Below are 72089 nucleotides of genomic sequence, written 5' to 3' on the forward strand. Positions count from 1 at the left end.
TTTTAGTCTAATAATATAAACTGTGTGAAAATCTATATTAATAATAAAAATAATAATAAATATTATTATAAAAAATTATTATATTTTAAAATATTATTATAAAAAAATTATATAATAATATTTTAAAATTCTATAATTTGTGTTGATTTTGTTATCTTATATATTTTAATTATTGTTATCATTTTTATAATTGTTATTATTTTTATGAGTAATACTGTTAAACGTATTATTATTTTTAATTGCATACTTAAGCTGCACTGTTCTTTTTGTTTTAATCCAGTTTGCCAATATGTCAATCTGACTCAGCATTGTGGACAGATTTGAAAGAAGCACAACGCTACTGGATTTCTATAAAATAAATTCCTGATCATGTTAAAGACAAAAATTTTAAAAAATCCCAAAAAGTACAAACACCAAAATAAGGTGCTGTACTCTAATCCATGAATGTTTGTTTTACACACACATCTTTACGTAAAAGTTTTGAATAACTTGCTAAATAAAGTCTTCCTCTGTCTCCCACTTCCCCTATACCATACTTCTAGTTATTATTATTTGGCTTTCAGTTCATAAACCAATTATTAATACTTACAAGTTATTATCATTTAAAATGTACTACATTCACTTAGAATGATGCACTTGGCCAAAAATTTCAATTTTATGTTCTTTAGCAAATCTTTTTTTTATTTTTTTTTTATTTTTTTTTTATACGTGTTTATTTTACAACTACAAAGTAATTACAATTAACCAATCACTGATTGGCAGTAAAGATATACAAATTTAAATCATAAATATAAAGTTCGAAATATACGAGGTAAATAAAAATATAGATGCTTACAACTCCGAGACATGAATAAAATAAATACCAATAACAACAACATAACAACGTGTAAGTAAAAATAATCCGAGAAATATATCTCTATATTACTCCAATTAAAATAAAAAATACAATAAATAAAAATAAATCTGCTGATTTTTTGGAGGAGAGTTTAGGTGTTTCACTATAAATTTATTTACCACATTTCAAAATAATGTTAGTGTATAAATATGATAAAAACAAAATTTGTGTAAGATTGATAACAAGAACTACTTATTTGTAGTCATCGGAAGCTCGCAGAAGACTTAAGTCAGTCTTGTCATCGAGTACCTATTTCTTAGACGTGTAATACCCATAAAAAAATCAGTTGCATACGTGGTATATATGTACGTGTTACATATATACCTTGTTATTAATATATATTTTTTTTTATCGATTTGTATTAAAAGTTAAGTTACATTTATTTATTTATTTATTCAAATTTAAAAAAATTCCTTACAGTAGTTTAATTTGATTTTTGTAGTTTTTAGTTTTTTTTTCAGAGAGTGTTCGTTGTTTAAGTTTAATAGTGATTCGTTTCTGGAAACTAATTTGTTAAATAAATAGGGACCACGATATGTAATTGAGAATTTTGAGAATCTTAAAGTTGCCTGTTGCTCTTGTATTGTATTTATTTATACTGTTTTTCAAAAAGTGTGCTGTAAAATGTTCTGGAACCAGACTTAGTTTATATTTAAACATGAAAAGTATATTTTGAAAAATATTTGTTCGGAATATATTTAGTGCGTTCATTTGTTCCAGTAGGGGTTGAGCATGAGTAAATTTGTTTTTGTTGTATACTAGTCTTGAAGCGCGTTTTTGACGGAAAGTGGTTGTAATTTAGATTTGTGGGTACTGTCCCATGCCATATTGGCATATATGAGATAGCTATGTATGAATGAAAAGTAGATAAGTTTTAGACTTTTTTATGACAAAAATGGTCTTGTCTTGTAAAGTAAACCTATGTTCTTTGATATTTTTGTGTTTATGTAGTTTATGTGGGGTTTCCAAGAAATGTGTTCATCAATTAGAACTCCTAAAAACTTTGTATTCAGAGCTCTTTTGACGGTTATATTTTCTATATTAATTGTTGGTAGCTTCAGGGGTGTTTTTTTAATTTGTTGATTAGAGTGAAATAGTTAGTTTTTTCTTAGATGTTGATGAGAGTGAAATACTTAGTTTTTTCTATATCGAGTGACAGTTTATTTGATTTAAACCATACATTAACTTTTTTTAGTTCAGCATTTGTTTTTTCATAGAGGTCTTCGATTGTCTTTGACGAGTAAAATAAGTTTGTATCGTCGGCAAACATTATAGTTTTTAAGATATTAGAGGCGTTTAGAATATCGTTTATATAAATAAGAAACAAAAGAGGAGCAAGAATGGAACCTTGGGGTACACCACATTTTGTTTTTAGTAAATTTGAGTTGCTTTTTCTATCTATAATAACACACTGTTGTCTGTTATTAAGGTAGTTTTTAAACCAATTTAAAGCTTGATTTTTTATATAGTTTTTCATTTTTGTTAGTAAAATCTCATGGTTGACGGTGTCAAATGCCTTTGACAAATCAATAAAGATCCGTAATGTGAATTTTTTTTTTTTAAAATGATCTACTTATCCTATTTGAGAGGTCAAGGATTGCATGCTCAGTTAAGTGTAGCTTTTGAAAACCATATTGACCTTTATTGATAATTTTGTTAGTTTTTAAATATTCATTTAATTTATTATAGATTATTCGTTCTAGAAGTTTTAAGAATACCGAAAGGATAGAGATTGGTCTATAATTGTTTAAAGAATTGGTTTCTCCTGATTTATAGATTGGTATAATTTTAGAGATTTTTAGTTTATCAGGTACAATACCTGTTGAAATAGATGAATTAAATATTTGGTAAATTGGATTACGTATCTCCTCAAAAACATCTGACACTACTTTGCAAGAGATATCATCGATTCCTGGGGACTTAATTTTAAGTGATTTAATAGCAATTTCAAGTTCGTCTTGATTTATTTCATTGAAATTTAAAGAGCAGTGTGAGCCTGTTAAAGTAACTTTTAAATGTATTATTTGGGCATTGAATTTTCAATGCAAGATCAGCACCAATGTTGGCAAAGTATTTGTTAAATTCATTGGAAATATGTCACTTGTTGTTTAATTCACTTTCATTAATTAATACTCTTGAAGGCATTTTGTTAACATTAAATTTACTTTTACCAATAATTTCCTTCATTATGTCCTATGTCTTTTTTAAGTCACCATTAAATTTTTGTATTTGATTAGAATAGTATAAAATTTTGTATTTTTTTTTTTTTTTTTCAAATAGGTATTGCTTGTAAAGGTAGGGGAGACCGGGGCTAGTTGGCTCGGTTTTTACTCTATGAGCTCTGTAGCCCTAACAGTACATTTTTTTTCAAATATTAAAGTGTAGTCTTAAAGAGTATGGATTAGGGTATTTTATAAAATTTGCATTCATTTACAAAAAAAAATTCTTAGGGCCTTTCCGGACCCTCAAAAAAAAATAAAAATTTGCGCCAACTTACCCCACCACGGGGTAAGTTGGCGCAAACTATAAAAATGATTAATAATGCACTATTAAGTGCAAAATTAATAGAAATTTTTTTTCAATTAATTTTTGCAACAATTTTATCCCAAAATTTAATTTTACTTTTAGCTGGTACCAAATATTAGTCCGTATAAAAACCAAACAGTAGCCCATCTTTTATCTGTGAAAAAAAAAAACTAAAAAAATTTTTTTTTAATTTTTTTGTAAGAATAAATATTTTCAATATTGTTAAAAATTAATGCTATGAGCCAACTTACCCCGTGAAAAATTTGTCAACTTACCCGGAAAGCTTTTTTTTTAATAAACAGTCTATAGATCCTGAAAAACGGCAGGTTTTTCAGGAAAAGTCTGACTGGATATAGTAAACCAATTGTGACTGGAACTTTTACAATAATTTTTTTTTCATACGACTAACTATTTTCTTTGTAAAGTAAAAAGGAAGCGATGTTCTAAAAGTTACGTTTTTGTCCAAAAAACGCATAAATCTCCATATCTCCCATGCGCATGCGCGAATCCTGACAATACTACAGTGAATGATGAAATGGTCAATAAGGAAGTTTCTGAGTAGTTTTTTGTCACTTTCTGATGAAAGGCTCTAAAGATAAACGCAGTTCGTCAACTTACCCCTGCAGCCAACTAGCTCCGGTCTCCCCTATAGGTTTGCTTCGCTTCTATTTTTTAAGTATTTTACGTATAGTTTTTGTTTTTGTTTTAAGGATTTTCTTATTTCTTTTGTTATCCATGGACAATTTAAATATTTTGTTTTTATTTCTTTTTGTTGAATTGGAAAACTTTTATTATATTGTAGGATAAATATATTTAATAAGTTAATGTACGCAGAGTTTGTGCTTCTTTTTCATTCTTGGTAGACCGTTTGCCAATTTGTTACCAATATCAAGTCCTTAAATTTTTGAGTAGACGTTTCATCGATAATTCTTTTATAACGTAAGATTTTTGAATTATTAATTTTTGTGGAATTTTTTGACAAAGAGAAGTATATTGGAAAGTGATCTGAAATATCTGTTTTTATTACTCCTGATTTTAGAAAAGGATCTTGAATAACTTTTTCTGTTCTCTATTTTTTGTAATTATATGTTTCATATAATTTGAAAATTTACAAGTATCACCAGGTGGTCTGTAGCACGTAGAAACTAGAAAGTTCTTTGAGGCAGTGTTTATAACTTCCATTGTGAAGACCTCACTATTGCCACCAGAGTTTGAAAGCTCATTTCTTATCTTAATGTTTAGATCATTCCGTATATAATTCACAATTCATCCTCCTCTTTTGCAAACTGATCTTTCTTTAAAAAATAATTCATAGTTTGGAATTTGGAGGTCAGAGTTTGTTTTTGCTGCTTCGTCAGAGCACCAAGTCTCTGTAAGGCAGATCATACTGAAAGCATGTTTGCATTCAAGGAGAAAGTTTTTTAATTTGTCTATATTAATAAGTAAACTTCTGATGTTTATGTGTATTACCGTAAAGTTATTTATAGTGGTTTTTAGTTCAAATTTAAAATTTTGTATGCCAAAATATGCAAAATTGGAGAATTTTTCGTTTAAAAAGCTAAAGTCGTCATAATGATTATGTGGTAAAAATTTATTAGCAATTTCAAAGATATTCAAACGCAGCGTTTCAAAGTCTATTGTTTCATAAGGCATAATGATTTTTTTGAAAATAAAAACTTGTTAGAAAATGCGCTCGCTTAAAACAGCTGTTTATTTTTTAAAATCTCTGCAATAAATTTTATCAAATTTAATAATGGCAAACTTACCAGCTTTACAAAGTCGTTTAACTTCCTCCCACAGTTTCTTTCGATGTTCTATTGTTTCTTTCGCGTAGTCTTCGTTTATGTATAGGCCAGTCTCTCTTAATTTTTTTGCGTTGTTGAGAACTTTTATCTGAATAATTCAGCAGTTTGAAGATTATTGTTCTTGGTAACTTATCATTTCTTGCATTTCCAATACGATGGGCTCTTTCAATTTCAATTTCGTCAGATACGTTAAGTTTGTTTTTAATTATTTCTTTTATCGAGTTTCGACAATCATCCCAGCTTTCACCTTCTTTTTCCTTAACACCATCAATCCTTAAATTGTTTCTGCGTAAGCGGTTCTCTAAGTCCACTGTTTTTTTAACTAGATAGTTTATATCATACCCCAAATCTTTGAGACGTCACAATTTTTTTTCCCAAAAATAAAAATTACTCATTTTAAAGCGGAAAAGATAAGCTTTCCATTAATATATAATGTTTTTTTATAATAATTTTTTCTAGATTGAGACTAAATTCTACAAGAATTATAAACCAAGTTTAATGTCATATGGTGGTAGTCTACCTTGAAATATGAAAATTTCCAAAATTTTAAGTTTGTTCTGTTTTACCATATTTCATATTCGTAGAAAATGATGGTAATTATTGTTTACCATAAAAAATTATAGAATTTTATCATTAGTCATAAAGGATAAAAAATTTTCGATGCTTAACTTATATTTTAATCGGAAAGGTGTAGCATATAAATTACGTCACGTAATTTTTGATTGTTTTAAATTCCCCCCCCTCTCCCCCCACTAAATAACCAAAAGTATGAACATAGTTATATTCGAGAGATCTATGAAGATTCACGGTTTTACCGCTGGCAGATATATTTTGTAATTATATATTAATCCGTGTCCTTATTTAATATAACGCATTCATCATAGAAGTCTCGCTTATGTATAGTAACTTAAAGATTATTTTTTAAATTTAGAAAGAAATAATTAATAAAATAATAATTAACATTACAACGAAAAATTTGATGCTGGAAAACGAGGAACGACGGGTCATAAACCTTCAAAAAGCGTGTATTTCTCGTGTAACTTTTATTACTATTTTTTTGTCTTGAGCAATTTTATTTATAAGTTACCACAGATATGTTCTCAATGTTATAAACAAATATGTTCTCAATGTTATAAACAAATATGTTCTCAATGTTATAAACAAATATGTTCTCAATGTTCACCACCAAAAATGTTCGTAATAATAATAAAAAGAACTAATTAAAACGTAAAAGTAAATCATACTAATTTTTCTACATCTTTTTTTTTTGTGCCAAAAATAACAAGATTGTTAATAATTTAATTTTATAGTGTTGTGAGTGTGTTCATATTTTTGTCTTATTTAATTTATTATAACTTTATCGTTATTATTATTATTTTTGAATTAATTCAATTTACGCATGCTTTTATTTATCATTATTGCTGTTGAATTTTTTTTTGTTCATTTTATTCAGGTGTCACTCCAAAGACTAGTTTTTAACTATATGAGTGAACCTAATTTTGCAAAATTATAAAAGACTTGTAATTTTTCAGTTTTTGGTTGAATAAATTGATAAAAAACAAAAAATGTTGAATGTTTCTGGCAATTTATGACTGTCGTATAAGCCTATTTGTTTTCATTTTTTAACGTTTTTATTTTTTAACATGTTTTTATTTGTTAACATGTTTTCAGAAACAAAATTGTTGCGGTTATTAAAATAACAGTTCATGCTATGTTGCGGTTGAAATTTGGTCACTTCATCTTTGGGTAAAGTGACCAAATTCTAACCGCAACATAGCATGAACATACTCGAATTTCATAATTTTAAAATGCTTGGAAGGGTCGTATTTAAAAAATCAGATTAATTCTGAATCCGACACTGAGCAAAGCTCCCATAATCGCAGATATGGGAAGCTCCCATAATCGCATATAAAACTGATGAAATTAAAAGTATAATATAATTATGTTTAAAACAATAGCAGTCGTATAATAAAAAAATCACATTTACTTGGAAATACATTATTATTCTGTTTTCTCAAATCTTCACTTCATAAATCTTTCTGATTCTGAACTGCCTCAACTGTTTGAATACTTTTTTGGTTGAACATTTGGTTCAGAAAGTACTTGATTTCTCATGGTTTTATAATCAATTCTTAAACTCTAGTGACTGGAATTATTAATCAGAGAATTAAAAAAAATTTAAGTGCAATTAATGCAGTTTTTATAACTACAGCTAAACAAAAATTGTGTTTATGAAAAACGATAGCAACAAATGACAGTTAAAAACGATAGCTCACAACCATTTTTTGTTTAAATTTTTCAATATACTGTTGCAAGTTGACAACAGATAAAAAATTAAAGTATAACTTTAACTTCATTACAAAGACTCTCATATTCTGCTAATTCTTTCCGAACTTCGTCTTCTTTTTCAATCATTTCAAGCTACAACAAAGTAAAGACAAATGCATATAAAAAAAAAGCCAATTAATTGCAAATATTTTTTAAAACTGTTTTCGTGATTAAAAAAAGTTAAATTAAACGGATATATAAGTAAATAAAAAAAAAAAATGTAATTCAACCAAAGACAAATCTAAATTCTTAACTTAATTCAATAACCTTACAAAACTTTAACGTGAAATAACGACATCATGTAATGTAGAGCGAATACATTATAACTGGTAGCTTAAGAAATCACTATTAATAAGAATTATTAAGAATTATTAAGACAAGAAAAATGTGGTAAAATAAAACCCACCACAATATCGATCATAATAAGAAAATAAAAGTTAAAAATAAAAATAAAAAATAAATAAAAATAAAAAAAAAGAAATATCACAATCGATATCTAATAAGGAAAGGGTTGGCAAAAAAAAAAAAAAAAAAAAAAAAAAAAAACACCTTGAAATGACTAAATAAAACCCCAAAATATATATTTTTTTTAAATGTCCTATTTTACAACTGATAAATCTGGGTTTTTTTTTTACATTCATTTAAAAAAATTTTAACTCTATTTTTCTAATATTTATAATTTTATTGCAAAAATTGCAACGGTTACCATAAAGAAGTATGTTACCAAAAACATTTTTTAAAACTTACCTTAATTTTTTTTTAATATAAAAAACATTTTTCTCAAAAATTCTACTAAGTAGTAAAAAGCTTTTTAAATTTCACAAAATAAAAGTATTAAATTAATAAATGATTAAAACGTGTTAATTAAACCGGTGCCGAGGCACTAATCCTAATATAGGCACAAGTAAAATAACAGCCTGGGTAAGTGATTGAGAAAGACAAAAATTTTGAGCTTTAGAGCAAACAGGGTCAGTGGTACTAGAGCCAAGTCATTCAATGTGATAAGCATTAAAGTCACAATAATAACTAAATAATAATAAGAAAGTGCTCAAAGAAGAATAATAAGAAAGAGCTTGAAGAAGAATAATGAGGCAATTTCGTGTGAAAACAACCAATTTTTTTCAAAAAATGCTACATTAAGTCTTAAATTTTGCTGATATTTACAACACTCAAAGATTTTCATAAGTTATGAACACCCCCATAATTTCGTTATCTAACTCCAAACGGTTTCATATATATAACTATTTTAATTTTGCCGAATTTTTGTATTTAAGTATGACATTATAAAATAGAAGCAGCTTTTTACAACCGGATGTACTTTCTGGCGTTAACCTATTTTGCAGATCAAAACTGAGTTATTTTTGTGATCTTGCCATTAAAAGAAATCCAAAGTTTATGAGCTCATTTAACCCATACCGATCTTAAATTGGGGTTTTTATTTCCGAGTTTACAGATAAATTGTTGAAAGAAAATATTTTTTTGAAACATTTTTTAAATTAATGTTTAAATTTAAAGTAAATTGCTTTAATACTTTGTCGGAAGCTCTAAGGATCAATTACAACTTGACAGTGATGAGACAGGATCAATTACTACTTGAAAGTGATAAGACATTGAGTCCACAAGCTTGATAGCCACATCAATTTTTTACATTCTTGTTTCAAGAAAATAATTTGCCAAAACCTCAGTCATTTATGATTTTTTCATTTGCACAGTAAACCATTTTCTACACCTGTTAACATTTCATTTTTAATTTTAAATGATAAATTCAAAGATTAAAATCACACTTCCAAAATTCCTTATAATTCATGAAAAGACAAATACTGAAAATAAATGCAATAAAATTAGGATCTTTGTAGACAAAGTGAACACTTTATTCAAAAGAAGCATTATCTCTCTATAAATGTTAAATTTCTATAAATCTAGGTGAAACAGCTATATATTTCATTAAAATAATGGTTTCTATAGTTACTAAAATGAACTATTTAAAAAAACAAAGTATCTCATCATAAGTATTAAACAACAGGGGTTGATATTTGACAGGGTCCAGGCCCGGTTTGCATCTGTCAGCTGAAAAAACATTGATAAATGTAAAGCTGGGTCATTCCATGCCCAATGGACCGAAAATTTAGGATTTCAACAGATTTTGATGAAACTTAGTGGGTTTCTTATTATTAATGAGAAAAGCAATTCCTGAAAATTTCAGCATAAAATCTTTTGTGGTTCATGAGATATGGTCATTTGAAATTTCTGATTTTTTCAAAAATAAAAACTTCAGTAGCAAAAACATGTTTTGTTCATACTTTAAAGCTTTATATTTTAAAAACAAAATTTCATAAAACCTTCTAATTTTTTTTATTGTGTACAACTCTACACTTACTTTAAAAAAACTTTGACATTGAATTCTTTAATGTCACATTTTTCCATAATGGCTACCTAAAAATATGTTTGCAAATATAAAAAGTTGATTTTTGATGAGTCAATATACAAAGCCTGCAGTTTAAGAATTGAAAAGACATATTTTTTTAGTTTCTATATATGGTAGGCTTCCAAATTTTCAGAAATTTACTGATATAATACAATTCAGTAAAAAATTATAGACTTCTAAAAATGGCTGCGGCTAAAACTTAGGAAAATGTGCCTCCACTTCAAACCACCGGTAACCTAAGATTAACGCTGGTTTTAATAAGATTTTTTTTTTCTTCTAATTTATTAAACTTTATTACAGTGATTTCAGAAAAAAAAAATAGTGGGTACTTATGGGGAAGTTACAAAATCAGAACAATGAAAATTGCTCAAAATGGATTAAAAACATTAAAAATAAAGTTATTGTTGTAATTTAGTTTGTATTATAATTGTAATACAAAGTATGTATGAATTTAAAAGTATGAATTTAAAAGTAATCAGTACTAGAAATAAATCTTTAATTAAGCCAGAATTAAGCCCAGTTTTTAGATACCCTAGCTCTTTCCTGTCTCCTCCTCCCCTGTCCATTTTTTTTTTAACACTCACATTTTTCTCCAGAACTTAGAAAAAAATTGTAATTAAACACTTCTCCTTTCATGATGTGTCTGGTTTTATGTCTGATGTATAAAATGCCTTTATGCCCAAACACACCACTAAACATAAATGTATAAAAACTGAAATTTAGTTTTTAATGTTTTCATATAAAACTTATTAGTAACCTATTAAGTAAAATTGAAAAGAAAAACTTTTAGTCTAATTTACCTAATAGTTAATACCATGACTATAAATTTTATAATATTTTTCCAATACATTCACTATTCCACCCCTCCCCATGAATTTGACTTATTTGATTATCATTTTCAAATTGAGATTACAACTTATAACAAGTTATAAGAGTTGACTTGTCAACACAATGTAAAAGTTGATTATGTAATAAAGAATATTTATATGTAATAAACAATCAATATAAACATTGAATCTTTTAAATAAATTTTTACTAAAAAATTTAGATATTTCCATATCACCACATATTTACCAGATATTTCAGACTATACCTCTTGACATTAGTTGTTTGTGACTTAACAACATAAGACCGCTTGACATTAGTTGTATGTGACTTTACAAATCTAGACTGCATGCAACCCAGTTGTAATAACTGTCCAGATACCAAGACACTTAAAGAGTATCTCACTGCTTTGTTTGATAGACATAGCATGGAAGATATCACCTTTAACCAGTGGCAAAAAGCCAACAAAAAACATGATATAGTTCCAGTAACCCTTCCAGTAAATGATTTTATTGAAAAAGCTTGTCACCAAATAGACCAATTAAGAGACCACCATTATATAGCCAAAAATCAAGCAGCATATTTGCAGCTTTAAAAATAACATTACCAAGTAATCATATTTTAGCATTACTAGACATTGCTGAAAATTGCAGTTTTTTAATTTAAGATGCAGTACAAGGTTTCCATTAGAACAACAGTCAAGCAACATTGCATCCTTTTTTTATTGATAATGATGATGTTTATATATATATATATATAAACATCATCATTATCATCATAAACATCATCACGATCAATCATCATCATCATTGTCATGAATGGCATTATCATTATTTTCATGGCTATTATCATCATCAAACTTTAGCCACCCCTTTTTGTGCTGTTTCTCTAATGTAAACATCTCAAGCATCTTCTTTCCAAGTTTCTCACTCCAAGTTTTCTTCTTTCTACCTCTACCTTATTCTCATTAAACTGCTACTTGCTACATGCTGATACTCAAACCATCTTAAAGTTCTCTGACAAACATTGTTCAAAACACTCACTATTTATAATCTCTGTCTAAAATTATGGCTTCTTTTCTTATCTTGTTAGAGTCATACTAAACATCCATCTGATCATCATCTTCAATCTCGTCAAATAGTACTTAGTATATTATTATTATTATTATTATTATTTATGTTATATTAATATTTATATTATTACTATAAATAAAAACTAAAGTTTGTATAAATATGTAAGGATATATTTGTTGCCAGAAAATTGAATAAATAGCAAACGTATTTGTTTATATCCATATATATCCCAATTATGTATGCACGAATGCATCTCTTATGTAACCTCCTGGATTCAGGCAGGTATGGAAGCCTTTATTCAATCTAGCCTATTTCAAGTCAAGCCTCATTCTACTCCATGGTTTTTACCTTCTAGTGCAGCCGCTATATTGAGTCATTAGCATTTTTATATCTTTTTTGCAAAAACATCTTTCTTTGAGAATAAATATCTTTTTATTATTGTAAGAAATCAATGTATAAAAGTCCTGTTTAATGCTAAGCTCTGTTATTCTAAGTTACTAATCTATAACTATTCTCAAATACTAAATCTCAACATTCTATCTCTAATTCATAGGTTTGATCTTATTACATTTTTATTATTTGCAAAAAATATTTCTTCTAATTTATTTCTGAAACTCTCACCCATCTTTGTACTTCATAGCCTACAACTTTTCAAGTCTTCAGTTAACCGTTATTACTACTTTTTATAACCTTTACACTATTTATTAAATCCTGGCATGCATATATATATAACTATATATATATATATATATAATATATATATATATATATATATATATATATAACTATATATAACTATATATATATATAACTATATATATATAACTATATATATAACTATATATATATTTATATATATAACTATATATATATATATATATATATATATATATATATATATATATATATATAACTATATATATATATAACTATATATATAACTATATATATAACTATATATATATATATATATATATATATATATATATATATATATATATATATATATATATATATATATATATATAAATATATATATATATATACATATATATATATATATATGTATATATATATCTATATCTATATATATATATATATATATATATTATATATATATATATATATATATATATATATATATATATATATATATATATATATATATATATATATATATATATATATATAACGTCTGTTCACAAAAAATCCGGAATGAAAAATTGTTTTTAATTGAATATAAAATTAATCGATTTTTGACAAAAATTTTAACTAAAATGAGTGACTGGACATTGTTAACTATTTTATAACCGAAAGTGGTCCTAAATCAGCGGCTTTTCGAACTTTAGTTTTGACTGAATCCATTAGGTTGAAAAAGTAGTCTGGATCAAACTCTTTCAACTTTAATCGAATTCTATTCTTAAGGTGGTCAAGATTTTTCGCAGTAAATCCATTTCCATAAACTTTCTCGTCAAACTTTTTTTTGAAGTTGAATTTAATGTTAGGATCAGTTTGAGAACTATCCTTTGTATAGTAGCCAGAGTTTTGTGAACAATTTGCACCATTTACACAGAAATAAGATTCATCGTCCATGATGATTTCAAACTCATTTGATGGCTTGAAAAAAGTTTTTGAAAGTTTTAATAAGTTTTTCTTTTGTTTAATTTCTTGCTTTTCTGTTGTTTTTGGTGCATTTTTTCTTTTGGTATACTTTAGTCCATGCATACTTAATAATCTATTTACGTATGAAACGCTTATCTTATATTTTAGTGCCAATTTTCTTTGCAAAATCCCGATTCTCTCTTCTGCTCTTGCAATCATGGACTCTCTCTTTTCTGGTGTAATTTTAAAAGGTTTTCTGCCGCAACCGATTTTTCTATTCATTGGCAAATTATTTTCAGACCTTTTAATTATGTCATAAATTGTAGATTTAGCGATTCCCATTTTCTTAAAATGATCCACTGTAAATTTCTTTCTACTGTTTATGTTTTGTTTATAAAAATTTCCAATCACATTTCTAACATCGTTCTCTTTTAGATGCTCCATGTTTATTTGAATTAATCATTTAAACTCAATTTTGCCACAAAATGAAACTGTTGTTGTTGACCAATTAAATTTAAAAATTTCGATTCGAAAATTCGAAATTTAGAACAATTTGTGTACATTTTAAATCAGTCCGGATTTTTTGTTAACAGACGTTATATATATATATATTTATATATATATATACATATATATACATATATATATATGTATATATATACATATATATATATATATATATATATATATATATTTATATATATATATATATATATATATATATATATATATATATATATATATATATATATTATAAGCGTTAAAACATATACGGTATCATACTATTTGTTTCATTTTTTTAAGTATTATTTCAACTCATATAGTGAGAGCCATTATCAAACTAATAAAACTGTTTAAAAAATTATGATCAACGTAACCATATGATGTCATTGCAACATCAGATATTCAACATTTTTTAATTTTACAAAAAATGGTTTCCAACAGTAAGTCATCTCCAAATTGCCATTGTAGCAATTTAAAATGTTTTCTTTAGATTTTGAACATTGTACACATATTTCAATGGCCTCATGAATTTTTCTTGTGTAGTTGTTTGAAATAACAGAAAGTATTTTAGGTTTCTCCCAGTTTATTTTACCATTACAATATTGTGAATGTTCTACTATTTCAGATGTTTCCTAGTTGGCTTTTGTAACATTTTTATGTTCTTGAATTTGTGTGGAAATCTTTTTTCTTGTTTCACCAATATAACATGCACCACATGTGCAATTACGTTGGTACACTCCTGGATGACTATTTGGAGGCAGTTTAGACTTGTTTCGGTAAATTATATTATTCAAGGGATTACCAAAACGGAAGGCCGTTTTAACATCAACTTTACAAAATTCTTTTTTAAGAACAAGGCTTAACTTTGGGACCCATGGTAAAATAAAAAGATTTTTGGTGTCAATTTTTGAGAACAAGATGGATTTGTGAAGTATTTATAATTTTTAGCAATATCTGAATACTGTTTATAAGAATGTCTATTTTCAGTAAAATATTAATAAGAAAATTTATTTCATCTTGAATCTTATGTTCTGAACAAATTTTGTATGCTCAAGCTAAAAAACCTTTACTAATATTAATGACGCAATTTCTTTTTTAACACTTTTAAATTCACAAGATAAATCTATCCAATATACAAGCGAATATGAAAATGCTCAACAACAATTAAATTTTATAGATATTTGTATTTCAACCAATCACTCCCTTCACAAATATGAGTTTTCCATACACTGTAAAGATGCAATTACAAATGTACTTATAAAACCGAAATCATCTACTTCACCTAATATGGCAGTTGGTATTTTTAAAGGTTTTTTAACATGAGCAGTTCCATGCAACACTATGATGCTTTTAAAATAATTTTAAATCAAAAAAAAAAAATTTATGGTATTTGCATTTCAAAAATAAAAAAACTACTGCAATAACAGTGGTATATTATAAAAAACAAACTTGGCAATATTTTTATTTATTTTTTAAAGAGTTTTTTTATTTTTTGTTTTTTTTATTTTTGAAATGTAAATACCATAATTTTTTGTTTTTTCGATTTAAAATTATTTTAAAAGCATTATAGTGTTGCATGGAACTGCTCAGGGTTAGGGTTAGAGTCAGGGTTAGGGTTAAAATAATTTCTAATGGGTTTAAAATTTCCAAAATTTAATAACTCTTTTTTTTTTTTGTCAAGTAGTAGGACAATATCAATAGAATATTATTTTTCAGGCTAAAACCCTGATATATATATATATATTTCTAGCCATGGCTATAAACCCCTACAAAATCTTATAATTTTGTCAGGGCGGGGTTTTTTAAAAAGTCCCATATTTAGCTGTGGCCAGTGCGCAGTATATAAATATATATATATATATATATATATATATATATATAAATATATATATATATATATATATATATATATATATATATATAAATATATATATATATATATATATATATATATATATATATATATATATATATATATATATATATATATATATATATATATATATATATAGCTCAAAATACATGTGTCACAAGGCGATTTCAAACTGTCATTCTGTTGAGCTATGACACTGTTATTTTAGCAACTCATAAAATACAAAGTAAAAAATAATTAATGTTTTATAATAAAGAATACTTCTTTACCAAAAAAAATTTTATTTAAAAAAGTTTTTATACACATTAAAAAACTCCACTTCCTTGATAAAAGCAGAATTGCACTATTATATTTTTAAATCTAAAATCTACTAGGTTATCTATCTAGGTTACTAGGGTATAAATATTTAAATAAAGGAAGTTTGTATACCTGATTTTTTTCTAATGTTTTTCCTTCTTCTTTCATCTTTTTTATATTCAGTATTTTATCAAGTTTTTTTTGAAGCTTTTTAAGTTCTTTATCTGCTTTGCTAACAGACTTTTCAACTGTTTTTTCTTGCAATGACATCTCTCGTTCTTTATTTCTTCTGAGAGATTCTTCTAATTCATCTTCATTTAAAAAAGGACTGAAAAATAAAGAAATAATGAATAAACTTGTGATCAATTGAAATTCGATTTCAGATAAAGTTTCAATTTGAACATATACAAAAATTTCAGTTTTGGTACTTTTTACAAATTTATTTTATTTTTATAAATTTTGCATGAAATATTATAAATTAATAATAATATTATAAATCTGGCTTATTTGTTAACAATTTGTGTAAAAAAAACAAGTCAAGTTATTACATCAGAATAAAAAATGAACAAAGACAAATAAAAATGAACAAAGACAAATAAAAAATGAACAAAGACAAATAAAAAATGAACACACATTTTTTGGATGTTTTTAGTTACTTTTTTTAGATGTTTAAGATTTTTTTTTTGTTCCTACTTTCATTACTTTTTTATGATTTCATTAAGTTTTTTATGATTATTTAATTGTTATCTAAGATCGAAAGATATCACTCAATGAGCACAATTAAGTTTCCAAATAATAATACTACAGGCTTTCATAATTTGATTAAAAACATCATTGTCCAATCTTAATCAACAATAGACCAATTATTAAGTTCTAGTTACCAAACAAGTTCTGAATGATTATATGGATTCTCAATTATTCTCAATTATCCTCTGTTTGGAAGAATTACAAAAACTATTTAAGTAGTATATCAAACTCAAGTGATATTTAAGTTTTGAATATAAATTTTTTTTATTCAGTTTTTTTAGCATTGATTTAATTTCTAATTTTGATTTTACTAATAAAGTAATTCCTATTTTAATTTTAAAGCAGTTTTTTTGAAATTAAATTCAGTTCATATTTTATACAGTTAACATTTTAGTTAATGACAACAAATTCACATTTTAATCTATTAGACTTGGCAGCTGCATGTAATTCTCCACAAACACTTGCTATACACTCTGCTCTACAAACACTTGCTAGCTTCACAATAACTTGCTATATACACCCTTGCTTCATGGAGAAAAAATGTAAAATTGCATTTTTAGAATAAAGTTTCCTATTTTAAATTTCATTAAATTTTTGCCAAAATTTTAATATTAGTTTTAGTAAAATGTTGGAAATAAATATAAAAAATATTGAACATCAACATTGAAATAACCAAAATTTTGGTTTATTTTGATTTTGACATACTTTCCCATTTTAATAGAGTGTACACATTTTTTGAAAACTGTTTTTTATCTCTCCAAGATGGAAGACTTTATTAAATTGAAGGAAGCTACTCATTTTTTTTTAAAACTGTTAGAAACTTTTCTCGAAACTCTGAAACATGAAACTTGACAAAATTTATATACATATTTATGTATGTATATATATATACAGCCCTCAGAATTAGGGTCGGCATTCAGCAATGTTGACGTAACTAAGTTTGAGGTCGGCAATCAATTACCTACCTTACAATGTCAGACTCATTTTTCTTATTTCTGAGGGTTATATATATATATATATATATATATATATATATATATATATATATATATATATATATATATATATATATATATATATATATATATATATATATATATACGTTAGTGTATATATATATGAATAAAGAAAATATCTTTATATTATCATGTATAATATTGTATACTTGAAAGAGTGCTCAATAGATAAACTAGCTCAATAGATAATATATATGTTACTGTTACCCGCAGTACCAGGAATTAGCTAAATGCTAATGTTTATAATATAATTTAATATTGCAACTCTGAGTTTCATGTGTTATCACAATCATCAGGCAAGTAGTAAAAGTTTAACTACTTGCCTGATGATTGTGATAACACATGAAACTCAGAGTTGCAATATTAAATTACATTATAAACATTAGCATTTAGCTAATTCCTGGTACTGCGGGTAACAGTAACATATATTTTATATATATATATATATATATATATATATATATATATATGTATATGTATATATATATATATATATATATATATATATATGTATATATATATATATATATATATATATATATATATATATATATATATATATATATATATATATATATATATATATATATATATATATATGAACAAGTAGATTCAAATTTTTGAACAACAGTCAACACTGTGTTTTTATTGGCAGAAGAGTTTTTACCTTTTAATTTCTGCCATTCACAAACTACATTTGTCACTAACAGTTTTTTTTCATAATACAACTTCACAAACTGTAAGCGTTCTTTAGTTTTAAGAAGCAAATAAAAAATAATTTTTATCAGAAATAAGAACAAATTTGAATTATTAGAAAAAAAAAAGGGATACAAAAATCATTGCCCAGGCTATAATGGTGCATTCTGTATATATCTCTCTATATATATCTATATATCTATATATATATCTATATATATATATATATATATATATATATATATATATATATATATATATATATATATATATATATATATATATATATATATATATATATATAAATATATATATATAAGTATATATATATATATATATATATATATATATATATATATATATATATATATATATATATAAATTCTCTCTCTTCTGTAACAACTTCGGACTAACTAACTATATGAGTATCTAACTACTATATAACCTGGTTATATACTATGTAGTTAGTTTGCCCCAACTATCAGTTATATAAACAACTGATAGTTGGGGCTAACTATCTAGGAACTTGCAGCGACTTGTGAATTTTAACTCAAACAAAAGGTATTTACTGCAAACAATTATTGCAATATTGTTAATACCCTATATTGATGAATGGCAATACTCCTCTACTTTAGGCTCAGATTACCATTCACTATATACCTTGATATAAACCACATATACAAAGTTAGCATCTGCTAAGGTTGCTCTCTTTATCCTGTTATCTCTTTATTGTGCTTGCCATTTTCTTATTCCTGATTCTATTATCTACCTTTGTAAATCTCTTATTTGTCCCTGTATGGAATACAGTTGTCATTTTACACTGGTTCTCCTAATAATGCCCTTTTTTTCCAAAACATGTATTGTAAATGTTGTAATATTGACCTGCTTCATCTACCAAGCTTGAGCCACTCTTCCAGCATCATAAGGTTGCATAACAAGCTATCATCTTTAGTTCTAACTAATTTTCACTTGACTTGTCATTCAGCAAAGTTACATCTTTTTACTGTATCTGTCCCTTTATGATCTAAAAACTTTTTATCATCTACCTCCCATCTTCATATTTCATGACTTTCAACTTTTCAAATCTTCTATCAAACATTTTCTAGCTTTTTAAGAATACTCTTTTTTTCCTAGAAACTCCCAACTTTGATGGTTGTTTGCAGTTTGTTGCTGTTTGTTTAGAGTAAATGTTTTTTTTTTTAAATTGTATCAGATCTTACATCATTTAATAAAAATAAATTAAGAATGTTAAATAATATGCTTTTTAAAGCATCAAATAAAAATGCAATCATTGGTTTATTAAATTAAAAACCTTTTAGAAATGAATTTAGCTTTCCAGATATAAACTCAAAAAAAATTAATTTAGCAATAAACAAAATATCTTTTACTGTTTCTTGTTTTTATTTTCCATGAGGTTGTTTTTAATTTGGTATAACAATAAAAAAAATCAAAAAAATATAACAATAAAAAGTAAAGAAGAGCTTTTAAACAATAAATCATAGGATGTTCTCTCTTATTGTAATACAAAATTAATAGCATAAAATTCATAGTAAAATTAATTTAGTTAAATTAAAGTTTAATTAAAATCAATTAAAAGCCTTAAAATTAATTTTTTATACTATAATATTATCAAGTAATAACCCTGTCCAACTCAAGATCAACCTCATCTAAAATTACCAAAAAATTTCTTCTATGGAAGCATTATATACACCTTATGAATATATTTAGAGGTGTTTTAATATCTTTTAATTTTGTCAGAGTCAGATTTTGACATTTTAACAGGTGGATTTTGGATTTTTTGTGTTCCAAATGATTAACTTCCAAGCATTGTATTAACTCAAAACCTTTATATCTTCAAGATAAAATAAAATGAGGATGGTTTACAAAAAATTAGGCAATCAGAACTCAGGGGGAAAATTACCCAAATAATTTTTCCCCCTTGACCCCCGTCAAGAAAAATACTATTTTTTGTAAAAAAAACAAAGTTATTTTAAAGTAGACCAAAGCTCTTTTATATATTTCAAATTTCATTGACAAAACCCTTGGTGTTTAGAAAAGGGTGACCTTGTAAAATTTACAACCCCTCAATTTGAGGGGGTTCAATTCATTACATGGTTACTGTGTCCCAAAATGACTTTTAATTCATACCTCTTTTCCTAAGAAAACCTTTTGGGGGTATGATAGTACAAGTATGTAGGAGTACATTAGAGTTGGTTTTGAAATCTTTGCTCATCATCCATGAAAGCAAAATTGATTTGAAACTTTCAATTTTATTACTCTGAACAAATGAGTTGCATTTTCTATTGAAAACATTTGAAACTTTTTTTGACTTATTCTATAAATAAGCAGTGTACTTATAACTTAGAAACAACAACAAACAAAAAAGTATTAAATTTCTTCATTTAAAAAAAAATGATTCTAGCTTAACAGGTCAAGCAAATTAAAAAAGGATTACTCTTATTAAATATAGTTCCTAAAAACTGAAGTTGAAGGGTAGTTTCTTGTATATATGTTATAATACAGTATTCTCTACAAAGAAGTTAAAAGGAATGTTTACTGTTGTAGTCAATCAAACAGTTTAGAAGATTTTTAGGGTAGTCTGGATGATTACTGCGCCTTTTAAACCATTGCCAGTGATGGTTGAAGTAATGATGGAGTGATTTTATTGCTTGCTCTGAATAGATGCCTAGTGAGTGATTGAGACGATCAATAAACTCTCGCATGAAAGAAAGCATGAACAACTGCATCAAACTTTCTAAATGTGTCAATGAACAAAAATGCTAAAAAGCAAGCACGCTTTTCTGCAAGTTGTTGAAGCAAGTCAACATTTTGTAAAAACTTTCTGTACACATTGCCTGCAAATGGCCCTCCGTGAAAAGGTTGTTGTCGAATGTTCATCATTTTTGGCCACTCTGGTGCATTTTTCCATTGCAGATACAGACTCTTGAAGAGGTGGTTAACAACATCAAGAAGCAAGTGAAGCTCCATGGGTAGAATAAAGTCCAAGATAAGTGTTCCTTTATGTAAATTAATAACTGGCTCATGCACAGCATTCTGAAAGCCCTTGTTTATTTTTGTTTGGGCGCTGTCTGGAAGCCTGTATAATCAGTTGATGTCTACAGGTGTAATGGTGTAGTGCATTAGTATGTACAGTTTGGTCGTCCCGCATGGTCTTGTTATGTTTTCGTCCACTTTCAAATTGGGTGAATAGAAAGCTAATAAGTTTGAACCAAATGTTTGAAGCTCACCATTCTGATGAAGATTCTTTGACTCAATGTCAAACCAGGTACAAGGGTGACACTTGAGCAAGACTACAAACCACAAATGTTTGCAAGCTTCATGTCGCATGACAACACAAAAGGTAATCTCTCAAGGCTCAATTTGTCCATGATCTGCTTAACATTATCATAATTTTCAGAGAGGTTTTCTGTAATAGCCACAAAATTTGATGCTTAATTCCTGAGTTCTTGAAGAGAGGTTTCTTAGTTGGGGGAGAAACCTCTCCCCCAACTAAGAAACCTCTCTTCAAGAACTCAGGAGATTTAATTCTAAGTCAAGAACCTTTACGATTTAATTCTAAGTCAAGAACCCTTACAGACACTTTCTGGAACCCTCCTCCTCCATCAATTCCCAAATTGATAATTTCATTTGACTGAGGACCTCTGATCTAAACTAAAGTGTTTCTTAGAGCTTCAACACCTTTGAAGTACACCAATAGACATTTGGATTCTTGGCTAAGACCTTTGGATGTGTCTGAAATTTCTGAGGTGACAAACAAATTAGAAAGATGTTTTCCAAAATACTCTTGAAAATTTTTTACTGAAGTTTTTTTTTAACTACTTGCTGGGGGGCTTCTTTGCTAAGTGTTGAAGCAAGCTTGCTCATCCGTTTATTTGAAATCCCAGTCTGGTTTTGAACTTGTAGAAGTTGTTGAACAGTCAAAGTAGATGTAGCTTCTGGAAAAAGTTCTCTTTGTCTTGATGGCCCAGGAAAAAAAGTTTACATCAACATAACACAGTTTCTCAAATTATAAAGTTTTCTTGTTGTAATAAGAGTTACTTAAACAAAAGCATATTAAGCATATGACAAAAAGAAAATATTTTTCACCTGGAGTAACTGGAAGATGCCTTTCTATTCCTTGACTAAGACACACTGTGCGATAGGGTAAAGAAACTTTGTTAGCTATCACAGAGCAGCTACTCTTTCTGCTGCTTTTGTGTCATTTGATGTAACTTCAAGCAAGTTCTGTGGAAGCATTCTTTTTGTATAATTATGTGGAATCTCTCTTCTAATCAGTGAAAAGCATGCATTTCTCAACAACTGGTTGTTCTTTTGGCTGACTTGTTGTGTTTGTTGTCCCAATCAAACCATCCTCATTTTATTTGATCTTGAAGATATAAAGGTTTTGAGTTTATACCATGCTTGGAAGTTAACCATTTTGAACACAAAAAATCCAAAATCCACCTGGTAAAATGCAAAAATCTGGCTCGGACAAAATTAAAAGATTTTAAAACACCTCTAAATGTATTCATAAGGTCTATACAATGCTTCCAAAAAAAGATTTTTTTGTTAATTTTAGATGAGGTTAATCTTGAACTGGACAGGGTGTGGAAAATTTATAATTTCAGGATATTCCTGGACACTTGTCAAAATTTAAGACATTCCAGGACTGTAGTCACCACAGGCTTTATTTAAAAAATTTTTTTAAATGTCACAGATGATGTAATGATAAGCAATTGTCACAAAAATAAAAATAAAAAAATATTAATAAAGCATGTACCTTACTCCAGCAATTTGATCTTGAAGAACCCATAAATCCTGGCGCAGCTTAGTAGCAAGCTTATGATCCTTCAAATAAATTAATAAAATTATCTATATTTAAAAAAAAATTGATTTGAATAAGAAAAAATTGAAAAATCTAAAAAACCTATACATATATGTGTGGGTGTGTGTGTGTGTGTGTGTGTGTGTGTGTGTGTGTGTGTGTGTGTGTGTGTGTGTGTGTGTGTGTGTGTGTGTGTGTGTATATAATATTTGTTTTGAAATAAAATATAATAAAATAGAATCTAAAAAAATTAAGTTCCTTATTTAAAATTTTATATATATTAATTATAATAGATATATGAAAAACAAAATACATAATTCAATTTCACGATAAAATTCAAGTCAAGATATTTGTAACACAGAAACCAGCACACCCTATTTTGGGCTCTGCTACATTGTAGAAATTGCCCGCTGTTTCAGAAATCTTGGCTGAGAATGTGAACTGCTTCTGTCTTATGGAATACCTAGATAACATAGATTTAAAATAAACAGATACAGATATATGCCTAACTTTGTACTCATTTTTTTAATTTGTTAGGTAGCAAGTAACATAGGCAAGTATCAGATTTCCTGTGTTTTATGTCTTAAATGCTGTGAAGCTCTTGGACAGTGAACATCTAATGTTAACTCTTGATGTGCCTTTCATATAACTCTTTCATTTTACTCATGTAAGAGTAAAACCAATTTAATGGCTGATACTAAGATATTTAATTAAGTGGGCACAAGACATGTTTTAGACGTCTAAAAAATGTATTATGTTTTAATTTGTGTTTTAAATGTTTTAAATAGGTCTTGTGCCCTTTGGGTGAAACACTAAGAGAGGCTACCAATGACTACATCAACAGTTACAAAATAGTAGAAAACTATAAACTTAATAATAAAACACTAATACTGCTAAATATACAAAGCAAATTGTAACTTTTTATTACATTTTGATTTCTTTTTTTTTGTTTACATCTTAATACCAAAAATAGGGTTGAGGAAGCTAGGGATGGCAAATAGCTAAAAAATAGTTTAAACCGACAAACATATATAACTCCAAAACAAAAACTTTGACAAACAAAACAGCTGTGCAAATAACAAGTTAAGTGAAGGAATTAAGTTAACTATGAGGGATTAAGGATCCTATGAGGGATGTCCTATGAGAGACAGGAAGACCACAAATAACTAATACCACAATAATGAAGTTACAACAATGTGTATTCACTACAATAATGTGTATTTGCTACTATGCCATTTTATTCTGCATAAAACTGTTCAGATAATTAAAAAAAATTATTATAAATAATAAATAAAAAGGTGATTAACTCTATCTCTTTAGCAGACCCAAAGTTTATCAATGTGTAAATGTTTTTTGTTTTTTATCAATATCAAACACACAATAAAAATTTATTCAACAAAATTGAAAACTTTTGAATAAAGTTAAATAAAAAGACAACGCTTCAAATTTGTTTATACGTTTGTAAACTGTTTATTTTAATTTTACTATTCAGTTCAATTATTGGGTACAATGTAATTAAAAAATATAATGCTAAATTATTGGGTACAATGTAATTACAAAATATAATGATAAATTATTGGGTACAATGTAATTATAAAAAATAATGCTAAATTATTGGGTACAATGTAATTATAAAATATAATGCTAAATTATTAGGTACAATGCTATTATAAAAAGCTAAATAATAAAACATAGTAGTCAGAATTATTTTAACATAATGCTGAGTAAATAAATAAGAAACAAATAATACTATCAAAAAATGAAACAAAAAGGATAAACTTAAAAATTTCTAGTTTGAGATGCATTGTATTTAATATATATAATTTTTTACCATAAAAATATTCAATGGCAGCTTGTCAAATATTACTAAATGTATGTAAAGTATGATTAAACCACTTGAAATGAATTTTAACAACACAAAACATAGACATTTTACACAAATTACATTTGAATGTTTTTTCAACTACATGTTCTGCTGAAATAAAAATTAGTTCTTACTCTGAAACCTGTAATTTTGAGTGTTACTTGCACCTTTCCTTGATTTTCAGCCAATTGTCTTTTTACAACCTTGATGGTGTTCATTATCATACCATATATTTATTATTTATTTTATTATTATTATTATTTATTATTTTAAATAAGTAGAATTTTTATTATTTTTACTTAAAATATTACTATAAGTCTTACTGGGTAAATCCATATGAAATCATCCAAAAAAAAACATTTTTGACACCCTTACGTCTCAGAGTTTGTTTATTTTTACCTCACTTGCAGCCTATATTAAAAAAATAATAACTGCGAAAATTTTAGTTAAAAATACACATGGGTTCCTGAGATATCGTCAGTTGAAATAATGCTGACTCATCATTTTAGTAATTATCTGAAGTGACTACAAAGCAACTTTGATATTTAGTATCTTTATAATGGCTTGGGGAAATTTCTTAAAATTTGGTAACCCAATAGATTTTTATTAGAGGAATCCAAAAATAGCACCCTCAAGACTTGATGGTCTCAGGAAATGCCTCATTTATCCAATTTTGTTCAAAATTATTGACTTGTAAATTTATGATTTTTGGAGGTAAAATAAAGAATGTGACCCAAAATCCCGAGTAAAAAGTCTAATTGTATATCATTATTTCATTTTAGGTCTACTGAAAAAAATTAGATTCATTAATTGTCTCTCTAATACTTGATCAAAACTTGCATTTAAAAATGGTATCTATTTGAAAAATTAAAATTTTTTAACAAAAGCAATTGAAATGTTTTTTAAAACATTTATTTAAATAAAACACCAAATAGTGTTATTTAGTGACTATTTTAGGACATTTATATTCATATGCCAAGGGAGGGCCATGGGGAACTCTGACTAACTCTGCCCCCTCCTCCAATCTCCCAAATTTTTTTTTTTTACATAAATTGAATTAATAATTTTTAAAATATAGTTTAAAAACATAAATAATTTTTTTTTAGTTTAAGTTTGAGAAACTTTATAAACTCTATAATTTATTTTCATTATTTCAAATCGATAAATACTTACCTTTTATTTCGAAGTAAGCACTCAAAACTGAGATTTTAAAGTTAGATTTGTTAGTTAGATGCGTAACCTGATTTTTCTTTCTTTTTACAATTGAAAGCTGGGACTTATAGCAATATGCATACTATTATGATTTTCTTAAAGAACTCTTACAAAAATATTCTTTTCATATTTTAGACTACATGAATATTTAAATATATATATTTTTATCATTTTATTTTTTGTGTGTGTTAATTTTGCAATAGTTTGAAAAATATATAATAATTTTCTAAATGCTATATTTAAAGTTAAGATATTTGTTGTCATGAACAAAGTTAATTATTTATGAAATTTTATTAAACACATTTAACTGTTATTATTAAAAATATTATTTTTTTGATTATATTAATGTTCTAGTAAATAGAAAAAAAAGTTATCTTTTTACTATTAAACTTACTTATTAAAAAACTCCCAATGAGTAAAGTCAGTGATGTAATAATATTTTATTCCCTGCCCATGCTGCATAAGATGTAACTTAATGGTCATTTACTTGATCCCTGCTTATGCTGCAAAGATGTAACTTAATGGTCATTTACTTGATTTTGGGTTTAAAAGTTTTTTAAACTCAATTGTAACACTAAAACATTTCTTATTACATTTTAAATCTAAATGTTGTCTTTTTTACAAGAAAAAATGTTTTTAAAGTGAGATTTTAACAATTTTAATAATCTTAAATTTTAAAACCAAAGATACTGAAATATTTTTAAACATTTTTATTTATATCAATATCTTTATGGTATTATTTAGTAGTTTAAGACTGATATAGTCATTGACATTATGAGGTAGACGGTGGGAATTATTTAAACTTCCCCTCCTTTTCAGCCTTACATTTAAGGATTTGAAATAAAGAAAAAAACAAAGACAAATTCTAAATTCAAAACAGTTAAAAAAAGTTACAACAAAATAATTTTAAATGTAGTTAATTTTTTTTTGTAACCAACTGCTTATATTCTCCAAAGCTAAATCAGATATGTTGTATGTACGACCTGATATTTTTGTGGGTGTAGAAATAAGGCATATAACTTCAGAATTGAGCACCCAACACTCATCATGTCTCATTGGCCAAAAGAAGTTTTACCTAGTCAATGTGGATGCATGAATCTGACTTTTATATTAAGGTAACTTACATCTTCAGCAATCCCTACCCACCAAAATCTGTCATAAAAACATGCAATATAATCCTTTTTTTATGTTTAATGAAATGTCTTTATTATGTTTGCTTGTTGGAATGATATCAAATGTTTCAGTGCATTTGTCAATACTTGTTTTTTTATAACTTATAGTGTTTGAAGCAATTGGAATAAAGTGATGATACATCATTGTGCCAAGAACTGTTCGTCCACCTAAATACCTTTTTACTAATTGAACTCTTGTTTGGTGAATTTCATCTTTTGAAAATAATTTAAAACAAATTCCATTTATCTTGGCTTTACAAAAGGGGTACATTAAATTTTTTTTTTTAACATCTTTGCTTCCAACAAGGCTGCAAGCAGCCACTAATTAAAGTTGGAAAATACTGAAAGAAAAAATATGAAGATTGTAGAGCAAGATAACGATTGACGGATGACTTAAAAGATTCCAAATAATATGAATCAGGAAAGCAAGATGAAGGAAGCGAACTCCAAAGAACTGATGTTCGAGGAAAAAAAACTAGACAAATAAGCGTTTTTGGAGCACTTAGGAACAGTCGCAGAAAAAGGATGACACTTAATTGAATGACAAGTAACACGAGAATGAATTTTAGTAGATGGCACAAAAGACGCTCTTTAGAGCAGTGCCCATTATAGTATTTGTAGAAAAGGGAAAGAGAAGCAACATTACGACGATGTGATGATGGTTGGAGGTTGGCTGCAAGAGCAGGTCCAACTATGTTTACAATGCATTTTTGCACCTTGTCTAAAAGAAAAAGAGCATCATTAGAAGATCACCCCAGATATGGCAACAGTATTCCATACAAGGCCGGATTTGAGATTTATAGAGATAGAGAATAGAATCCGAAGTAAGAAAGTGACGAGCTCGATAAAGAGATGCAACCTTAGCAGATGCTAATTTTGCAACTGATTTGATATATGGTTTCAAAGAAAGATTGGAAGTAAGAGTTAATCCTAGAAGATGAAGAGTAGGTGACTCATCGAGTACATCACCGTTCATAAATATAGGAAGATCTAAATTAATGCGATAATGATTGGCTGAAAAAAATTGAGTTTTATCTGAATTAAAGTTCACCAGCCACTGTGAGCCCCATGCTGTAGCAGAAGTGAGATCCTTTTCAAGCTCAAATGCCCCCTCCAAGCAATCAGAGGGTGTTGGTTTCTTATCAGAACAAGAATAAATGGTAGTATCATCAGCAAACAATGCCACCTTAGATGTGAGAATATCTGGAAGATCGTTAATGTAAATTAAAAAGAGTATAGGGCCAAGGATTGAACCTTGAAGTTACAGAATAAGAAGAAGAGTGTTGTCCAACGAGGACAACTTTGATGCTACGATTGGAAAGGAAGGATTCAATGATCTTAAAGATGTTGCCGGATACACCATAAGAAGAAAGCTTATGGAGAAGACCAGCATGCCAAACTTTATCAAAAGCTTTTGAAATGTCAAGAGCGATAACCTTAACCTCTCCACCTTCATCTAATGCACGATAAAACCTGTCAGTTATTACTGTTAGCAAATCAGCTGTAGAACAAGAAGATCGAAATCCATATTGATGGTCAAAAAGTAAGTTATTAGATTCAAGATGAGAAATTAAGTGTTTGTTAATTAAAGATTCAAAAACCTTGCTTATGAGAGGAAGAAGACTTACGGGACAGTAGTTAGACGAATTAGATCGCTCTCCAGAATTTTTGAAGATAGGGATAACAGATTCCGCTTTCAAGCAGGCTGGAAAACAAGACTCTGATAAGCACTTGTTGAATAGTTTTGAGAGTATAGACGACAGCTCCGGACAACACTTCTGCAAGACAATAACAGGTATGTTGCCCGGGCAACAAGCTGTAGAAGAGTCTAGGCAGGAAATCACTTTAGATACAGATGCTGGAGTGATATGAATGTAAAGCAATGGATCAACCTGTTTGTTGGCAATATCAGGTAGAACGCAACTAGTGGAATCAAGAGATGATATTAATGAAAAGTTTTTAGCAAACAATTCGGCTTTGTCTTTAGGTGAGGTGACAAAGTCTGAACCATACAAGAGAGGTGGAATTATAGATTTGCCCTTATTATTGATATTATAAAAGATTCTCCAGAAGTCACGAGAGCCTAATTTTTGAGATGAGATACAAGATTTTATGACCTGAGAATAGCGGCTTTTGGCATTAAACAAAACCTTTTAACAACTGTTTCTAGCAGTAATAAACAGACGTCCGTTTTCTGGAGATGTGTTTTGCTGATGAATATGGAAGTAACGGTTTCGATTGGCATTCGCAGCAGCACAGTGTGAGGAAAACCATGGAGGAGAGTGAGGCTTGACCTGGAATCGTCGAGAGGGAATAAAAGATTCCATCCCAGCCTGAATCCACGAAGTTATGTAAGAAGTACATTTGTCGACAGGAAGACGAAAGATTTATACCCAAGGGCCATCACGAAGAAAATCACGGAAAGAATCCCAGTCAGCTTTACTGTAGTTGTAAGAGGTTCGAAAATAGATGGATTCAGGTGATGAAGAAGTATGAGATATTAGTTTTAGGGAGATGAAACTGTGATCAGAAGAACCTAAAGGTGAATGTAGAGAAACTGAGCACTGACTAGGATCAGAAACAATACTTAAGTCAAGTAGAGAAGGTAAATTATTCGGGTTGTCAGGAAAGCGAATTGGAAAGTTAGGGATTGAGAAAGGCAAAAGTTGTGGGCTTTAATGCCTGCAGAGTCACTGACACTAGAGCCAAGACATTCAGAGTGGTTGAGCATTAAAGTCACCAACAACAACTATATTAGCTGATGGATAAAGGGAGAGGACTTGGTCAATATGATCAGAAATAACATCAAAAAGAGTGCAGTCTTGAGATGAAGGAGAGCGATATAGAACAAAGAGAAAGACAATAGAGTGAAGTGGTGCTAAACGAAAGCACATGAAAGAATAGTCTGTGGATTTAAACCTAGTTTCACGACAAATGGGTGAATTCTTACGAATGTCAATGCCGAGGCCAAGCATGTGACTATTGGAGTCTTTACGAATTAGAGGAAGATAACCATGAACACTAAGATCACAAGATGAGACAGCCGAAATCAAATTAGTCTCACAAAGAGCAAGTAGGTCTGGTGAACTTTGCAAGAGATAAGACCTAACAGAAGAAAAGTTACTTCAAAGACCAAGAATATTAGTGAATGATAGGTTTAGAGAACTTGGTGATGATGATGGTTTTTTGTGTTTTATAGTTTTTGGTACTTTATTTATTTTTAAATTAGATTGAAGAACTTGACTCAAAGCATAGATAGTACTCAGAACACTGCTTAATAGCCCAAGCAATTGCCTCATTACTACTAATAAACCCTAAGCCGTGACAAAGGGCTCCAAATGTGGCCTCCGCAATTCACACCAAAAGTACAAACAGGGACACCATCTATGCGCAACATGGCACTGTTAATACTTTGATATTTTTCAGCTGTTGATCGAATCAGCCTCTCTGAGAGCTAGCTACCACAGAGCTCGGGAAATTTGACTACCAGCCGGCCTCAGAACCATAAAACTGAGTTTTAGAGCTGTACCCTCATTAGGAGATAATATAATAAGTTGCCTAGTCATAAAAACAGAGACACAAGCAAAACCAATGCATTGAGTCAAGAAGATCCAGCTACTCTTGACATACTACTCTTTTTACAGCCCCACCAATACCATCACAGGGGGATTTACAATGACTGGTAGCCAAAAAAATACCCACTCAGCACTTAAATCAAAGTCTTTACTGTGATGATAAAGATTGATAAAGTTTTTAAAATTTTTAAATTGTGCTGCACAACCATCGGAAAAGTATTTCACATTTGATACATCAGATAAATTTTCTTTGATATATCTAGTTATATCTTCCTGAGTCTTGTAAATAAATCCTGTGTCATGATCAACATCTTCTGAAAGGTAACAAAAAGATTTATGTTTGAGAAGTTTTTCCTCTATAAAATAAAGTACAATTGTAAAGAGTGAACATTGACTTTTGCTCCAGTGATAACTTTGAACCTCATCCTGAATAACATATTGATAATTTTCAGCAAAATCTCTTAAAATTAAGCATTCGTTTTGGTTAAGATTTTCTTTACAGTTTTTCAAGTATCTACTTTGTATTTTTGCAATATATGAATGAGTGGTAAGGTTGTCAATGCTGTCACATAATAAATCATTAAATTCATTTAGTCGCAAAGACTGTAATAATAGTGTTGTACAATTGGTACTCTGCCATTGCTTGAATGCTATATCTTCTTCGAGCTCATGGTCCACAAACTCTTGCACTAAAAAAGTTTTTAATGCTTCAATACCAGGGCATTGGTTACATCGATGCAACATACATTCTGCATTTTCAAGAGAACAAACAACCAATGCCATGAAATCTTTATAACATTTATTGGCATCAATGAGAAATTTTGTATTTTGGTGATGTATACATACACATACATTGTGAGTACCTGACGCATTAGTTGTAATGCACCATTTATGTTTAAGCGCACAAAACTTTGACTAACTAACTTTGATGTTAGGGTAGTCTTTTTTAAACGCAACATGTAATTATTAAGATTGAGTAGCAATAATCTTTTTTGAACATGTTGGTTTTTCTTAACACTTACAAAATCTTTTTTTCCTGGCATCATTCTTGAAAATTCATCACTTTGATAAAAGTTAATCACTAAATTAACTGTTTCTGGTGAAAGTGGGTTTTCAGTTTTTTTTTCAGGCAATGATAGAATTCCATGCTCATTTTTAACTTTTCTTGCAATTCGAACAAGTTACTCAGACACTGCGAAGTAGCTTGATATCTTTGTACGTGTCCATGATTTTGGTGCAAGTGTTAACATTTGCACTTTATGGCGATAAGAGTCAGTCTGAATTTTTTTATTTTATTTCATACATTAAAATGTCTAGATCATTGTCATTGTTAATGTTGTTGTTTGAAATTGGGCTTTTTATTTCTGTTGTTAAAGAAGTTTCTTTAATATTATATGCTAACGAGATCATTTTTGCAACTCTGTCAATAGTGTTCTCAAACTTTTGTTTTGCTGTGTTTTAAAAGACTTTTTAGTTTGACTGGTGAAATTCGAAGCAATTCTATTGTAGTATCTAACTTAATTTTTTTCTTACTTTTTGATTCCCATTCTTCATGTGAATTTAAATCTTCATCAGTTTCTACTACTTTTTTGTAACATTTACTGCAGAATTTCTAACCTGGGGTTGCATTAACATTATTTTCTTGCAAAAATTTTGCCAAGTCTAAGGAAATCTTTATATTACCTAAGAAACAAATTTAGTTTTAAATTTTTTATAAAAATTAAATTCTATTTGTTTTAACTTTCATATCAATTTGGTTGTAATTAATGTTAGATAACGTTTTATAGCAATTTTTTTACTTTCCTTGTGTGTTTCAAAAGGATTGCAACAATTTTTCTCTCAAAATATTTCCCATAGAACTGCTCCTGATAACAACATATAATTCCTATTGAACAATATTTTTCCCTTAAATTTGCTTGCCATATTCTTTCTTCTTGTTTTTCACAAGGAAGATCTTTGAATTGAAAAAAACCTTGTTTTCTAGAAAATCCGGTTTTGTGGCAATGAATGTTAAGACTTTTTCCAATGTCACATTTCTCCATATTGAACATGTTTATTATTTATACTATTACCTGCCAAAAAAATATAAAAACAATAAAATTCACATTCTTTAAGAAAATAAAAACAAGTAAAGTATAACCTTTAAAAAGAACAAAACAAAACTTATGCCTGTTTTTGATATAATAGGAAGTAAGCATTCACCAATTTGAATTAATGAAAATAAATTGTTTCTCAAACTTAAACTAAAAAAAATATGTTATTAATTTTTATTTTAATAATTTTTTATTATTAATTCATTTTATGTAAAAAAAAAAAAAAAAATCATATATATATATGTTTTTAAATTATATCTTATATAATTTAAAAACAAATATATATATGATTTACAAGTCAATAATTTTGAACAAAATTGGATAAACAAGGCATTTCCTGAGACCATCAAGTCTTGAGGGTGCTATTTTTGGATTCCTCTAATAAAAATCTATTGGGGTACCAAATTTTAAGAAATTTCCCCAAGCCATTATAAAGATACTAAATGTCAAAGTTGCTTTGTAGTCGCTTCAGATAATTACTTAAATGATGAGTCAGCATTATTTCAACTGACGATATCTCAGGAACCCATGAGTATTTTTAACTAAAATTTTCGCAGTTATTATTTTTTTAATATGGACTGCAAGTGAGGTAAAAATGAACAAACTCTAAGATGTAAGGGTGTCTTTTTATAATACCATATTTTATAGAGAAATAAGACAAACATTCTCTAAAATCGAATCAACACATAGCTAAATCTTATTTTTACTTACTAAACTTAAAGAGATACATGAAATTAATACTTTTCAAGCTGTTACAAATGACCTTACTACAACCTACCTGCAATACAAAATAAATAAACTTTTCAACATCAAGATACTTCCAAAAAAAAGATATATATAACTAATTTGTAAATGTATAACAAATAAGTTCAAGAATTTGAGTTGCTGTGTTTTTTACATTTTGAAGATATATTGTAAAATATATTTGCTTATTTTTGGAACAGAGAGAACTCAGATTAAGAAGTCTGAGTACAACCCAACACTGCAACATAATCAAGTGGCTTGTTTTTTAATCTTATTTTTTAATCTGATTTTTTGAAATATTTTTAGTTTATTATATTTGCAACTCTCTTTTAAGCCTTAAATATTGAAACACGAACCTTGTTAAACAAGGCTGATGTGCAGAGAAACATGTTGAGCATGGTATTTCATGAAGTGTAAGATGGTTTTGAATCCAAAACCTCTTGATTGAGTTCTACTATTGTGTTCTCTGAGTGTTCTACTACTAGTCTACTACTAGCCTACACCACTTAAAATATGAGATTTTGGTCTACACCACTTAAAAAACGAGGTTTGTTCAAAAAGTAAGGTGACTTTATAAATATTGCAAACAATAAACATTTGTTCTTTTTATTATTATTTTTATTTTGTTTTGTTATGTTTGTACAAATGTCCGAATGATTTGTTTATAGTTTCAACAGTTTACTTTTTTATTTATAGATAAAATTAATAAACATGCTTTGGTGTGCTTAGCTACTTTCTGTAATATAAAAAAATGGATCAAAAAATTTGCATCAAATTTTGTGTAAAAAATGGAACTAGGTGCTCCAAAGCAAATGAAAAGTTGACAGTGTCTTACATTGAGTTGAAGTTCCTCATTAGGTGCTAATGAGGAACTTCACTCTGGACACTCCAGCACAAGAACAACAGAAGCAGTGAAGAAAATTATTTTCAATAATCATTAAATTACTATTAGAGAAGTTGATGATGATGTTGGCATATCCATTGGTTCATGCCATGCAATTTTTTCAATTATTTTGGGCATGAGAATTGTCAGCAAAGTTTGTTCCAAAATTGTTTAAATTTGACCAGAAGAGCCATTGCATGAGTATCACAATGTTGAATGACATCAATGATGACCCAGATTTGTTCAAAAAAATCATAACTTGTGACAAAACATGGATATATGGTTATGACATTGAAACCAAAGCCCAATCCTCCAGGAGAACCAGTAAAAAAAGCATGCCATGGGTGACTTAAAATTAACATAATGGTGGACTTGTAGTCTTAGTATGACATTAACACATTACTTGCAGGTATATTTTACAACGGCTTTAAAAGGATAAATAAAAACTTAAATTTAAATAAACATAATTTTTAATTTAAATAAATATACAAGTACATGTCCCACGCTCAAGCATCAAATGTCAGAAATTGTACAAGTACATGTCCCTCATGCAAGATATTTAAAGACTGAAATGAGGTTTGTTGAATCAAGCCAATGAAGATTGGCAAGATTTGTTAATGGATTTGTTAGGTTTTTATAGGGATTTGTTAATTGACATTAAATTAGTATCATTGACAAAGTTATAATAAGTAGCTAATTTAACAAACATATTAATGTCATTAATGTTAAAAAAATGCAGTTATCCTAATACTAAACCTTGAGAGACTCCATTGACACAATTTAAAATGGTAGATTTTGAGTTAATGTTAGAAGCAAATTGTGTTCAGTAGATATGTAGCAAACCATTCAAATTTGTCATGAGACATTTAAATTTTTCCAGGAAAATATAGAACCTGATATGTATTGGTTTTTTAAAAAGAATTTACTTATATTAGAATGAAAAATGTCTTTTTTTAAAAGATCGGAATAACCTGCACAATGTGTACACCTATGTTATATTATGCTATAATTTCTGATGCAGTGTAAAATTAGTAACCAACTCATGACTCTAGCTATAAAACCAATGCTGATCTTATTCTGTTGGATGTAATTTTTACCTAATGCATTTCCATAATATCCCCATCGATGTTTTAAAGTACTACTTACAGAAAGAAACTTCTCTTAACTACAGGTCAGATCAGGCTCAGTATCATTTTAATCACCTGCTACTAATATCATGTAACCAGTTATTGCCTGCTCCATGCCCTGCTTTCTTGATGGATTAGCTCTTTTTAGGCAAAAGGTATATATGGTGTCTCTAAAAATACTCATATTGAGCAGATATTAACTGCATCCAGCTACTTTCTTATAGAAGGCCTCCTATTCAAAGACTTTAGGGATAAAAAAAATAATACTGCTAACCAGCCTCAAACCCCTTGTTATATATTATTGTTCATAAAAAACCATTCCTGCCACCTAACTGTTTCAATATACCTTTCACAAATATTTATGGTCCTCGAAGTAACCTTCTATCAGTTGAATCTTATCTCTTACTAAATTCACCAGACTTGCTTGCTCTTTGTGAGACTAATTTAACTTTGGCTGTTCCTTACTCAGATCTCAGTATTGATGGGTACTACCCTTTGATTCACAAAGATTCCAGTAGTCATGTGTTTCAGGCCTTGTTAGAAAGCGTTACGTAGTTTGCATTTTATGTACGAAATAGTGATTTGTGTATGCATTCAGCAGTTTTACATTAAGCAAAAACTTTTTTATTTTGGAATATTTAAATTATCTTTTAATATTGTTTATGTGATGTTTATTCAGAAAATATTAAGTTGTAAAAAAAAAGCATTCAACTGTAACTGTTATTGCTTTGAAAAAAAAAATTTTTTTAAACTTTGAATTAAATATGATTTTAAAAATTAACATAATTTGGAAGGAATGTAAAATAGTAAGTAAATGATATAATGTAAAATTTAGTTTCAAAGGAAGGTAAAATAGTTTTTTAATATTTATCAAAGAAGAAACTTTTTTCTTGCTAACTAATTCATTACATAAAATACTAATCTGTTCATTGTAGATTAAAATATGTGAAAGCTAATAAAAAACTTTACTATTTTCTTATTCTTTTCACAAATGTATTTAAGTTCTTTTAATGTAATTTATTTATAAACACAAATTTTGTTTACGAATATTTTATTGGTAACTAAAATCTCTCTATTAATTGTTTATAATCAATTAAAAATATTAAAAATAAAAATATTACATTAAATGCATAAAAAAATATATTTAAGAAATTATATTGAAAGATTTTATCATGCATTAGATGGAGGTGGCAAGGCTAGGGTTATTGTTCTTGACATATCTAAAGCTTTTAAAATATCTTTTGATAACGTTTGGCATGCTGGTCTTCTCCATAAGCTTACTTCTCATGGTGTATCTGGTAAAGTTTTTAAGATTATCAAATCATTTCTTTTTAACTGCTTTTTTAAAGTCATCATTGAAGGCCAACAGTCTACTTAATTTCCAGTAACTTCTGGAGTACCTCAAGGTTCTATGTTCTGTTTTGTTTCTTATCTGTTCTGTTTCTGTTTTGTGATCTATTTTGTGATTTTGTTATAAATCTGACCTGTTTTGTTTCTAATATCTTCTGTTTTGTTTCTTATCTACACCAATGATCTTCCTGATCTTTTCTTATCTTTCTACATAAATCATCTTACATCTGAAGTGGCTCTAATTGGTGAGAACTCAACTTTATACTCCTTTCTTGATAAAAAGTTTTTTTTTTCGATTGCTTAAAACAGTCAGCCGATCTTGAATCTGATCTCACTTCTGTAACAGATTGGAGCTTGCAGTGCATTGTGAATTTTAAATCCAACAAAACTCAGTTATTTCCTGCAAACAACTAACACTTATAATAAGTATTTTTTATTAAAGTTAAAGTATATTTCAAACTTTGGGTTTTCCCTTTTTAATATGTATAAATAAACATTTCTTTTTAAAAAAGAACTTCAATGATTACTTGCTATTTAATTAATTAATTGAACTTTTAACTATGAAAAGTTTTAAAAATACTCTGTCAGCTTAAATGAGAGAAGTGAGAACCACTGTGGGTTGTTTAAAAAAAGTCATTCCAATAAAATCTAAAAACCAAAAATAATATTTTCGGGATAAAGTAAAAAATATTAAAAAAATTTGTCAGTGAAAACAAAATACTGTTTTTTTTTTAAATAAAAGTAGTTATATAAAAAAAGACCAAAGTTTAATTACATTTTTCATTTTTTCAAAAGTATCATCTGAAAAGTGAAATGCTTCATAAAATTTTTTATTATAATCGCAAATTAAAAAAGGGAAAGCTGGTGTGTAAACTAAATCGTTTAAAGAAACACCACTCTTGCCTTGACACAAAAAACACAACTTGACTTGGCACTTTGGGATCCTTTTAAAATAATTTGCAGGATTAGTTTAAGAAATATAGGACCTAAATTATTATTAAATTAGAACCAAAACTTTACTCTAAGCATATTTTAATGATATCAAATATATCGAGGGTATACTGCCAGAATGCACAAGTCATTTTTTGTTGGTTTTAAGTTAAGTCAACATAAACACTCATTATTATATGCTTTATCACTTCCAAAACACACCAGACCTTATATTCTATATAATACCAAGTTATTGATCATATACACCATTGCATGAAAAAAAATTTTTTCATTAAACTGCCACTATCTCAAAACAATGAAAAATGACTTGGTGCATTCTTGTAGTATACCCTCGATATCATCTTTAGTCTAACAATTATTATAGAAAATTTTAGCTTTGTTAAAAAATATCACTAGACATTTTTGGGGATATGGTTTTGTTACGTAGTTTATTTTGGGTAGTATTAAAAACATTGTTAAATATATCAAACACATCAGTATGATGAGTAAAAATGTTTTCATTTAATTCAAGTTATATTTTTAAAATGAAATATATTTTTAAACTGATTTTATTTTATTCAGATTTATTGCAAAGTTTGAATGAATGATTGGAGTTGTTGTCCTATTGCATCACAAATTATAAGCTGATTTTTTTCTGATCTACCATGTGCTATTAAGAAACACCATTAAACAAGAAAGTTCCCAGACTGTAACAAAGCCACCTTCAACAGTTTGAGTCATGCTATTTATCATCATTTTTTGTGATAAACATTGTACATATATAATCTTCTCATGAGGTCTTTTATAGAAAGCCTTTTTCTAATTTACTAGTTTAAATTATAGTTTAAATTTTAAATTAGCCAGTTTACCAGTTGGAAATCTGATTTCATATAGCAAACTGGCAAACTCTTGCTAAATATTCAGGTCTAGGGCTCTTGACCCTAAATGAAAGTACGGTTTTTAATTTCTTTGGATATTCGACAGCTTTTTTGAAAATATTTTGATATAATAATGCACCTTTGATATAACAACGCGATTATTTTATTGTAATTTTTTTTTTTGAAATTAAAATTACAAAATAATTAAAATTATTTTATTGAATACAATTAAATTAAAATAAATTACAAAAGCTACAACCTTTTAGAACAATCTTACTTGTATAAAGTTTATAGAAACAATTAAATTTAAAACTCATTACAGCTGTGTTGCTCACACATTTCCTTAGTAACCAATTAAAAATGTTCTTAGACTATTAGAGTTATATAATACTCCCAAATAAATCATTTGTTGCTAGCATTCATGTCAGCAACGAATTTGTTTCTTTAAAAAAATATTTTTAATAAAGTATATTTATAAGAATTATGCATAAAAAAACAAAAATATAATTACCATATAAACTTATGTTTTATAACTTCGTATAAAGTAAGAAAGGTATTCAATACTTGCCTTACCCCAGCCTCTTTTGCTTTTTGAAGATCTTCTTTTATTTGTTCTAGAGGATCTTTTTTCTTTTCTTTTACTATACAAGTACTAACAGGTGTTACAGATTTTTTATTTTTTTGACGTCTTTTATGATTTTTCTCTGCACTGCTTTTTGGCATACTTATTTTTCTATTTTGGGTTTAGATATCCTTGCAAATCTAGAATCATTTATACAGATTATGTAACTTATAATAAAATAAAAATATCTAGAATTTATAATTTATACCTCTTAAAAATTAAAAAAAAATCATTAGTCATTACAACACAATTATTAATAAATTCACTTATTCATTTATTATTAGTAATTAAAGTATATTGTATTTAGTCAACCTAATATAGTCAGGGTCAAATTTATTATTTTTTAAAAAATTGAACATATGAAAAAAAAAAATCAAATATATGAAAAAAAAGTGGCAACATTTTATTTGTTTCAAAACTTTTACAATACAAATGATAAACATGTGGTAAGGTTAGGTACCTACATGTGGTAAGGTTAGGTACCTACATGTGGTAAGGTTAGGTACCTAAGAGAAAAAAAAACTTTAATATAAAATCCCAATTTTATTGCATCTTTGAGAAGAGCTCATAAACCTTAGATGGTAATCTTTCTAGTTGTAGTTTTAAAATACTTGATCCTGATCTGCAACAGGTAAACACCTTATTTAATTGTAACAAATTGCTTTAACACTCCTATAGTATGCACATAAATGTGAAAATGGCACAGAAACCGCACAACACAATAGTGGAACCATAAACTCTAAACTTAAAAATATTATAATAATGGTGAAGTTAATTCATCGAATTATTTGCAAAAATTTTTTGAAATAATTTTAGTATTATTTCTTGTTTCAAATGGTTTAGGAAACTAAATTTTATTTTCAGATATTTTAGAAAAACTAATTTTCATTACTTTTACAAAGGTATTTAAATTCAGCAGTCTTTTGTCTTACTGATGAATACTCTGGTGTAGAAAAGAAAAAATAACTGAAACAACTTTTTTTTTTCAAAACCATGAAACTACCTTTTAAATATTTGAACTTAATCAACTCCCATCTAGAGTTTATCTGGTTTCATTAAAAGTTTTTCTGATGAATCATAAAGGCATAATAAGATAGGACAGAATTTGAAACAAAGAAAAAATATCAGAATAACATTCTTTTCACCAACATCTATAAGAAGAAAAAAAAACGTCTATTAAAACATTTCTACTAAACTTAAATAAAATTTTTATATAACTTAGAAAAAATTTTTATAAAAAAAAAAATTCTAAAAAAAAAATAATTTCTATAAAATGTTTTCTCGTGTTCTTTACTTAGTACTAGTTTGAACAAACCCATATATTTAAAATTTATTATTTGAAATGACATCATTTTTTAAAACTTTTTTGTCTTTAAATTATTTTATTAACCCTCTCTCCAATGATATATAATAACTTAATATTTTAAACCAATATGAAATTTGTAGGGGGAGTTGGGTACATTGATACATGGGGCACATAGATACACTAGAGGTGTTACACAAAAACAATGCACAATAAAAGAGTAATTCATATACAAACAGCATCGATACAAACTGAACAAGCATAGATGTGTTTTAGACACTCTAAACTAAAACTTTTAAACCTATAATTATAAATTCCAATTTTTCAAATTTTTGAGTTTGAAAAATTACTGTTCCTCATACGCAGAAAGATCTTTTGGAAGGTGATTATGTAGTACTAAAATTAAAACAGAAAAGAGTTTCAAGTATTTTGCTGGTAAAATTCTATTCAGGTATGAGGAAGGTGAAGGAAATGACTTCTAAGTTCTATTTTTAAAACACAAGGCAACTTAAACTTTCATTTTTCCTCATAAAAAAGAGAAAGGTTATGTTTGTATTTCTAATATTACATTAAAGTTGCTAAGTCCTGTAGACAAGAAAGGTACAGATGGTTTCTCTTTTTAATTTTAAAATAAATTGTCTTCTTACAATACTCCTCTTTAAGTAATTAACAGCAACTGTATTATGATGTAATATTATAATGTAATATAATTATGAGAAAAAATTAAGAAAAACTGGGGATATTATGTTTTGTTTTATTTTTTAGATTTTTTTATTATTAATTCGCTATGAATTGATGTGCCCCTGGCTATATCAATGTACAACGTGATAGGAGCAGTTTGATTCGAGTTTCATTTTTTTGTTAAATGGTCCCTAAAACTTTTTCTAATAAATCTTAGAGGTAAATTGTTTTATATAAGATTAGTAAAATAAACAACAAACTCATGCTAATAGTTTTATTATTAATATTACATCATTATTTTGACTTTTTCACTCTAAAGTAAAAATGTATCTATGTACCCCAAAGCATTTGTACCCCAACACACAATGTACCCTATGTAGCCCAACATACAATACACCCCAACAAAACACACTCCCCCTAAACACCTAACTTTTACTCAACTGTAATGTGTATCTTGAGTATAAAACAGCTAGTTGTTTACTATAATAAAGTATATTTAAATATCATTAATACTTTTTCTGATGAAAACTAGTAAGAGTTAATAATTATGAACTATAACCACAATTTTCTTTAACGTTGCTTATAACAATGTTTTAAATGTGAAAAAGTACAAACCCTTAACTTTTTAGACTAGAGATTTCAACTTTGCAAAAAATGACTCCTAATTGCGCTAACTTTTTAAACAAACCTTTTTTAACTATTCATTTTCCAATGATTATATTCCATTAAATATTTTTTACTAGCTAACGTAAAAAATAAAATTAGCAACGCTTTAGCTTTCTATGCTAAATTTATTAAACTATCCCATCTTTCCTGTTAAAATCCATTACTTTAACTTGTAAACTTTATCTGCGTACACATTGCAGTAATGTGAAGTGTACTTTAAATACAGTCAAACTTTTTAAATATGGTTAAATCTAAATAAGTCATTTAATTCTGATAACAATTTGCATTTTGTTGCACTTATAAACTACATTTACAAATTTTAAACAAAATTTTTGATTAAAAAATTGAATCTTGAAATGAAAATCTTTGTCAGAAAGATTTTAATTTCAGGATGCAATTTTTTTATTAAAAAATTTTTGTTTAAAATTTAACTGAATTAAACAGAAAATTGAACAGAAATTTTTTTAAAAATAAATTGCAAACTTTTTATAATGACTTATAATTAAATTGCAAACTTTTTATAATTTTATAATCTCTATATTAGAAAATGATTTCTTAGAATACTTTAAGTACCATGGCATGGTTTAAGTTATCATAAGTTCATGGATACCCTCCTTATCAAGTATGATATATAAAAAATTGATAAAGCAAAAAACAAAGGCCAAATCAACTAGTGTCTACAGACAAAAACAAAAACTAAAATAAATAGAGTCGTTTCTACATACGCAAAAATCATATCATTAGTTTCCAAAACCAAGTTGACGTAACCTCCTTGAGCGCGTGAACGCATCTTAAAGTTAATTTCTAAGAATATTCGTCAATATAAAAATTCTACGAAGATTTCATACTTTTGCTTTTACCACTTCAACCACTTTTGCTTGACCCTTAGGAATCATGCAAACAGTAATCAAGATATTTTTAGGCATGGATTGCTCTTTGGCTTGCTTCGAAAACACCTTTAATTTGGACTTAATGATTTTCCATTATCTCTTAAACAATTGCCCTTATTTATTTCTAAGACGGCAATAATGCATAATGACTGAGTTAATGGCCCCCACAAAAGGAGGGGGGGGGGGAATGGTGGTACTGTAGCAATGGGGCCCGGAGGTAAAGAGTAACAGGTCCGGTGGTAACAACCGCAAAAATGGTAAGTCCGAGTAAAATATAAGTGTTTTGAATTCAACAAATCAGGTAATCTCCTTGATTTTTTACTTATTTCATACAAAGTTTTTTTACGTTGATTTCTTTGATCGATTCCCTTTTACATTAGTTGAACTTTGTTATCAAATCAATAAATAAAAAAGGAAAATAATTTATTCTGAAATGATTTGAGTTCAGACATGTATATCATTTGAAAATATTATGATTCTGATGTTCCGAAACTAAACTTTTACTTCCTTAAATGATAAATTTGTTGTTCAGGATTTAAATGATGTCTCGAAAGGAAAATTATTTTTTTAGATTGTCAAGTTATTCAAACACCATATCAAACTCAAACTACAAACATAAATCTGGAGCTCAAATGAGAAAACCTAAAAATGAGATAAGATCAAAAGAATCTCTTGGTAGTCAATCAATAACCAAATTTTTCCGATATGGAAACGAAGATTTTTCTAATGGTAAAATTGAGGATTGCAGAGAGATAACAGAAGCATAGATGTCAGATCATTTTGAAATAGATTCAATTGGTAAAAAATTAGACACAAAAAAACGCGCATGGATCCACTGCTTCTGATAGACAAGACACAGAAGATAAGTCTAATCATGGTGTGGCAGAAAAAGAATTAAATGCAGATGATACTTCTGATTCTAATGTAATCAAAAATGATGAGATAATTCTTGATGACCCTGATGCATGGTCCTAATTGATTTCAGATAGACAGTGCCAATGTATAGTAACCTCTAATAACTTTAGGGAAGTTAGGCAAATATATAAAAAATTACCAAAAGATCTAAAAGGAAGAAAGTTTTATGAATCTTTGTTGTTTACAAAAAAAAAAGATGAACGAACGCGAGATCACTTTCCAAGAGAATGGTTAGCATGAAATTAACAAAAGAAAAACTTTATTGCCTACCATGCTGTATTTTTTGTAATCAAAATAAATACAATTTGAGCAGTTTAGCCCGTGAAGGATTTTCCCCTAAAAAAAACACCGTGGAAAAAGTTGTATAATATTTTAACCAACCATGAAATTAGTTCTGAACATTAAAAACAATATTTGCCATGGAAAGTACTTTTGGAGTCAATGAAAGGAAATGGAATAAACAAACAATTACAGTTCCAAATACAATGTGAGAGAAATAAGTGGAAAGCAATCCTGAAACGGATTATAGATGTCACGTTATTTTTATCATCTAGAGGTTTAGTATTTCAAAGATAGAACACAACAATTGGGGATGTTCAGAAAGAAATTATGATGAAATAACACAGCAACATCTTGCCAAAGTACAACAAAGTCAGTTAGAATCAAAAAGAATGAAGGAAAAACCACATTATTTGTCTTGGTACTCTTAAAATGAATTCTTCAAGTTATGTTCAGAAAAAGATCTACAAATTATTCTAGATCAAAGAAAAGATGAAATCTTTTATGGGTTGATAGTTAATGCAACTCCGGATATTTCAAACATCGAACAAAATGTTCTTATTAAGGTATGTATATCCAAATACGGACACGAAGGTTTTTGAAGTATACGAGCGTTTCATAGAATTCATGAACTTTAACGGGAAAACAGAAGAAAAAATAACAGAAGAAATACCTGCCACTTTAGAAAAACACAACATATTACTTCAAGATTATCGTTCACAAGGTTATGACAATGGTTCAAATATGTGTGGTAAAACAAATGGTGTTAAGGTCCGCATTTAAAAAAAAAATAGTCTGCCTTATTTTCTTTTATGTGGAGCCCAATCCTAATGTAATAACCTTTTTTGGAAGCATACTTCTACTGTTTTGGAAGCATACTTCTACTGTTTGTTCTCTCAGAGTCCTGCTCAATGGGATGTGTTGAAAAAATACATACCGTTATCTCTTTAAAGTCTTTCAGAAACAAGGTGGAGTAAAAGAATTCAAGCCATTCGAGCAATCACCAAACATTATCCATGCGTACTCGCTGTGTTAGATATTTTTCTCCAGCGAAAACTTTTAGAAATAACACCTTCAGCACAAAACATAGCTAATGGCTTGAAAAAATACACAGCTTAAAAAGGTCTACTTACGACAAGTCATTGGCATAAAATAATCGCAATTATTGACAAGAAGAACGTCGTCATACAAAGCAAAGGAATATCCCATGCTGTTGAAACAATCCTTATCCAAGATAAAGTGAAGGAGATAGCTCACATACGTGACTCATGGGAAAGAATTATTCAAGAGGCAAAAGTTGTTGCAAAAGTTATTGCTGAATACAAGCTCAATTTCCTACAAAAAGAAATTCTTTTACTGAACCAGATCAAGATTTCAAAACTTCTGTAATTTACCCAGTGTGGGATTTTATAATTAATGATTTAAGCACGCGATTTGAAGAAGCCAATGTAATATGAGATTTATTCTCACTCATTTTGAATTTGCAGAAATACGAGGATGTAGACCTAAATTTAAAAGCAGCCAAACTTGTAAATGCATACAAGAAAGATTTGTCAGAAGACTTAATTAGTAAAATACTTAATCAAAACAGTTTTGTGATTGAAAATTCTCCCTTTCGTCTTCTGAATTCAATTTATGACAAACAACTTCAAGGCATTTTTACCAACATTTGTCTGGCAATTAAACTGTTTTGTACAATACCAGTAACTGTATCATCAGCAAAAAGATCATTTAGCAAACTGGCAAATAAATTAAAATCATTGCAAAGAAGTACAGCCGGTCAAGATCGCTTAAATCATCTTGTCATATTATATTTTGAAAATAATTCAGCAAAACGAGTTGATTTCAATGATGTCATTGAAAAGTTTATTTTGTAAAAAACCCAAAAACATCAATTAAGATAATGTTTGTAATTTTTATATTACCAATGCTATTAAATATATTCTCTTTCAATTAAATCTTGAAAACCTTTCTTTAATTTTATCTTTTTATTAAGACAGTCTTTAAGTGTCTTTTACTGTTCTCAAGACAGTATTTTTATAGATCCTAATTTTTGCTTTTTAGTTCTCATGGAATAAACAGGCCAAGTGCATTAAAAATAGCTTATGGTATACTGTCAATATATTTTCTTTTTGGAAAACATACCTGCTGTAGTCTTGCAGAAGTGTTCAGCGAAGCTGTTAACTATACTTTCAAAACTATTTAAAAAGTGCTTATCAGAGTTTTGTTTTCCAGTCTGCTGGAAAGTGGTATCTATTATCCCTATTTTCAAAAATTCTGGAGACCGATCTAACTCGTCTAATTATTGTCCCATTAGCCTTCTTTCTATCATAAGCAAGATTTTTGAACCTTTAATTAACAACCACCTGATCTCTCATCTTGAATCTAATAACTTACTTTTTGATCATCAATATAGATTTTGGTCTTCACTTTCTACAACTGGTTTGCTAATAACCGATAGGTTTTATCTTGCATTAGATAGATGTTAAGAGGTTAAGCCTATTGCTCTCGACATTTCAAAAGCTTTTGATAAAGGTTGGCTTGCCGATCTTCTCCATAAGCTCTCTTCTTACGGTTTATCAAGTTAACATCTTTAGGATTATTTAATTATCCCTTATCAATTGTAGTATAAAATCTGTCCTCGATGGACAGCACTCTTCTTCATTTCCTGTTACTTCAGGGGTTCCTCAAAGTTTTATCCTTGGCTCTATACTTTTTTTAATTTAAAATTAACAATCTTTTTAAAATACTCACATCTAGGGTAACGTTGTTCGCTGATGATACTACCATTTATTCTTATCTTGACAAGATGTCAACACTCTCTGATTGCTTGGAAGGGGCATTTAAGCTTCAAAAGTTCTTTTTCGTCTAGTTTTTTACCTTGAACATCAGTTCTTTGAAATTTGCTCCCTTTATCTTGGTTTCTTGACTCTTATAATTTGCAATTCTAAGTTGTCTCTTAATCGTTACCTTGCTTTATAAAGTTCATCATTTCTCTTCCAGTAACTTCCATCTCTAACATTGGTTGCTTGCAGCCTTATTGAAAGTAAAGATGTTTGCAGTTCATCTTCCTTCTGCAGTTGTAACACACTAAATTAGATTTTGCAGCGTGCGGTTAAAACACAGCGTCTATAGCATTACTGTTACCTATTTTTACGCGGTTTAAACCAGCTCTTACTTTGGGTAACACAATATTGATCAGATCCGCCACTGCTTGAAATCTTGATGATAAAACCTCTGGCAATCCTAAAACAAACGCTAAACAAACTAACTTTTCTGAAAACTTAGCAAATTGTCAGAAGAGTAAGTTTGTTTGGCCTTTGTCAAGATAAGCCAATCGTTTTAAATTAGCCGAAAACACATCAGTTCTTTCTCCGTCATATAATTTTTGTGAAAAGTTCGTAAGCACTTCAAGCCAGGGATGGCTCTTTTACTTCCTTTTTTTTTACTTACACGAGTTAATTTTTATCAAAAAGTAAATTACATAAGTAATTTTAAACGTTTTATGTAAATTTACATTTCCATACAAGTAATTAATTTTTTATGAAACGACTTTTAGTTTATAATGTAGATTTTTTTACTTTCAAAAGAAAGTTATGTAAAAGAAAATTACATCAAAAAGTAATTTACTTTTACATGTAAAATGAAAGTCAGATGAAAAAGCTGTTTACATTTAAAAGTTAATTACTTTTGAAAATTACATTACCTAATATAAAAGTTCGTCAAACTGTAATTTACATTTACCAATAAAAGTTACTAATTAAAAAAAAGTTATATTAAAAAAAAACTTGCATATGAAAATAAATTGCATAAAAGTCATGCTATCAAATGTAAATTAAATTTACAAATAAAATGATATTTTTTAAGTAGGAATTTTTTATTTTAAATGTAATAACAAATCTTTATTAAAAATAAATTATATAAATGAAATTTAAATTATATAAGCTTATAAAAATTTAGAACTATTTATGTAAATATCTTTATCTGCATGTAGCATCATTGGCCTCACTACAGCAGGGCGAGTGTAAGCAAAATTTACTGTCCCTCAAGCAAATTGGCCGAGGTTGCGAGGTTTAGGAGCTTCAAGATGTATTTAAAGAGTTTTTTTGTTGTTAAATTAAAAAGTTAAATTCTCAATCAAAAATAAAAAGCTTGCTACGGGTCTGATTTTAAATATGTGATTGGAATCTGGTTGTTTAAATAATTTGGTTTACACTTTTGTTAACTTTTGAAGTTTAAATTTTTGAAAATTTAATGTAAAAAAACTAACAAAAATTTACTTAAAAAAAAGAACTTGATATTATTTCATCTATATGATGAAATAACCATATAATTTTAAATTTTAACTTGTGCTTTTTTGACCCTTCTAAATTAGCTATATTAAATAAATTAAAACAAGTGGCTGTTGTTGTTATGAAAAGTTATAAATTTTTTTCAAGTTAATTACTTTTACATTTTTTTATCTTTAATTCCTTTTTTTTTAATTAATCTTGATGTTATTTAAATCAGTTATTTGTTCTTGCATAGGAAATTGCTCTGTATTTTGCTATTTTATTCTAAGTTTTGTATTTTGGCTTCTTTTATTCAGCGCTGTTAACAACCAATCTAACCAAAACAATAGTTAGTTCTGGAACTAGAATGTTGTGTGGAATAGACTAATTGAAATTAGTAAATTAGTTCATTCCAGACATTAATAGCTATTAATAAATAAACAAACAAACAAAAAAACTAATTTTCATTTCTTTTAGAGTGGTTGTTACGACCAGGGCCAATAAGAGCCATCTCAGACGGGGGTGTAGGGGTTATCCTTCTGCCCCCCTCCCCCAAGCTGTTATTTATGCATTTGAGTTAGCACATTTGTGAAGTTTTGAAGTATAGTTGGCAAATGTCAAATATTGATGACCTCATTTGTGTGTGTGTCTCTATTTGGCAAAATATACATACGACACCTCCTCCCCATGAGAGATCTCTTTGAGACGGCCCTGACAACGTCCACGCTAAACAAGAGAAACGAAAAGCAACAGCATAGCTACAAATACGCCCAGTTCCTTGACGGTAAACTTTTATCAGGGCCACTAACCTATTTCTTCCCGACAAAAAATTAATACTAAAACAAATAAATAAAAAGAATTTTTTGATTTATTTGTTAAGCTTCAAAAGTTCTTTCAAAAATTCTTTGGAACTTGCTCCCTTTATCTTGGTTTCCTGACTCGTATAATTTACAAACTTTTAAGTTGTCTCTAAATAATTAATTTTTGAAAAAAAGCTTTGAAAAGGCATTTAAATGCCTTTTCAAAGCTTTTATGAAAAAAAAATTTCTTTCTAAAAAGTTATAAACCCCAACTTTAAAGAAAAAAAAAATATTAGAAAAAGAAAATAAGGGTACGAGCCACCCCCCCCCCCTTGCCCAGAAAACAAATTTAACATGCATATTCATCATGACTAAACAAATGCTGTCAAGATAAAGTAAAATTAAAGTAAAGTCTGAAAGATAAAGTAAAATAAAAAAAAAAGAGATTCAAAAAAGTGGAGTTCTCCAGTTGGCACTGAAAACATTTTTAAAATGTCTTTTTATTAAATTTACACAAATGCTGGAAGTTTTAGAGCTCTAGCTAGTCTGGAAGGTAGTGAAAAATCAATTGCAAGATTCCGGGACAACTGATAGCCGATAATCAACTTGTAAAATCAAACTATCGCTTGAAAAAAAATTACAAATTTATTCTAAAGCACTATTTTAATTGAATAAGATTTTATTTTTCTGATCATCCTTGTTTGGGTTGGACTCCGACGCAACAAAAAGAAGGTTATTAGGGTGCCCACAACCTATAGTAAAAGATTGAACAGCTTTCCTTACCATCTTTTTTCAATAGATTATATATGATAAAACGCAATAAAAGATTATATCTGATAAACACTCCTTTAATCATATAAATTATATCAGATAGTTTAAATGACTCATAATTTTTTGGCAACTGTTTTAGCAGTCAATGTCCTTGCGGATACCAAAAATGTAATATTGCATCATTGGGGTCGTCCATAAATTACGTCACGCAATTTTCGACTGTTTTTGATATAAGCATAAACATTTAACACGTTAAACAGTATAAACACATTAGCAATTTCACTTTAAACCGTAAAAACACATTAACAATAAATATCAATTAAAAACCTACTTAAATCGCAAAGCCCTGGATATCAAGGAATGTTCCAACATTTAACTAATTGTAATCACATCGGAATAACAGAATTAAACTGAAATATGATTTACTGAAAACGATTTCTTTTTTTTGTGTGTGTGGTTATTAAGGTGCTCTTAGAAGTCCTTACGGTCTTATTGCAGAACACCACGGAAGAGGGGCTCTGTAATAAGACATTCTTCACGCCTCCTTCCTTACCAATGTCGCTTTTTGAGCTGGCGTTGAACTACAGACCTCTTGGTTCTTCGCTCGAATTCTAACCACTGCGCCACGTCTGCAATTCCAAAAAACTTTAGTGGATATATTTATGAATATACTCTAAAAAAAACTTCATTTAGATCTACTTTATATTTCTGATAAACCTTTATAAATTTAGAAATGATTTAATTATGAAATAACCCCAAATTTTAGAGTCTGTGTTTGTTGCTTATATATATATAAAAAAAGGTAAAAATCATCTACAAACTACTACATGAGTCGATAAAATAAAACTGTCCCTGCTTATTAAAAATGAATTTCTTTTTTTTGATGCAAAATATTAATCCGTTTGATTTTTTTAAAGGTTTTGCGATTATTGCAGCCGTTCGCAGTTCGGTGGCCGTCGGAATTAAAAACCAAGCTGGTTCGAAAATTAAGATTTTTATCGCATTTTTAAAAAAATAGCATTTTCAAAAAATTTCCACCAATATGCATTCTCTTTCTGCACATAAGATTTTTATAATTTGAGTTAGAAATAATGTAAATTATGACTTTTTATGGTCGTATTTTAGTGTGTTTTAGCATTTAATCGAAATATGAAGGTTTTCAAATTAGAAAATTCAAATTAGAGAGTACTATAATAACATTATTACAGTAAGAGCAGTAATAATGTTAATAATAAAAACAATAGGAATATTATTAATAAAAATGATAAAATTAATAATAATAATAATAATAATAATATTAACATTAATATAACAAAGGAACACAAGGAATAATATAATAACAAAAAAAATTACAGCAACAACAACAACAACAACAACAACAACAACAACAACAACAGGAACTCTAACAACGATAAAAATATTACCCCTATAACATTTTAAAGTTACGTAACGTCTCCATCGGTTACAGTTGGTAACAAGGTTACATTATCTAACTATTATTTAAATATTAAGTAAAAAACATGAAAATGCAGTAAATGTTTGATCATCATTGCCATATTGCTAATTACTATCTTTTATTTTATTTTTATTGTAAAACAGCTTCGTCTCAATTGGTTACTTTGTCACGAAAAAAAAATAAAGTCTCAATTCGCAACGTTAAAGTCTCAATTGTTTTGTTTTTTTAACCTTTTAAAGTGTAACCAATTGAGATGTAACGTAACTAAATCTAGATTTGAGACGTAACTAAAATACGTCTCAAAGAGAATTTTTTAACGTTACGTTACGTCTAACTTGGTTACCCTTTAAAAAAAAAAAAAAGACGTAATAAAACGTAAAAATATTTATATTTGTGACGTATTTTAATTACGTTTCAATTCTTAAATGTTTTACGTTACGTTATGCCTCGGTTGGTTATACTTTTAAAGGTTGTAAGTACCTTAGATTACTCAAGTACCGCAAGTTATTTCTAATGTACTTTTTTTTTAACTTTTTCTTTACGTTACTTTTAAAGCTTTAAAATTTGTATTTAAAAAGACTTCTTATAAGAAGTCTTTTTTAAAAACAAACAAACTTAGTTTATGAAAAATAAACAATAAAAGTTGAAATTAAAATTCTGCACTTTTTTAATAAAAGTTCATTACAAAAATGATGTCTTTTAAATCCGTTTAGCGCTCCTGTAAATAAACATAAATAACTAACTTATATATCTTTAGATAATATAAGCAGTATAATTTAGTTAAAAATAAATAAAAAATTAGTTTTATAACCTTTTGAAAAATTTCGAATTATGGCCAATTTTTTGAGGTTTTGCACCACTGCACTATGGGATAAAATAATAAAAATTGATCACAAAAATCAAAAATCACAATTTTTTAATTTTCAATTTAGATATGATTTTTTATTAACTAGGGATTATAGAAATTTGTAGCTAAACGAACTTTGAAAATATCTCTCACGGTATTGATATTGTAGGTTATTGAAATTAATATTTATTAATTTTAAAAAAATGAAAATTTCTGATATTTCTTGCCAAAAATTTGCGCAAACAAGTAGAAGCTTTTCCCACAACACATATTTAATAGTTGCAAATGTGATTCTTAGCAATTGATTGCAACTGATCAGATCTATATTTCTCCACGTATAAAACATTTTAAGAAATATTTAGAGATACGGAATTGGGGGCTATTACCATATTTTTGGCTTTACAAGATCTGCATTCTTTATAGTATCAAAAAGTATCAATTATTTTGGTACCAAATGAAAGGTGAATTTGAATTCTTAAATTCATCTAAACCGATTTTATTAAAGGATCATGTAATTAATTTTTATTGCGCATTTCATAAAAGTCATTAATGATGACCGAAAATAGTGAAATTACAGCAGCAACAAGTTTGTTGAAATTTGAGTTTGGAAAATTTTGAAATCAGTTTTTCAAAATGCATTACAAAGATTGAACCATTTTACAATAAAAAAATAACTGAAAGTGGAACTACTGCATTAAAAGAAGATTTGAATAATCTTAAAAGTAATTTCTCACGACATTGGAGATTAAGGAATTATGATTCTACAAATCTATTGCGCCATCATCCCACTTACTTTGAACAATTTATGATCTCTCCTGAGTATTTTATTCAACCATGCCAAACATCACCATTAAGAAAAAGAGGACGACCATCAAAATCATTAGAAGAATTGTGCAAAAGGAGGCAAAATCAGGCGGCAACTCAAATAGCCGAAGATTCTGAAGATTGCATTCATGTATTACTAAAAGCTGTTCAAATAGCATCACATAGAAAAGGATGTAAATTCCTGAAACAATTGATTAAGATAGTCATCGATAATATTGATAATGCAGAGGAGCTTTTTAGTAAAACCAGTACATAGAAACCAATTAAGATGACGCCAGATGAGGCATTAAATCTTCTTATTGATAATTCATTAACAAAAAATACATACCAAAATTTACGAGTTTAAATGAAAAGTAGAAATGCCAACACCCTTCCAACATATTTTGAAGTCTCTCAAGCAAAGAAGAAATGTTGTCCAGATGAAAAATAAAAGTGTTATTGATGATGAAACGATCTTCGCATATGGTGCTAATGATACAACTGGTCAAATTGAATACCACCAGGCGTCATCATCTGGTTCAGTAATAGATGACCACTCATTATTTACAATTACCATGACACCATTACAGCTAAGAAGTAAGTTAGATGGACAAATTTTATGGAAAAATCCTACTCCTCAATCTTTTCGATTTGTGCGCCCCCTGTCTCTGGAATTTACTAAAGAAACAATGGAAAATGTTAAGGTAACCATCCAACAAATTGAAGAAGGCATCAAAAACTTGGCTCCATATCAAACAAATACTGGAGAAGAGTTGCAAGTTAATATATCATTGTTGTTCTTTCCGACTTTATTTAATGGAAAAATTTTAAATTTTTTACTTGACAATAAACCTTCCCAAAGCTGCCTCATTTGTAAATCAACACCAAAGCATTTTAACAACTTGCTAAACTTTGATAAGGATCAATTTAAGCCAAAAGGTGATTCGTCCTTTAACGGGTGATGCGGAAGTTATCGGACAAAATAAAAACGTCAATAACTTATTTTTAAATAAAAAAAAAAAACTACTATTATACTTTCTTTAAATAAAGCATTTATCTTTTAATAAAAATATATTATTTTTTATATGAAAAAACACCACCACCTGCAATTGATCTCAATTTTGCTCTGACGCCTTTCATATGCGACTGTAAAAAGTTTAAATCAATTTCTTGTAGTTTTAGTTTAATGCGATCAATCAAAACTTGCTCTGTTGAGGCTTGCCAATCTCCCTCGTAAACCTTCTGTGCCAAACGTCCCCAAAAATTTTCAATTGGTCGTTCTTGAGGCACATTTTGGGGATTGGATTCTTTATCAACGTAATAGACATATTGGTCCATCCAATTTAGAGAATCTTTAGAATAATGAGAACTTGCTAAATCTGGCCAAAATAAATAGTTAAAGTCTCCATGATACTTGTGAATAAATGGAAGAAGTCGTTTTTCTAAACATTCATTAATATAGATTGATGAATTGATCGCGACAGCCTTGGAAGTGCGAAACAATGGCTCGGACATACCACGGTTAGATATGGCTATCCACATTAATAATTTTTTTGGAAATTTCTCTTTCCTCTAAAACGAGCACTTTCTGGGTATGTCTTTTTATTGTTTGGGTAGTATCCAGAATTTCCAGGCATGTTGTCTCCTGCAAAACAAAAGTGTTTTTTGTCATCGATGACTAGAAGCGATTTTGTGTTATAGAGTTGGTTAACTAGTTTCCTGCTTCTTTTCTTTGCCTTGATTTGTTGTTCTATAGTGTATTTTGGAGTCTTTTCACGTTTTCTATATTTAATATTCATTTTTTTTAACTGACGACCAATTGTCGATTGATTTACACCGAATTTAATACCTATTTTTCTCTGACTGACCCCTTTTCGATTGTTGACAAGTCTCGTTAATTCGGCTTTCTTTTCTCAAGTCCAGTATGTCGGACGACCAGGGTGCTTTCTGTCAGAAAACGATTGAACAGTTTCAAGTCTTTTTAGGTTATCATATATTGTATTTCGAGCAAATCCTTCCTTTTCAAAATGATTTACGATTTTTTTTTTTTTTAATATTAGGTTTATTTACAAAAAACATTTTTAGTCGCTTTCAAAAAGATTCTCATTCAGCTGCATTTAACCTCATTTTTAATAATTGTGTTTCAAATAATAAAGTTTATATTTTATAGAACGTTTATGCCTACGCATAAAACCACAAAAACAAATTATTATGCTCAAATAATGAAATTAGGATTTGTCCGATAACTTCCGCCTCACCCGTTATTTATATTTGCCAGCCTTTGCATGCTACCATCAACACTCTTAATTGCTTGCTTAATTTATCATAAAGAAAAAAGTTAAAATTATGGCAAGTTAAAGGTGAGGAAATAAAAAAAGCTTTAGCTGAAGAGAAGGACAGAGTTCGACATAAAGTAGTGGACTTCTTTAAGATCAAATTGATAGACCATGTCAAGGCGGACAGGGAAATACAACAAATGGTAATTTATGTCGGAGACTTTTCAGTAAACCTCATGATCTCGCTAAAACTTTAGAACTAGATAATGAACTTGTATCAAATTTAAGCACCATTCTTGCTGCTCTTATTTGTCACGAACATTTGGACTTTGAAAAATTTGGGTTCTTCTGCCATAATACATGTTCCTTATTTATTAGTAGTATAAATGGTTCAACATGCCTGCCTCTTTTTATAAAATTCTTTGTCATTCAAAAAACATTATTATGACACTATCATTATCACCTGGATTTTTTGTTGAAGAGGGAGCTGAATCTTTTAATAAGAACTATAGGCAGAATTGAAAATATCATTCTTCAAAGTGTTCTCTAAAAGTAATTTGCTCGATGTATTTAATCGAGCATTAGATTCATCGGACCCTATAGTGTCTTCAGCAAAACTGGATGTGAGAATGAAAAGGATTAAACATCAGGTATCAGAAGCTGTCAAAAATTTCCTATTATTTAAAAATTATGAACAAGAAGCTGATTGGGACACTACAACTGAGGAATCAAATTTCATGGACTAAAATGAAGGTTCTCTTATTAACTATTTTGAAGTCATGGACTTAGATATTTAGCAGTAAATTTTGCATGTTTATTAATTATTAAATAACTGCAATATCTACCTACTTATAATATCTTATAATATAATTCTTAATGCTATAATAAAAAATCAAAACTATTTTCCATTTACTTTTTATTGAGAACATATCAAAAAATTGAAAATTGGATGGAGTTATGCAGAAAGGAACCAACCCACAAAATGCTTTGTCAGGGCTAAGTCCAATCTTCAAATCTCTAATTTTTCAAATATTCTGATGAAAACCAATATGGGGTTTATGTAATGACATTTACAGGTATAAACAAACAAAAAGTCAATTTTAAATTTATTTATATAATTAAATTTATATATATTTATATTCAAAGATGGGTGAAAAAATTTTTTTGATGCCTTAATAAAATAAATTTAATAATACAAATATTTTGAAAACATGTTATAAGTAATTTATCTTAGTGTGGTCGGTTGATGTTTTTTGACGTAACAATATTTCACTGCCGGACACCAACAAATTCTTTAGCACCACTAAAGGTAACATATTCCTGTATGTAAAACAATCGAGACACAAACCGTTAAGCTAATAAAATTTGCTTAATTGGTTTTTAAAGATAAGAAAGATTTGTTGACCCCATTATATTACGCTGCGGTCGTAATAATAACCAAATTCGGACGAATAACGGACGAATAAATACAATCATGGCAGGTTGTTAACGATTGAACTTTACAATGACATTGCAAATGGTGGACGCTTTTTATTAACGACTATAAATAATTTTTTAAAGAGTGAAAAAAGAAAAAGAAAAATCAATAAATCAAGAGAAGTTTTTCTTTATTTTTACAAAAACAAAATCAATCATAAAGAAAAAACAAAATATCTAAAAAGAAGAAAAAGAACGAACTATTTGAAAGAATATAAAATAAACTACAAAAGAAACGAAAATAAAAGTAAAAAAGAAAAAAGAAAAGGGAAAGAAAATATTCGAAAATTTGGGAAAACTCGGCATAACAAGATTTTATATTGTTTTTACTTTTTCATATTTTGTTAGTTATTCATTTCATATTACGATTTATTTTAAGTTAGTTTTATTTAGTTATGTGATGACATTTTCTATGTAATGATATTTTCTTTTCTTTAGTTTTTAGTATATGTAGTGCATATAGTTTTATTTATATGTTGCTAATCATTAAAATCATTTGCTAATGATTTACTCAATCATGATAGTTTTATAAAGTTTTTTTTTGATAATCAAGTTTGCTTGATTATAATATTGTGCTTTGTACTTTTTTTAACAGTGATTTTGTTTGTAATGTTTATCCCTTTTTTTGGTTTTTGTTTTTCACAAAGTTTTTCTGTTTGTTTGTTTTTTTATTAATTTTTTATTATATGTGCAATATATTATGGTTTTTATATTTTAACAATTATGATTAATATATTTACTAAATCTATATAATTTTTTTAGCAGTAGTCGCTTTCTGACATCTGATTTACTGCCACCAGCAAATCAGATGTCCTCATTTGTTTGGAGCAGTATGGTAGCGAGAAATAACAAGACTTCAACCCTGACTATAAGGTTTCTGCTCTGATTGTTGATGGTACAGCATTCGTACACATGCTTCACCTGAGATCGTCAAAGACATTCTCTGACTACTGCGAAAGTGTGGTGGGACCATTCGTGGATAGACTTCTGAGATCCATGCAGCGTCTTGACATTGTTTTTGATCGGTATGTCCCAAAAAGCTTGAAGTCCGAAACACGGGAAGATTGTGGATCAGGGCAACGCATAAACGTCACAATGGGTACACTTATTCCAAAAAAGTTTGACAAATTCCTATCTGTGGACTTCAATAAGACGCAACTGTTCTCCCTTATTTCCAGATTTGTTTTAACGCAATCCGTAGTTGGAAAAGTTATTGTTTGTACCATTGAAGAAACTGCATGTGCCAGTCAACAAGATTTAGATGTATCGTCCATATCGCCATGAAGTGCTGAAGAGGCAGATGGCCGTCTTTTGCTCCATGCTGATCATGCACTGAAAAATGGCAACTTAACTATAACTGTACGCACTGTGGACTCCGATGTGGTCGTTATAGCTCTCTCTGTGTTTTGCCAGATGATTGGAGTGAAAGAATTGTGGATTGATTTTGGAGTTGGAAAAGGAAGGCCTTCACCGGATGTGACACAGTATCAACATTCTGTGGATTGGAAAACGAACGGCATGGAAAGCGTGGATGAACTACCGAGTAGATGATGCTGCATTTCACAATCTTTCAACGTCAGACTTAAAAAATGATGTTTTAACTGATACGGCATAAAGGCCATTGAGCGATTTGTAGTATTGATGTACAATCGATCATCAACCGCTGCTGGCGTTAACTAATGCCGCCGTATCCTCTACACCATAAAGAATAGAGCAATTGAAAATATTCCGCCGACTGCAGACGCTCTTCTTCAGCACACAAAGAGAGCTGCACTGCAGGCACACTTATGGAAACAATGCTTGTCTGCTGTTACTCCAGGATATGTACCCACTGAATGAGGATGGAAAGATACTGCTGATGACTGCTATTCACCACTTTAGTGCACTCTGCCGAAGGTTTCTTGACATTGCCAGGAACCAATTCGTTGTTCGTGCAAAACTGAGTGTAAAGACTGTTCATGTAAACAACATGGTTTACCATGCACTAAGCTGTGTGCATGTAACAGCTATTGTTACAAAGAAACAAATGGTGATTCATATAAAGAGCAAGAAGTTGAAGAAGACCCGGAATTCGACCATGTTCTCCAGATCTCCTTCCATAACGAATAGTACTCCAAAAGTGTATTGTAAATATGTAAATACTTGAAAACGTTATTCTGTTTACAATACTGCTATTATACTTTTACCAATTCTCTCTACGATGACACTAAAGAAGTTCGTTTATGTCTTATTGGCGACCAATGCTTGCTCACTTTTTAATTCCTAATTTTAACACATTTAACAAGTTTTGAGATTTGTTTTATACTTTCTATATAAAAATGACGAGTTATGTAATTGTTTGATCAGCATTTCAGTGTGTTGCTTTTCCATAATTGTTAACGATACCAAGACCTCGTTGTTTTAAGATGCTTCCTGTGCATATTGTCTACTCCTTCCTTACCCACTGACATTGTCATAGTTCTTTGTCACTGTTATCTTTTAATTGATTTTATTTAGTGTTTACTGCAACTTACTAGAAGTGCATTGCATGAATACTGTGAGTATGTAGGTAATAAATGTGACATTATTATAATGTGATGATAAACAAAGCCATAGAATAACCGTTATTTGATGATTTATGTTTCAACCGATGTCTGTCATTAACTGGAGAATTACAAGGACCGTAGAATCCTGATGCTTTATTTCTTATCGATTATACTCGGTCGTTGCTGTTGACAAGTGAATAATTTCATTGTCAGTAGACTTTTTATTGGCAAGAACCATGAACATTTAACAATTTCATTAACGAAGTACGTATGTATCATGAACTTTAATGTATTATTACTTATTCATTTCCATATAAATATGAGTTATTTGAAGCGGATATCACCACTGGTTCTTAAGTTATGAAGTTATTTAAAAACGTTCAAGATGACCGCCATCGGCCATCTTGAATTCTCAAAGCTATGATTTTAAGTAAACTTTATGTAACTTTTCTCATAGAACAAGACGGCGTTTATTTTAAGTGGATGTCATTACTGTTCTAAAGTTATGACCATTTAAAAACTTTCAAGATGGCCGATGGCAGCCATCTTGAAATTTCAAAACATTGATTTCAGTCAGTTTTATTTAACTTTTCTCTCAGAACAAATCGACGTTTATTTGAAGTGGATATCACTACTGGTTTTACAGTTATGACCATTTAAATATATTCAAAATGGCCAACGGCGGCCATTTTGAATAATTCATCTGTAAAACGTTTCCAGATGCATAACAAGCTTGTATCTCGCTATTTTATTGTAGCTCATACCGTCCACTATCACTATGCAAAGTTACACGCTGGTGTCAAGAAGTGAAATATTTTTATGATAGCCAGCTGCACTATCTTGAAAACAGTACTTTTCGAAAACAATACTTCTAAACAATGTCGACGATTGGTTAGCGGAAAAATGCTCATGTATGATTTGTTCTTAATTAATTAAACATTTTTGAAATTGTACACTAATAAAATTGTACATTAAAAAATAAATACTAGTTTTTTGAGTTTTTTTTATAAATTAATATTTACTTATTCTCGCATAAACTAGGTATATAAATATTGTATAATTATACTTCTAAATTTTTCTCAGGAAAAACAATAAGTATTCAACCAAAGTTTGGCGCCTTCGAAGCCTTCGCACCTAGGCGATAATCATCTATTTTACCCGCCTTCCGCCGGGGCTGTTTATTTATATACAAACCATTAATCAAAGTTTTCTTTTAGCTTAAATGTTTATTTTATTGACATTCTCTAGGAGAGGTTAACAGTTAACTATTTATAATTACTTTCTTTATCATTTTAAGTTCAGTCATTTTTACTATTCCAGGGTTACTTTAACATTTTAAATATTAGAAATAGTTTATATTATATAATATAATACTTTATATAACATAATATTATATAATATAGTATATTAATATAATATTAGATAATATAATATATTATATAATATAATGTATTATATAATATCATATATTATAATATAATATATTATATAATATAATATATTATATAATATAATGTTTTATATAACATAATATATTATATAATATAATATATTATATAGTATAACATTTTATAATTACTTCCTTTATCAGTTTAAGTTCAGTCATTTTTACTATTCCAAGGTAATAGTAAAAATGACTGAACTTAAACTGATAAAGGAAGTAATTTTTACTATTTTTTAACATGTTAGATATTAGAAATAGTTTATATTATTGCTGATTATGGGCTTAGTTTCATATATTTTTATACCTGCTACCTCCCCCAAGTGAATTTATTTAGATATCGTCATGTTGCAAACTTTGATGGGCATAATATTTGTGTTGGAGAAATTCTTTGTAATTAATTGACTTATTTAAATAGACCTAAATAAGTAGATAAATTATAAAGAACTTCTCCAACACAAGTATTATGGCGGTCAGGGTTTGTAACATGACAATGTCTATATAAATTTACTGTTTGCAAGCATTATAATAATTATCGTATTCGATTTCATTAATAGTTATTATACTAAAGCATGGTTTCATAAAAAATATCTCAATATCGTGTTGACGCAGTGTCATGACTAGCCATAGAGCCTCCAAAATCTTGTCCACTAGATATTACAAGAAGAAACCCTTTCCACTAGATATTACAAGAAGAAAAAAAAAACTCCTTAAATTTGCAGGGACTCTCCAATGAGAGGCCGTGGGGTAACCTAACCATAGCACGAGGTTGGTGATTAAGAGGTTGGCGAGGGAAACATAGTCCCTACCCATTTTTCAATTAGGACTTTGTACTTCTATTATCTATACTTTATAAAATTTTATAAAATATGAATACAGGGGTAGATCCAGCATTTTTTTGGTGCTTGTTATAACTTTTAGACATGAAGCAAATTTTAACTCAACTATACCACTCATTTATTGCCACATAAACTATATATATTATAACAATTATTATAAATATTATGACAAAGCATTTCCAGAAGTTTTAAAATTGGTTAAAACAAAAATGCTATTAAACCCTTGGATAACTAAGGGTATTCTTAAATCTTCTAAAAAAAAAACAACGACTATATAACAAATTTCTTAAAGAAAAACCATTCGTAATGAAACTAATAATAAAAACTACAAACGACTCTTTGAGTCAATTATAAAAAAACCAAAAAAATATTATTATTCAGATCAATTAAAAAAGCACTAGAATGATCCTCAAAGTACTTGGCGTATTATTAAGTAATTCATTGGTAAAAATAATTCTGACAGAAATACTATTCCAAAATTACTCTAATTAAGTACTTGATAAACTAAGCCAAAGGTTTAAATCCAATAAACTATCCCTAAACATTAATAAAACTAAATACACATTATTCCATTATGCTTCTAAAAAAAAAAAAATTCCATGGAAACTACCAAATCTTTTTATTGATAATAGTTTGATAAAAAGGGAAATATCGTTAAAATTCTTGGGCGTAATTCTAGATAAAAATATTAATTGGAGTGAACATGTAAATATAATTGAGAATAAAGTTTCAAAAAATATTGGTATACTGTTAAAAATATCATTCTCTCTTTTGAAAACATACTGGTATACTGTAAAAAATATTGGTATACTGTATAAAGCTAAACAGTTTTTAAACCAATCTTGTTTGAAATAAATATACTTTTCATTTATACATTGTTACCTAAACTATGCAAATATTGCTTGGTGCAGCACCAACTTTTCAAAAATAAACTTCTCTCCAAACAAAAACATGCTATTAGGATTATTACAAATGAAGGTCGACTCTCCCATACAAAAATACTTTTTAGTAAACTATATATAATAAATGTTTTCAAAATAAATCTTTATCAAATTCCTTTATTTATGTTTAAACTTGATTAAAAAAAGTCTTTATTTTACTCAATATTTAAAAAAATAAATCATATATACAGCACAAGATTCTCAAAAAATAACTTTAATCAATCCAAAACCTATTATTCAGCCACTAAATACTCAATTACAAATCGAGGACCTAATTTATATAATACACTTTTAAATGATGATCTTAAAACACTCCCTTCGCTTAACCAATTTAAAATAAAACTTAGGCAAACTCTTCTACTTAATGACAATGAATTAAATTTCTTCTAAGGCGTTAAATAGGAGTACTCTTATGATTTGATTTATATAATTATGAATATATTTATTAATTTTATATATACACACAAAAGTTCTAATGTAAATTTTTACAGGATTTAATTTTATCATTTGTTTATTACCGAGGATGTAAAAAAGTTTATACTATATATTCTTGAAATCTTATGTAAAAAGAACTCCTAATTATTTGTCATGTATTTATATGTGAGTGTGTGCATTCACTTTTTATCTTTTTATTTTTGTTATCTATCTATCTATCTATATATATATATATATATATATATATATATATATATATATATATATATATATATATATATATATATATATATATATATATATATATATATATATATATATATATATATATATATATATATATATATATATATATATATATATATATATATATATATATATATATATATATATATATATATATATATATATATATATATATATATATATATATATATATATATATATATATATATATATATATATATATATATATATAACGGGTGATGCGGAAGTTATCGGACAAAATAAAAACGTCAATAACTTATTTAAAAACAAAAAAAAAAAACTACTGTTATATTTTTTTAAATAAAGCATTTATCTTTCAATAAAAATATATTATTTTTTATATGAAAAAACACCACCACCTGCAATTGATCTCAATTTTGCTCTGACGCCTTTCATATGCGACTGTAAAAAGTTTAAATCAATTTCTTGTAGTTTTAGTTTAATGCGATCAATCAAAACTTGCTCTGTTGAGGCTTGCCAATCTCCCTCGTAAACCTTCTGTGCCAAATGTCCCCAAAAATTTTCAATTGGTCGTGCTTGAGGCACATTTTGGGGATTGGATTCTTTATCAACGTAATAGACATATTGGTCCATCCAATTTAGAGAATCTTTAGAATAATGAGAACTTGCTAAATCTGGCCAAAATAAATAGTTAAAGTCTCCATGATACTTGTGAATAAATGGAAGAAGTCGTTTTTCTAAACATTCATTAATATAGATTGATGAATTGATCGCTACAGCCTTGGAAGCATAGGCGTAGAAAGAATTTTTTGGTGTTCGAGATAGGTAACTTCTAGACATGGAGCAAACTCCAAACATTTATATGCTTATACTTATGTCAAATAATGACGGTTTGCAAAAAATTGCGATGATTGGAGGCTGGGTACAAAAAAGCCCCAAAATTTTCGCCCCCCCTGCCCCAAACGTGAGAGCATCAAGTTGATGAAGTATTTTTTGTACTATTCTTAACTAGACTTATATTCATCGATAAATTTTAGATTTTATTTTAAAATATTTTAGCGTTCAAAAATTATGACCATATAAAGTTTAAACCCCCCTCAACTTGCGGGGGCTGCAAATTTTATATGGTAATAATTTTTAAACGCTAATAGATAATACTATGAAAATTTATCGATGAATATAAGTCTAGTTAAGAATAGTACAAAAAATACTTCATCAACTTGTTGCTCTCACGTTTGGGGCAGGGGGGGGCAAAAATTTTGGGGCTTTTTTGTTCCAAGCTTCCAATCATCGCAATTTTTTGCAAACCGTCATTATTTGACATAAGTATAAACATATAAATGTTTGGAGTTTGCTCCATGTCTGGAAGTTACCTATCTCAAACACCAAAAAATTCTTTCTACGCCTCTGCTTGGAAGTGCGAAACAATGGCTCGGACATACCACGGTCAGATATGGCTATCCACATTAATAATTTTTTTGGAAATTTCTCTTTTCCTATAAAACAAGCACTTTCTGGGTATGTCTTTTTATTGTTTGGGTAGTATCCAGAATTTCCAGGCATGTTGTCTCCTGCAAAACAAAAGTATTTTTTGTCATCGATGACTAGAAGCGATTTTGTGTTATAGAGTTGGTTAACTAGTTTCCTGCTTCTTTTCTTTGCCTTTATTTGTTGTTCTATAGTGTAATTTGGAGTCTTTTCACGCTTTCTATATTTAATATTCATTTTTTTTAACTGACGACCAATTGTCGATTGATTTACACCGAATTTAATACCTATTTTTCTCTGACTGACCCCTTTTCGATTGTTGACAAGTCTCGTCAACTCGGCTTTCTTTTCTCAAGTCCAGTATGTCGGACGACCAGGGTGCTTTCTATCAGAAAACGATTGAACAGTTTCAAGTCTTTTTAGGTTATCATATATTGTATTTCGAGCAAATCCTTCCTTTCAAAATGATTTACGATTTTTTTTTTTTAATATTAGGTTTATTTACAAAAAAACATTTTTAGTCGCTTTCGAAAAGATTCTCGTTCAGCTGCATTTAACCTCATTTTAAATAATTGTGTTTCAAATAATAAAGTTTATATTTTATAAAACGTTTATGCCTACGCTTAAAACCACAAAAACAAATTATTATGCTCAAATAATGAAATTAGGATTTGTCCGATAACTTCCGCATCACCCGTTATATATATATTTTTTTTTTTAATTTTTTTTTTTTAATTATGTATTTGAAAAAAAAAAAAGTTTCTTTTTTTTTTGAACTTTTTCGCATTTAAAAGGAAATTTAAAAATATCATTCTCTCTTTTGAAAACATACTTGTATATTTTTAAACTTAATTGTTTTGATTTATTTATAATATTTTTACGAATTATGAAAAATATACTTGTATATTTAAATTTTGTTTTGTTAATCTTATTTTTGTGTATCATGTTAATTTAATTTATACACTTAATACCTATCAAGTTTTGTATTTAAAGTATTTATATAAAACGTTAATTTTTACTTCTAACTTTCGTTTTATAAACTTTATTTGACTGCCTCATTTATTTTATACACATTACGAAATTATTTTAATCACGTAACGATTGTAAGCGGTTTTTGATGACAAGATCATCTGATCTTTTGCAAGCCTCTGCGTTCTTATTTTATATGTAACAAAATTGGTAATTTTTATTCATATGTATTCTTCTTTCATTTATTTTATTGTGATAGTTATTTGGTTCGTATACATTTTAAGGTGGCTACCCACTATAAAAAGTCTAAAAAAAAAATTTTTTTTCTTTCTATTTTTCGGAAGTTTTAACCTTTATAAACAATAAAATATATAACAATGGAAGAAAAATTCATAAGTTTGCCCTAATTTTGTTCCATAAAAAGGGGTAAACATCCAAAAGTTCCTTAGCAACGGCCTTAGTGACAGTTGGAACTTTTTTTCTCCAGAACTAATATGCACTTTTTCGTCATATTTTTACTGCACCTTAACCAAGTTCTTACCTACACTGTTAAGTTATTAATTGCTAAATGACATTGGTCAAAAGTACTAAAATCAGACCATATTTGAATTTGTAGCTTTTCATTTTTGAATTTTTTTTTTTCCAATGCGTTTTTCTCCATTTAAAGATTTTGTACCTTCTAACAAAGATATCTTTGGTTTTGTTCAATATTTTTCTTTGAAATTTTTTACAGAGATAAAACTTAGTTAGATGAATGTGCTGAGTCAAAAATATATATACTATGGTATCTCATTCAAAATAAAATTTGGGTCAATGGGGTTATTTTTTAGGGATTTATACTAAATTGTAAATTTCAGAGAATTAAATAAAAATATCAGTTTTATTTTTGACTCAGCACACAGTTCATATAAGAGGCAAGGTTTTTGAAAAGATTCACTTAATTTGGAAAACTCTGCAACTAGTTATCCTTGTTAGAAAATATGCTATTTTTGAGTTAATTATGCATACTTAATGACGTAATATTAAAATTATAAAATTTTTGTATCGTTTTGTCTTATTTGATTTCAATGCAATTGAAATGTTTAAATATGGAGGGATAAAAGGGTTCATTTAAAGATTTTATTTAAATAGTGGGTAGCATTAAAGCATTAATTTCTTTTGGTAAAGTTGTACGTATATCTGTTTGCATTATAAGTTAATTGAGTTGCTTGCTTTTTTGCTTTTAATTTTTTTTAATGAAGAAGACTGATTTCTTGCCCAAGCTATATTACAGTAACTAATATAGCTATGGATAAACAAAAAAAAATATAAACTTTTTTGGCACATATTATTCAAAAGGTGCCTTGTTTTGAACATGATCATCAAAGATTAAGAGATTTTATTTTCTATTAATTTAATATGAAAAAATTTTATTAATTTAATAAAAAAAAATTTTAAGCATATTTTTTTGATATTCATCAAAAAAATATTCTTAAAATTTTGATTGAATGGACTTTTTTTAATCTAATAGTATTTATAAATAAATCTGGAAGTTTAAGGGGCAAGATATCAGATTTTGAGGGTTTCGTCGTTTTGTCTTAGCCAGATTTGTCGTTATGTTTTAGCCAGCAACATTGTTACGATTGTAGTTTGCGATATATCGTAGTAATATCGACAGCTACAAATCTGCGTTTTTCAGAAATCGACTTTTCGTAATAAAATCACAATGGTATAAGTTCAATTATTTTCATAAATATATTAGATCCAATACTAAAAATTGAATTTTCATGACATAAAAGACAAAATGAAACAATAATAAAAGAAAAAAAAATGCATAAAAATTGCTCTAAAGCAAGTTATTAGCTAGTTAATCGCTAGCTTATTTCCCACCGGGTAGTTAAAAAGACAAAATTGTCAGGATGATAATAAAATAGATTTGTATAGATTATATGCACACAAAGTGGACACTTTTGATATGTAAAAAGTTTCTTTCGTTGTACCAAAAGTGTTACATAATACATAAATATGTGTTTTTAAAACTGAATTGTTAATTTTTGTTTTTATTTCTACAAACCCCTACCTGAAAATAACTTTTTCTTGGTGCTTATGTACCATAGACTTATTTTAGAAGCAACCTAAGTTAGCCATATAAAAAACCCTAAAATGATGTAGAGTAAATTTTTTTGAAGAAATGTTAATACTACTTTATTTAGTTAGTATTTTTGGTTATTCTTTTAAAAATCATTAACGCTTTGTATAAAAACTAATTTTTTTTCTTATTTCCCAAAAGTCAAAGGGTGTTTCTGAAATGACCCGTTCTCATATAATATCAAGTCTAAACTTGATCTTGTCTATATTACTTATTTATTATAAGTAAATAAAGTTATTCCTTACTTTTATTCCTTAGAAGCTACTTTAACAAAAAAAAATATATTTTTGCCTAAAAATTTCAATAAAATAACATAAAAAATGTTATTTTATTTTAAATCATTACGTATAAGTATTTTGAAGCAAATACCGGTTTAAAAATACGACAAAAGAAGCTTAAATTAAGTTCGGCTTTGTTTATGATCTTGTTTTATTACTATTATTCTAAGATATAAACTACTTTTGTTTTATTGTAAATGTAATATGCAGTATTTTTTAACTCCAAAACTTTAAATCGAAAATTTTTAACCGTTAACAGAAACAAATAGACCGTTTTTTTAGAATTCGAATCGTTTTCGCTAACTTAAAATTTGTGTCATCAACCTCATAATGGCTGTACCGTTATGTATTTTCTTGGTTATTTGTGACTATTATTCAGATGTGCGTTAAGTTTATTAATGCGTTGAATTTTATTCAATATTTTTTACTGTTACTTTGCAAGTATTACCACCCACTTTAATATGTATTTTAAATTGGAAATCATAAAGAGAAAAATTTTCTTTCAATCAAAGTCGCACGAAACTGTCTTTATAGTTTCGTTATACGGTTATGTTTTTTAATTTCCTACAATGGTTGTATTTATAAGTTCCTCTAATGATATGAATTTGTAAATAAGTTGCTTATAAAATAATTTCTTTTGTTTTAATAAATAGTTACTGATTATAGCTAGTTATGATCTGATATATCAAAAGTGTTGTTAACGCATCAACAACTTAACTAAATAAATTGTTATACTATAATTTAAACATAAGTCATATATTTAACAATAGTTGCTGTTTAAAAAATTTTTTGGTTTATTTTTTTAATATTTTTCAAAAATGTTAATGTAATGTTTTTTTTTTCCCTTTACCTTCAGCGCAGTTTGGTAAACCAAACTGCGCTGAGGGTTAAGTTTTATCCATCAAATCTATCAATTTGTCAAGTGCTGGGAATTCTATCAATAGGGAATCATAATAGATTTAGACGAATATAATTTTAAAGATAACATTCTAGTGATTTTTTTAATACAACATGTATCAAAATACAATTGCTTGTAAAAATCTAGTGAGAAATAGAGTCGCAGCTTTTTTGAGGAACACAAAGCTATGAAAACTTTTCTCTAGCTTGCATGATGTTGTTGTATTTAAAAGTTTTTAAAGAGAATGGCTTCACCCTGGAAAGTTTGTCACAAAACTTCTAATCAGTGTCATGATCTTGAAAATTTTTTTTTTTAATAAACAGATAAAGCTTGTACTTCCTTAGAAAATATTTCAATCTAGCATTCATGCATAAAATGAATATAATCTGGCTGCAGAGCTAACAATTTTCTTGAGACTTGTCCAAAAAATGGAAAATATATAATGCTAATCATTATGCTAGGTAGATAGCACATTTACTGCGTACAAAGATTTTTTTAACCTTTAGAAAAAATTTCATGGAAGATTTAAGTAATATAAAAACTTTTGACTTGAAGCTATTTATGTTAAAGTAAGTAAAAGTTAGAAACATGTGAACTTTTAGATGCACCAATTAATAATATAGAATTATTTAAATATCTAGAAAAAGTATACTAAACTTTTTCATGGCTGCTAACAATTCTTAACAAGTTTTTTGTTATCTAACTGAACAGGTATCTGTATTAAGTTTATTTTATAATAAATGTTTTTTTTTTTAAATAATTTTGGTCTTCACTTTTGGGAAGTGACAAGGAGACTCACTGGCTAATAAGTATCTGAGGCTTCAGCTAAACCCAGCTAAATATAGAGCATTTTACAAACCCAACCCTGACCCTGGCATATGTTATAAATTATTGTATATATTTTCTTTTTATTAAATACTGGCATACTATATGGATATAAAAATATATGGTTGCTATTTATTTATATGCTGGTATCCTTACATATTTATATAAACTTTAGTATTCATATGGTGAAATATTTGTCTAAAGACGATAATTAGGTGAATGTGTAGTGTGATTATAACAAGACAAGAAAAGAAGACATGAACATAGACAGATTAAAGATAGTGAGTGTATTGGGCAAGGTTTGTCAGAGAAAGTTAGGATGGCTTAGGTATGTTGAGCAATGAGGTTGAAGTTGATTTGGCTATTCGCATGTAGAGAGGTAGCAGCTTCAGGAGAAAAAGGTAGAAGTAAAAGTAAGATAATCTGGAGTTACATATGGTATGAACAAGCTTCAGTTAAGGAAAGAAGATGCTTGAGATGTATATATTAGAGAAATAGCATAAAGGGAGAGGCTAAAACGATGATGATGATGATGATGATGATGATGATGATGATGATGATGATGATGATGATGCTGCTGATGATGATGATGATGATGATGATGATGATGATGATGATGATGATGATGATGATGATGATGATGATGATGATGATGATGATGATGATGATGATGATGATGATGATGATGATGATGATGATGATGATGATGATGATGATGATGATGATATAGATACATTGTTTGAAGTGGAAAAAAATGTAACAGGATGGCTTTATTCATCATCATAGTGGTGCCTGACAGCGCCAGGCACCACTTCCAGTGATTGTGCATATTCTAGCAGAACTACAAGGTCAACTTTATCTATTTTGTTTGCAATTTTATACTGCTGAATCAGGTCATCCCTTTTTTGTCTCTCTTCTAGAGTGATATTGAGTATCGCCAGACTGTCCTCATAGTTTTTATGCTTTATCTTTTTTTAGGTGAGGAGACCAGGCTTATATGGCATACTTGAGATGTGGTCTAATGTATGTTGTGTAGAGTACCCTCCATAACACTATCTTTCTAGTACAAAATGATTTTTTTAGTCTGCCAAAAACTTGGTTTGATCTAGCTGCTGCAGCTTCTGCTTGATGCTTAACCTTGAGGTTTGGACACCTAAGTCATGTCCTCTATGTCCACCATTAAGTAAAAGCACTGACTTATTTGAGTGACCAACATGCATGACTCTACATTTGTTGAGGTTGAAAAACATAAGCCATTTCTTAAACCATTCTACTGTATGATCTATGTCTAGTTGTAGTTTTATTGCATCATCTTCTGTTTTAATGATCCCTAAGATCTTACTGTCATTTCCACAGATCTTTATTTGATGCACCATGTTGTCTGGAAGGTCATTTACATAAATCAGAAACAGAAGTAGACCTAATGCTGAACCCTGTGGAGCTCCTCTAGTAACATCTACCCTATATATACATATTTATATATACATATATATACATACTTACATATATATATATATATATATATACATATATATATATATATATATATATATATATATATATATATATATATATATATATATATATATATATATATATATATATATATATATATATATATATATATATATATATATATATATATATATATATATATATATATATATATATATATATATATATATATATATATATATATATATAGAACCCTTAGATGTTGTCCGAAAGTTTTTTCCATATTTTGTTGACAAAAAGTAAAAATTAAAATGCAA

At 28.1% G+C, this 72089-nt stretch overlaps 2 protein-coding genes across 2 annotated transcripts; both read right to left on the bottom strand.

The window, feature by feature from the left end:
- Positions 1-7149: 7149 nt before the first annotated feature.
- Positions 7150-43390, bottom strand: LOC136081987 (uncharacterized). The gene is made up of 5 exons (XM_065800499.1): positions 43263-43390; positions 39839-40027; positions 23393-23460; positions 16286-16481; positions 7150-7647 (listed from the first exon to the last, which is right to left on the bottom strand). Exons 2-5 carry the CDS (start codon positions 39986-39988, stop codon positions 7561-7563), a joined length of 501 nt encoding a protein of 166 aa, XP_065656571.1. The 5' UTR covers positions 39989-40027; positions 43263-43390; the 3' UTR covers positions 7150-7560.
- Positions 43391-54644: 11254 nt separating this feature from the next.
- Positions 54645-55112, bottom strand: LOC136081515 (uncharacterized). Its single transcript, XM_065798837.1, has one exon. It carries the CDS (start codon positions 55110-55112, stop codon positions 54645-54647), a length of 468 nt encoding a protein of 155 aa, XP_065654909.1.
- Between the last annotated feature and the right edge of the window lie 16977 nt (positions 55113-72089).

The sequence above is a fragment of the Hydra vulgaris genome, chromosome 06 (genome assembly GCF_038396675.1).
Source record: "Hydra vulgaris chromosome 06, alternate assembly HydraT2T_AEP".
Lineage (NCBI taxonomy): Eukaryota > Metazoa > Cnidaria > Hydrozoa > Anthoathecata > Hydridae > Hydra > Hydra vulgaris.

Bases quoted from the DNA above. Each gene is read 5' to 3' on its own strand.
- LOC136081987 (XM_065800499.1), bottom strand. From the start codon at position 39,988: ATGCCAAAAAGCAGTGCAGAGAAAAATCATAAAAGACGTCAAAAAAAT. The intron at 16,482-23,392 runs GTACATGCTTTA...TTTATTTTTCAG, and splicing joins GATCAAATTGCTGGAGTAAG to TCCTTTTTTAAATGAAGATG. The intron at 7,648-16,285 runs GTATACAAACTT...ACTTTGTTGTAG, and splicing joins AAACATTAGAAAAAAATCAG to CTTGAAATGATTGAAAAAGA.
- LOC136081515 (XM_065798837.1), bottom strand. From the start codon at position 55,112: ATGTGGATAGCCATATCTAACCGTGGTATGTCCGAGCCATTGTTTCGC.